General features: G+C 39.7%; 1 protein-coding gene across 1 annotated transcript; it reads left to right on the forward strand.

Moving 5' to 3' along the window:
* The first annotated feature begins 30,178 nt into the window (after nucleotides 1-30,178).
* On the forward strand, nucleotides 30,179-54,329 carry LGALS3 (galectin 3). The gene is made up of 6 exons (XM_036748333.1): nucleotides 30,179-30,287; nucleotides 42,118-42,139; nucleotides 42,835-43,254; nucleotides 47,597-47,685; nucleotides 53,011-53,176; nucleotides 54,033-54,329. The coding sequence occupies exons 2-6, from the start codon at nucleotides 42,122-42,124 to the stop codon at nucleotides 54,186-54,188; spliced, it is 849 nt and encodes a 282-aa protein (XP_036604228.1). The 5' UTR covers nucleotides 30,179-30,287; nucleotides 42,118-42,121; the 3' UTR covers nucleotides 54,189-54,329.
* Nucleotides 54,330-72,089: the final 17,760 nt, after the last annotated feature.

Below are 72,089 nucleotides of genomic sequence, written 5' to 3' on the forward strand. Positions count from 1 at the left end.
ATTGCCCTCCCCTCCTTTGAAGGATAAGCCTGGTCCACCTAGCAAAGAAGGAGTTGCCAAGAAAGAAGAAGGAGGACTGGAGAGGATGTGAGAGGGAAAGGGAAAGGAGAAAAAAGCTCTGTCCTCAAAGTACATGAGTATAGACGCAATGTTGTTCTTAGGTAAGCCTGGAGAAATCCTCCTCAGTAACCTCTGCCCTGACTGTCCACACAGAACAAACATAGCTCCTATCACAAGAGGGCAAGTGATTTGCCTATCCTCACAGGGCTACTGACCCCAAATCCAGTGATCTTCGCAGTTTGTCACATTTATCACATTGACTGTCAGGGACATCAGGAAAGTGCCTCGGATCTCTCAAACTTCTATTAATAGCCTGTTATGAAAAAAAATCATTCTTTAATTTCCACAAGCCCATTTATACTTTCAAACCATACCGCTTCATGGTATAACAAATTCCACTAATTTCCAACCAGATGTTTAAAGTAGTAGCTCACTATGGGGCTGCTAGGTGGCGCAGTGAGTAGAGCAGTGGCCCTGGAGACAGGAGGACCTGACGTCAAAGCTGACCTCAGACACTTGACACATGTATTAGCTGTGTGACCTTGGGCAGGTCACTTTACCCCAACTGCCCTGCCAAAAAACCAAGAAAAAAATAAAGTAGTAGCTTATTTTATTTATCTTGTATTCAGAATTTCAAAATTGGAAGGAACCCCATTGGCCAACAAATCCTACCTGAACGGTATTAACTCTCCAATATCTCAAACCAGTGGTTATTCAGCTTTCTTTTGTTTACAAACTTGTGATGAGGGGAAATTCACTATGTCTTTAAGTAACCAATTTCATTTTTGGATAGCTCTAATTTTCAGAAAGTTTTTCCTTACATCAGGCCTAAATCTGTTCTTCTACAAATTTCTATCCATTGCTCCTGGTTCAGTTCTTTAGTGCTAGTCAGAATCTTATTAATAGTGCAGAGTCAGAACTTCTTTGTCATTCAGTCACTAGTCATGTCCAACTTTTTTCACCATCCCATTTGGGGTTTTTCTTGGCAAGGATACTGGAGTGTTTTGCCATTTCCTTCTCTAGCTCATTTCACAGATGAAGAAAGTAAGACAAATAAGTGACTTGCCCAAGGTCACACAGCTAGTAATTGTCTGAGGCCAGATTTGAACTTAGGAAAATATTTTCCTGACTCCAGTCCTGGCACTCTATATACTGTGCCACCTAGCTGCCCCCAAAAGAGCCAGAAGACTTAGGTTCAAACCCCAGCTCTGCTACTTAATATTTGTGTGATCTTGGGAAAATCACTTAAGATGTCTGGGCTTCATCTGAACAAGAGAGTGTTGAGTTCAACACCTAATCTTTAAGACCCCTTAGAACTCTAAATTTATAGTACTTTATCCAAAGTATTGTTCTATTTTCGCTTGACAGGCCTTCAGATATTTGAAGATAGCTATCATATTTCTTAAGTCTTTTCTCCAGGCCAAATATCCTAAGTTATTTCAATTGATTGTTATATAGCAAGATTTGAGGACCCTCACTATCCTGGTTGACTTCCACTAGACACTTTCTAATTTGTCAACGTCCTTCATAGAATGTGGTGCCCAGAACTGAACTCTTAATTACAGATTTGGTCAGACCAGGTAGAAAAGAGCCTTATGTGAGACACTATGCTTCCATATTGATTCATATTCAATTGTCCAGCTCACAAAAATTGCCAGATCTTTTTTTCATGAGCTGTTGTCTAACCTCATCTACTTATAAAGTTGACTTTCGGAACCCAAGTATGAAACGTTACATTTGTTAATTCTCATCTTATTAGACTTACCTGTTCATTTTAGCCTATTAAGACTCCTAGAAGCTTAACCCTGTCATCCAATGTGTTAACTACCCCTTACAACATCTACATATTTGATAAGTCTGGCATTATGCCTTTATCCAATTCATTGATGGAAATGTTTCTCATCAGTAAAAGGAAAGATTTGGATAAAATGGCTTCTATGGCTACTTCTAGCGCTCAGTCTATGATCTCATGTGGGACTAAGGATGGATCTCTGGGCCACTATGCTAGAGACCTTCACCCAGTTTGGGACTGACCCATCAATTAAATCACAGAATCTCAGACTTGGAAGAAATCTCTGAAATCCCACTTGCAATTGGGTAAAAATGCACTCTACAGTATTTGACTCTGCAAGGGGTCATTAAAACTTGCTCGAAAGCCTTTAGCTAGGAGGAACACACTAAGTTAAGAAGTGCCATGTTACAATGTAACAAAAATTGCTCTTAGAGTCAGAGAATCTAGGTGATTTCCACCTGTCTCCTTCATACATGTGTGATGTTGCTAGAGTCCTTGGTTAGATTGTGATCCTTAGTTATAACATTGTTCCCCTGGAAAAAACACAATCTCACATATGAAAATTCATTTTGTGGCACAATTTTAGAAATACACTTAAATGAAGTTTATGAAGTGGCTTTATGTACTCTCAGTCTATTGTGGAGCAATGAAATACCTGGGGTTCCTTTCCTGGCTACAATGATTCTCTTCATCCTTTTACTTGCTTCCCTGGTCTGTGGGTTGCCATGTTATGAAATCTTCCCCCTGGCCCCTTTAAGATTGTTTTCAATGTTCATTTCAATCAGGTTTTATCTATGTATAAACCTGAAGGGCGAGGTACATAGAATTCAATTTTCCACAGCTGGGAGCCATGATGCATCCATCCAGCCTAGACTCCCAGCAATTTTGCATTACATTTAGTAGTAGTACTAAGAGTAGTAGTAATTCCAGAATGTGGCCAGAAGAGGGCACTAGAAGTTTGTTTTTGTTTTTGTTTTAATTAAGCATCCTCTTGGGGGCTGTTAGGACTGAACAACTTTTTTACTTAAAATCTTAAATTAATTCCATATTTATTTTTTTCCCCGATTTTGCAAGATTTGAAATTCCTTGAGTGAATGAGTCACTAAAAATGCTTCTTTGTTGAAAATGTTAATAATCTTCAAGCTTCTCCTTCTTAATTGTGTAAAAGATAAGACTCCTGTTCTTTGTGTGTGGTCATTCAATCAATCGATAAACATTTATTAAATGCCAACTATGTTCCAGGCACAGTGCTAAGCACTGAGTATACAAAAAGAGACAAAAGACGGTCTGTGCCCTCTAGAGATTTCCTGTTTGATTGAATTACCAAAGTTTATCATTATACTCAATAAATCTGATGCAGCCTGTTAAAGGAAGACAGCAAGTGAGCCTTAGTCCATAAACTTGCTCAGAGAACCCTAAGGGTGTGCACTCAGTTCAAGAATCCTTTTCCCAATCTTCTGCTCAGATATGCTCTCATGTGTCATGAATTAGTGCACGGGAGCAACGAGGGATGATTGGAAAGATTTAAAGGAAATTCTTTTTAAAAGAATTTTCTTTTTTATTATTGTGAACTTGACAAACATCAACAAATGTGGTTGTATATAATGAGGGTTGTATATAACATTGAATTTCTATAATTGCAGTATTTTTCAAAAAGTGATGCATATATAAAATTTAACACTAATAGGTTTCAACTCTGCTTGTCTGTTTTCCCTTTTGAACTTCCTTCTGCTCTCTTCTGTCTTTTCAAAAAATGTCTCATTGACTCGCTTTTCTTCTTTTGTTTTTGGTGTCACTTTTTTGTGATTACTGCTTTGTATTATAGTTTGAGATCTGGTACTGCTGGACCACCATCCTTCTTACTTTTCCTCCCTATTATTTCCCTTAAGATTCTAGACCTTTTGATGTGCCAGACAAATTTTGTTATTACTTTTTCCAATTCTATAAAGTACCTTTTTTGTAATTTGTCTTGTATGACTCTGAATGAATAAATTAATTTAGCTAGTAATGTCATTTTTATTTTTATTTTGCAGTCTACCCATCAGCAACTAATCTCTATTTACGTGTTTTTATTTCTTAAAAAGTATTCTATAGCTGTAGTGATGTAATTGTCCATTATAGATAATGTTAGCTCTGGTTTCTTCTAAATATTTGTTGGAGCCTCCTTACTAATATTTAATTTAATATTTTTACATCAATATTCTCTAGAGATTTCAGACTATAGTTTTCTTTCTCTGCTTTATCTCTCTTTAGTTTGCATATTAGTACTATATTTGTCTCATAGAAGTTTGGTACAATGCCCTTTTTCCTTTTCTGAAAAAAATCATGTAATGCTGGAATTAATTGTTCTTCAAGTGTTTGATAGAATTTACTTAGCCTGAGGTTGGTTTTTTTTTTGGAAGTTCAATTTCTTTTTCTGAGATTGGGTTATTTAAGTTCTTTATTTTTCCTTTTCTTTTTTCCCTCTACACTACTTTAATTAGTAATCTCATCAGTTCCCATAGATTTAATTACCTATCTCTATGCTGATGATTGTCAAATCTTAAATCCTGCCCTAACATCTCTATTGACCTCCAATCTCATATCTCCAACTGCTTTTCAGCCATCTTAAACTGGATGTCCAGTAGACATTTTAAAGTCAACGTGTCTAAAACTGATCTCATAATGTTTTCCCCTAAACCTTCCTGCCATCCTACCTTCCCTATTACTACAGAGGGCAACATCATCCTCAGGCTCACAACCCAGGAGTCATCCTGGAATCCTCACTATCTCTCACTCCCCTCCTCCCATCCCCATATTCAATCTGTTAGCAAGGCCTGTCACTTTCACATCTGCAACATTTCTCCTACTTCATTGGTTGTTCCCCCATGTCTGGAATTCTCCCATTCTTCATCTTCACTTTTAGTCTCCCTGGCTTCCATTAAATCCCAACTATATCTTCTACAGGAAGCCTTTCCCAACCCCTCTTAATTCTAGTGCCTTCCATCTCCTAATTATCTCCTCATTGTCCTCATGTCCATTGTACATAGCTTATTTGTACATATCTGGTTGTTTGTATCTCTCCTATTAGATTGTGAACTCTTTGAGGGCAGGGACTATCTTTTGCCTCTTTTTGTATCCCTAGCACTCAACACAGTGCTTGGAACATATTTTTTATGACCCTCTCTTGTTAAGACACTATTTTGTTATAACACCGTCTTATTTTATGACATTCCCTTGTTTATGGCTGACAGAAATCAGACATCCTGGGGGCACTCTCTTGTTTTATGGAAACTATCATCTTGGCTGACAAAAAACACAGGTATCCTGAATCAGGGGAGGGAACACTTCCTTACTCTGTGGGTATATAATCTCCTTCAACTAACCTTCCCTTGAGCTCATTTCAGTTGAGCTCCTATGCATTCATATACATGTTTGCTGGTTTGAGAGAAACAAACATGCGCATACAGCCTAATTCTGTTTGTCTTTCTTAGACCAAACTCTGGAAGGCTGACAATAGATACTGTAATAACACCACACATTGTATCTTTGCCTTCTTTTCCCTTTCCATTTGACAGACACTCTAGTCTTGATTTGTAACCATAAGCCAAACCCCTGTAGTATACATATATACACACATACACATGTATATATACACATATACATATGTGTGCATGTGTGTATACATGTGTATATATACATATATGTGTGTATATATGTATGTATAATGTGTGTTTGTGTGTGTGTGTATGTATGTATGTATATATTGCTGCACTCCGTCGCTGATGATGCCAAAGAGAATGTGTGATGGTCCTTCCCCCAACTCTATGACAATAGCAAAAAAGTGAGGTGTGACATCAATTAAAAAGGAGAAATGGTTTCACATATGCTCTCTTCCTTCAACTCTCCAGACAGTATAATACACTCTGAGACTTCCTGTGAGGTATGAGGGAGGGGAGGGCCCTTCTCCACCTTGGGTAGCACAGTGACTTCTACCATATCATAGTCAGAGGGGACTCAGCTGGGTACACTTGAGGCTGGGTCTCCATCTTTGAGGTTTTTTTTTTAAAACAGCTAATTGTAAGTAACCAAGCAGCAACGTCAAGATGGATATTCTTATCCTTACAGGCAACCTTATGAATTCAAGAGGTCCAGATCCTGAGTCCTCAGTTGGTGTGGGAGTTCCTTCTATACATATTGTACTTCTGGAAGGAAAAGATAACCCCTAATAGGAAGCAGAGCACAAGTCCTGGCTTGGCTGGTCAGTAGACGTAAACTTTGAGGGGATAGTGTAGAACCAACGTGAAATGTAGTGATGCCTATTAAGTAGTCTCACAAGTTATACTATATTTTGATGTTTTAAGTATCACTTTCCTGGGAAAGTACAACTATAGTTTTAAATTGCTGCTGCTTCTTTAAATTCTTTGTTAATGTGTGCTTGTGAGAACCTTCCATGTTTATAATTTCTTAGAGGAAATAATAATCTGTCCCATATCAGATTCGTGCTGTACATTGAGTGACTCATTACTTCTTCCTTTTGGGAAACCATGACTGAAAATCTAATTTCTAATCTAATCTCTTATTACCTGTCTCCTTTTTGTCTCAAAAAGAATTGTGAAGGGGAAACATGCAGGAGACATAATGCTATGCATTATTTGACTGCTTTAACAAAGCAGGCTAGGCAGATGTCCAAGATATGAGGAACAATTTCTAAGGTAGGACACAAAGTCTTCCTCCCCCTGGAAATTTTTTTTTAAAGTGTAGGTTGTTCCACCAGTGACCAGAGACAAAGTGAACTTTTGGATTTTAAAGAGGGCAAACTCTCAATATAATCAGGTTGGCAACTTTAAGGGTTTTTCAAGTTTCTGACTGGGTTCTCCTGGCCTGTGGTTTTGGAGGGGATTAGGGACATTGATGAGACACTAACTTTTGCAAACAGATTAAACAATGGCAGTCACTCAAATTGCTGCAAATAAACACAAAAGAAAAAAAAATTTAAAAGGTGACATGTTCATGGATATGCATTGATTGGGTAAAAGATAAGTCCTCTCCAAGCTGGAGGCCCACAGTAGTTATTCTTCCTCACTTGAAGGCCATCAGGGAAGAGAGCAAGAGATTCATCGACCTGAAGCTTTTTCTGCAGGTACTCTATTCTGGCTCGGTAGCCAATTAAAAGGCTTTCTATTTTCAGGGAGTAAGTTGATAAGAAACAATCAGAGGATACCTACCCATATTCTGAAGTGGAAGGGGGAGAGCCCCTCCATTATGCATGCCAAGAAGAAGGCTCACCAAACCTTCATATGAATTGGCATCAGGTAGGGCATGCTCTAAGGCTTAGTCCCTCATTAGTTACACATGGTGTAACAACAATGCTACTTGCTGCTACTGTGGCTGTGCGAGACCAATAACACCAGCACACAGGAGGGCTGCTAGCACAGGTTCTTTGATCTGCTTTTCTAAGGAAAACAATTTTAAGGGGTTAACAATCTCAGCTTAATTAAACATACCTATATCAATCACTTAGTTCAGGGGAAGAAGTCAGCACCCTGAACTTCAGAGCAAATACAAACAGAAATTACAAGCATATATTGTATAAACAGAGCAAATAACACACAGAGATCAACAGACAGGCCTCTATGTGTCTGACCAAAGAATTGCATAGTTACCAGAGAGAGTTGCTTCAAAGGCCACCCAAAGTCTCATCACCAACATTCTTTTTTGTTGTTGTCCTCTCCTTTTATACTATTGTAATCATTTTGTGTATTGTTTTCCTGGTTCTTATCACTTCACTCTAATCTTAACGCCTGGCTTCCCTGGCTTCCTTTAGTATCAATTAAAATTCCAACTTCTGGAAGAAACCCTTTGGGCACCTTTATGTTAGCATCTTCTCTGAAATTGCCTTCCATCTAACATAAATATATGACATATATATAGATATATACCACATATATCTATATATATAAAACATATCTTTTATAAATTTAGTAGCTTTCCTATTGTCTCTTGCATTAGAATGTGAGTTCTTTGAGACCAGGGACTGTTTTTGCCATTCTTTGTATTCCCAGCACCTACAACAGTACCTGCACAGGCATAATAAATGCTTGTTGACTGACTTACTAACTCTGTATAATTTCATATGGTGTCCCAGGTGTAGTAGAAATAGCATCTGTACCATATAGGCTAATGTAGTTTTTTCTCTAATGAGATGAAATTGTCTTTGAGACTTAATTGGTACAAGAGACTCAGAGTCAAACCACTGACAACTTACAAGTCACCTAAGGTATAAATAGCCCAAGGAGTCAGGGTCTCCTCAGACTTAAAATAACTTTCTGCCTGGGCATGGCACCACAGAATATGAAGGCAAGGTGAGCTGTGCCAATGCTGTATCTTTGCTGAATGTCCTTTCAATGCTATTGTTAAGTTGCTTGAAGTGATTGAAGAAGGGGTAGAGTTATATGGAGAAAAGGAAATCACCAGTGATTGGATGGCCAAATGCCTAAACCTGATACCCCGTAACAACCTCACATCTGGCCATATACTGTGAGTCCTTTCAATGGGATGGAAAGGGGGCATTGACTGTCACAGTAGCATTAGACCAATCAATTCTTAGGGATATTATTTCCTTACTTTTGCTAAGGGTCATAGGAAAACTGGATTGGATTGCCAGCATAAGAAAAAAATGAAAGTAAACTGTGTACCTGCATTGAGTAACAAGAGACAGATCAGAATACAGAATACAGATACAGAACAAGGACCATGCTCTGAAGGCAGAGGAACAACTTCTGGACTTAGTAACAGCACAGGTGAAAGGGGTGATTCTAATAGGGATAGGTACCAAAAGGCCCTGATAGGAAGTATGGTCTCTGACCCAGAGTTAGGAAGGAGCATTGATTTTCGATGAGAGCCTGAGGACTATAAGAAGGAAGTAAGGACTATAAGAAGGACTATAAGGAAGGAGTAAAGGATGAGAAATGTGAAACTCCCTGGTATTAAAAGAGCTTTGAGCTTAGCCTGTTAATACTGGGGGAAGTGGTTGTGATTTTCTCCACAAGAACTCCAGAGGACAAACCGGCTTTTACCACAAAGGAATTTGGGAGGCTGAAAAAGAAGTTTAAACGACAACCTGATGAGTCATTGGAAAAACAGTTAGCGAAGGTATGGTTGAATGGGACCAATGCAGTGTTCCTCATGGATACAGAGTTCTGTTTGTTTTGGGGATCACAAAGAAGACTTTTGCAAAGTCAGTCATTAGTTTGAGGTTCCAGATGGGGAGTATCCTTGGCCCCATAAAGATAAATTCCCTCTGCATGGTAGACTGTTTGGTAGGATGGATCTATGCCAGTCCTCCACAGCATTTTGACTCCTATGACCAGCCTGGACATCACAAGCAATTAGTTCTCACCTTCTGGGCAGAGTCCCACCTAGTTGACATCAGGTTCTAGTTATGGGACTCCCTCAATAGACCACTTGGAAGACCAACCGGGGAAATCTGAGGAAATCCGAATAACCTCAGCAGTAGTTTGGCTAAATTCAGCTCTCAGCACAAATACGAGAAGGGAAAAGAAAGGGGAACAATCATTTATTGAGCACCTACTATGCACCAGATACTGGGCTAAGGTGCTTTGGCATGGTGCCTGCTATTTCATTTGGTGGGTAGAGTGTGATGATACCCTCTCCCATAAATAGTTGTGGTTATGGCATCTGAAACATGAAGCTGATGAAGAGACTATCAACTGCCAGTTTACCGGGGTGCTAGTAAAACTAATGGAGAGGCATCAGGAGTAGTAATGGTATTAGAGTAGTCCTATTAGTTAGGCAGTAGACATATTATTGGACACCTAGGTGGTACAGTGGATAGAATGCCAGACCTGGAGGCAGAAATATTCATCTTCTTGAGTTTAAATCTGGCCTCAGACACTTACTAGGTGTGTGACCCTGGGCAAGTCACTTAACCCTGCTTGCCTCAGCTTCTTCATTTGTAAAGTGAGCTTAAAAAAGAAATGGTAAACCACTGCAATATCTGCCAAGAGAACCCCAAATGGGGTCATAAAGAGTCAGACACAAATGAAAAATGACTAAACAACAACAAAGACACATTATCATTCCCTTACATCCTCAATTTATCCCTGCTAACTCTGATAGTCATCTGTAGAGACTCACATGGATTCATATTTATTTATTTGTATAAACATAGAATAAATGCTTCCTGTTTATCATAGTCGGGTTCAGCTGTTGTCTTGGTCTCCTGACTTGGTATTCCATATTGGAAAAGTTCATAACAAGGGCCTCATTTAATAACCAACTCAAATCATACCTGGGTAAGGTAGGAAGCCCTGGGAAACCTTAAAAGTTAAAAAGAGGGGCAGCTAGGTGGCGCAGTGAGTAGAGCACCAGCCCTGGAGTTCGAAACTGACCTCAGACACTTGACACACTTACTGGCTGTGTGACCTTGGGCAAGTCACTTAACCCCAATTGCCCTGCCTTCCCCCTCCAAAAAAAAAAGTTAAAAGAGTTGGCCTACCATAGGCAAAAAGCCAGTGATTTAGTTTTGTTTTGTTTACCAGTCAGCAGCAGAGGGCAGTTGAGAGCCAGCTAAGACAGAATTTGATTGATGGACTATCGCACTTAGGGGCATTTCCCACTTCAGGCGGGGAAGACATTGGAATGAGAATATAATAAAACAAAAAAGAGAAACATCAATAATTCTGGAAATTAAAAGGTTAAAGAGATAGAAGAATGGGTTTTAAAATGTCCATTCCAGGAAGTAGATCAAAGAGAGAAATCCCAAGAATAGATTAGGTTTTATTTAGCATATGTAGAACTATGAATATGCAAAGTGGGATGTCCCCTAGGTACCAACATTCAGTAGAGCAAAATGAGAGACATTTTAAAAATGTTATTAAAAATGCACATATATTAAAGACAGAAAATTACTTTCTTTATTTACTGGATTTGGGATCAGAAGACTTGGGTTTGAATCCTGCCTGTGCCAATTACTAGATATATCGTAGTTGGTAACTCACTTAAACATTCAGCTTTAGTTTTCTTATCTATCTTATCATATGAATAGAGGTCAGAAGTGATAAAAGGATACTCTCAAAGTTTCACTGAAAAACTTTGGTATTGATTGCATGACATGAGAGACACCGGCACGGGACTGCCCAGCATGTCTTACCCTTATCAAAGAAGGTTCTGATCTCCATAAGCAAAGTAGAACTGAAGTAGCTCAAAAGAAACTCAAGATATGCGAATTTAGAGAATGCACTGAAATTTTCACATGGACTATTTGTGGCTGACCTGGGACAGAGCATTCTGAACTCATGTTAGTCTGATTAGTCTCAGTTGGACACACTGTAACTTGACTTTAACATAGTGATGTCATTTTGATCCTCTTCAAGAATGAAGGACAACAACCAATCAACCAACCAACCAATCCAATCTGTAATAATGTCTCCCCAGCCTTCTTTACTGGTGAAGTAAAATGAAGTTGACTTACTGAGACTGTCCATGAAACATGTTCAGAGTTGATATTTCTGGTTCTGGTTGGTCATGTGGGAACTTTGTAACTGGCTTCTGACCACATATAACTCAAGGCTAAAAGGCTTACACTTTGAGACAATGAAGGACTCTTCATTGGCTGAGATTATTGGCTGCAGAGCAGGAAAAGCTAATGATTCATTAAATGTAAAAAATGGACTGACCACCCCCTCAGCATCTCTTTTCTTTCTTCGAAGGAATTTCACCCTCTTCTGTCAGAACCATATGACTATTTCAAGCTGTTCTGGAGAATTAGGTGGTGGGAGGGGTGACTGCACTGACTCCCCACCTCAACTTCCACATGACAAATTTATGGTGGCTACAGCATACATTCTGCCTAGGCAAGCCTGAGCTGTGGCTTAGACTTCCTCTTTGGTGTTTATTTTCTGCTCCTAGATGAGCAAGTACCTATCCTGAGATGAATGTACTCAAATGTGTGAGTCTGAGAGGATTGGAATTGAATGGAGGCAAGGGAAGAATCCCCCTACAACAACTCCACCACCCTTGAAAAAGATGGCCATGGATAAGAGGATTGGTTCAAGCCTGGCTGTTTTACCAGCATACACATACCAAGAGTTGTTTGGACAGTGCAGAGTTGAAGTAAAATGAAAAATGCTTAATTAGAAGTCTTGAAAGTTGCATTATACTCCGATGAGGTTTAAGTATCAGCCTCCCAGACAACTGTCAACAATAGCTTTAGGTTAAGTTACTGAATCTTGTTTTAACGTTTATTAGGTTGGTTTTTAAAAAAAAAATTGTTTCTTTGTTTTGGGTTTTTTTTTTTTTGGTCAACTGTGCCCTTGTTTGTGTCCTGTATATGACATTCCTTTTGTATATAGGAATAAATTACCTGTCTCACAGGATTTAGGATAAGGATAGTTATTTGACCTGTAATTTCATTGGTATAAGTATAAAAGATGGGGGGAAGGGTTTTGTTTCCACAGAGTTGAAGGTGTCCTTCTACCCCTCCCATACCCCAGCTTTAGCAGAATGTAAGTCAGGTGACTGATTGGAACTACTTCCAATCAGAGCTCTGATCTAGCAGAAACCAGACCTCAGGTGGGTCGGCTTGTGCATGATTAAACAAGCCATTTGACTAGACAGTCAGGGGGTTGTATCTGGCCAATGGAGAGCCTGGCCGGAGATTCGAAGGGAAAGTCAATAAAAGGACTGGCATCCATCTGAGTCCTTTGTACTCTCCTGTACTCCATTCAGGGGACGTGCCCATTTATTCAGACCGAATAAATGTAAAACATAATTAAAACGCCCCCGCTCGGGTGGTGTCCTTTCTCATGAGAAAGCAATAAAATTCCTTCCTACTTTCTACCTTAGGAAGCCTCTGATTTTAATTCGGGGAAGGGCTGCTGTCCCACACATAGGGAACACTGTGATGAAGAAAGTCCCTCCGCCAATTCCATTTGGCACTTTCTCTGAAATTTACGTTCTTAAAATGTTGTCTATAGCATTGAGATGCAAAGTAACTTATCTAGGTTAAGTGAACTCATGAAACCTGTAAGTGTCAGAGGCAGGATCTGAACCCAGGTCTTCTTGATATCAAGGACAGTTTTCTATCCACTATGTCATGCTTCCTTTCTTGCCTGTCTAATGCCCCAATCAAATTATACATTGAATATCTTTTTACTCTGCCCTTTTTGGGGAAGCCTCAGATGAGAACCATAACCTAACTGTAACTTGGCTCCCACTCAGGAAGTTACAGCTTCCTTCATATGTAGATTATAGAGCAGGACTGCCCCTTCCCCACCCTATTTTTGTAGGAGCTAGTTACATAAGCTATAAATAAAATCTTCCCTGGGGCACCAGGGTATGAGTATGAGAACAGGGAGCCTCAACGCCTCTCATTAGAAGTCAGGTTCCCCATGACAGAACCTTATCCACATCACATGTTAGGATACAGATCAGGGAGTGATGAGGTGCTGCAATCCCTGTAGGCCTAGCCATGATTTCTCAAGGCTGGACTGAGCTGTTCTCCTGGAACTTTGCCTAGATCTTCTTTGGCACCAGAACACTCTACTTTGTAGCTGTAAAATACAGGGTTGGACTTATAGATCTTTCAAGTTCCTACTAGTTCTAAATCTTTGATTCTATGTGAAATATCATACTCATTTGTATAAATGTCACATCCCTCTTTATTACAATGATAGCTCCTTGAAGGTAGGGACAACGTCATCTTTCATCTTGACATCTCAACTCTCTAACAAAATGTCTTGCTATAACACAACATAGCAAGTACTTAACAGATGTTTGTTGAATTGAATTAAAATTGCAAAATACCATATAAATGTGACTTATTATCAATTTGCTTCTTCATGTTTCCTTTATCTAAGGATAAGTTAATTAATTTGCCAACCTCTACTAAACATTCTAAATATTATACCAATCAAACATATAATAATAAAAAATAAACTGTGCTTCTTTATACCATCCCAGGGTGGGGGAAGGGGAAAGGAGCAATCTGTTTTTTAGGACATCATTGGAAGTAATGTCACAACTTCCCTTGGTGATCCATTACACTCGATTTAGGTTTCTTTAGGCAACTCTTCCCACTAAAGGTCTTTCCTTGTATCCAAGGTACATCTCTTATGCTATACCTGTGGGGAGCTAAATTGAACTTTAGTCCACAGTGTGACTGAGCAGAAGAATTGGGATGAAGGAGTATGTGTTCCTTTGTCTCTTGGATTGGATTGTGGTAGTTAGAGCCAAAAAGAAATTTTAGAGATCATCTAATGAACTGACTCAGAGAGCCAAGTTGTTAAATTTTCAGTATGAGCAAATCATGGCTTGGTTCATTGTTTCATTGATTGTCAAGACTTAAGAAAATCATGGAGAAAATATTAATATGCAGATTTAATTGAAAAGTATGTAGAGTGTACATTTTCCCCTCTAGAGAGTTGGTTGTTAAATACTTCCCAGCACACCTTTGATATGCAATATCTTCATTTTAGAAATGAGAAAGCTGAGGCCCAGAAAGGTAAAGTGCTTTGCTCAAGGTTACACAGAAAGTAAGGCAAATTCAAATTCCAACTCCAAACCCAGAACTCCCTTTACACCACCACACTAAGTCATGTGGAACCAATTTTCACACATCTTAAGCAAAAGTCATGTTCCAATCTCAAACAAAAATCTGTACTGAAGTTCATGGGGAGCGCAGGGCCAAAATTATAATGCAGACCTTGCAACAGTATCCTATAATACTGCTGATTAAATCTGAGTCTGAGTCATCTGGGTGTGGAAGCTGTTGGGTTACATTCCTGCAAAAATAAATAAACAGGCTGGGTAGAGGCTCAGGAAGTCCACACTATAAGTTTTATTTTTAAAAACTTTTTTTTCAAAAGGAAAAATTCATAATCATGTTACGTTTGTGACAGATCTTAAGGGAAAGTAAGACTGGCATACCTCAGGATCAAAAAAGGTACAAGCATCAGAATTAAACAAGGACGAGCTAGGTGACCTCAAAAAAGACAGGAGAACTTTTTAGCAAGGTATAGAACATTGTCATTTATGCTAAAGTTTCACAGGAAAAGAGAATGGAAAGGAAATAGCTTCTACAAAATGTCTCTCTCCGTATTTTTAATTTTATTTTGAACTATGGAATTCTTTGTCCTCTCAGAAAAGCCAAACAGAATGGAAGAAAGCAGAACACAAGAGGCCAACATTTCTTGCCTTCTTAGAAGGTAAGGGAGATACTTGAAGTTAGGGGTGGTAGGAGCAATATGGACCGGGCTCCCTGACACATAGGGTAGTCTAATTTTCCCCTAAAAGGCAGGAAAACATTGGCAGACTTCATTGGTCCAGAGGACTAGGCCTAGAGCTATTGATGTGGTACCTAGGTGTCCCCTGAGTACCTAGACGATAAGAAGCCCGGCCAACCTAAAGAGAAGTGTCAGCCTTTGGACATAAATGATGCCCACTGTTGTGCAAGTCAGCATACCCCTTGACCCAACACAGCATTGTTGACCAGACACATGTATGTATGGAGAAGAAGGGGATCACATCTACCTGAACCAGGCCTGTATCCTCGCCGACCATCTTTTCCATGACATTACTGTTCTTAAGTATTGGATAATTTACAAATGTCTTGTTTCATTCCAGTTCTGAGTCTGAACCACCAGGCTGACGTGAGTCAGGCCTGGTCTAAAACATGTAGAGTGAGCTATCAGAATGGATCAGTATGACCTAGTAGCTGGTGGAAGTAAGGAAAAGGCAATGTGGAGGAAGATGAGCAGCCTCAGGAGAGCAGACTGATAGGTAAAGCAAAGCAACCTGGCAGCCTATGGTCCCAAGACTTCTGGTTGCCTGATATGGATAGTCCACTCAATGGGACAGAGATGGGAGTGGGGGTGGGGGAAGAGGGTGTGACACTAATTCATAGGCTTAGCCCCCTGGATGCTTTCTTGGTTAATATGGAAAATAAAGATAGTAACAGAACCTAGGTATTGTCATTAGTCCCTGAAAAGCTATGCTGTCAGCATAAGGAAAATGAAAGTAAACTCCTTGCATTCAGTAAGCAGGAGGAGAGTTCTTGGTTTTTAAGGATTTGGGCCAGAGACAGAAGGGCAATTAACTGGACTTAGTAAAAGCACAGGTAAAAGGGGTGATGCTAGCGGGAGTGGGAACCCACCCCAGTAGAAAGTATGGTCTCCGACCCAAAGGACTGGCTAGAAAACATGTTGAATCACAGTGAATCTGGGGAAGAGGATGGAATGGGAATAAGGGTGAGAATTAACAACCTGCTCTCCCTAGTAAGTGAGATTCAGGCTTACCCTATTATTTCCATTTGGAGAGGTGGGGGGAATAACTTTCTCCACTGGGGACTTAGAAGACTGACAGGCTTTGATCACCAAGGAAACTTAGAAGTTGCATGAGGACCGTAAATAACAACTTGATGAGTCACTGGAACAATCCTTAGTTAGGGTATAGTTGAAAGAGACCGATGCAGGGCTCCTCTTGGAGCTCCTAGGGCTTGAGAATCTCAGGAAAACTTACTTTCACAAAGCTAGCTTTCAGTTAGAGACCCCACCCAATGAGAACTATTCTTGGTTTAGTTGATCAAAATGGGGGTTGTCAGGGCAGCTAGGTGGTGCAGTGAGTGGAGCACTGGCCCTAGAGTCAGGAGGACCTGAGTTCAAATCCTGCCTCAGACACTTGACATACTTACTAGCTGTGTGACCTTGGGCAAGTCACTTAACCCCAATTGCCCTGCCTTCCCCCTCTAAAAAAATATAAGATTAAAATGGGGGCTGTTCATACCTGGCACCCAAAATATAAATTCTCTTTAGTCCCTAATAAAGATCAATAAGGAAGGGAGATGGATTTGGTAGACAGGAGGTACACTGCATCAGCATGACTCCCTATCCCTATGATCAGCTCATACCCAGAGCAGTTAGATCCCTCTTTCTGAGAGAGGCCTTCACTTGGGTGGCATCGGCCTTTAGCTTTGGGCCTCCTCTACCACACCACTATACAGTCTGGAGCAGAGTAACTGGTGACATTCGAGTGAGAGATTGGTACCGATGTAGTGGCTCTCCAGGCAGTTACAGTTATGAGTGTAAATAGATGCTCTGCGGATAGCAAGACAAGGCCAAGCCAGGTCAGTAGATGGGGATTGATGACATTTTTTTCCAGAGGAAAATAGAGAGATACACAATGGGCGTAGCATGTTTCTAATAAGAGTTGGTATAAAGACTATTATCCAGGAAGGATTTGATTGAAAACAGAGGAGGGCTCTTCAGGTAACAAAATAAAGGGATGAATAAGTCACTAAATCAATTAACACCTCTTTATCATGAGCCTTCTACAGACCAGGCACTGGGCTAGGCACCGGACATACAACAAATAATTCCTATTGTATTATTGCATGTAAAGACTTGGAGATGGATGGCCTAAGTATAGTACTGGTGCATATGTAATATAAAAAGATGTGAAGGAAGGCCTACGGCATACTGAGTAGACCTTCCATGGAGGATCTGGAGGAGAACATGGATAAGCATCAAACAGGAAAAGAAGGTTTTATGGGTCGTGACCTGCACTAATGAATGAATACACTCATTGATGAGTTTACAGGTCCATTGAAGTATTAAAGTCTAAAATGATATAAAATAAATGAATAATGTTACTAGGTTTTGTGCATGCCCGGATCGCCTAAGATGAAGGCACCAATGTGGGAGATGCCAGGAACCTGCTTCTGCAAGGAGACAGTCTTCATCCTGCTGCTACGTAGGTGGAAGCAGCCTCTTTCCATTGGTTGAGTAGACAGAACTGGCTGCATCTTACTTCCAGACAGGGACAGGCTTGGTCCCTGTTTCTGGCAGCATCCAGGATATAAATAAAAATCTCTTGTCCACTTGAAGCATAGACACCATGTACTGAACTGCATCTTAGGGAAAGGCTACCTTCTTGCCCTCTTTTAGGCTTTGTATTCTCAAGAATTAGGTTAAAAGTTTGGGTCTGTTTTATTTGTCCTTTTAGTTCTAGGCACAGGCAGTAAAATCCCTGGACCTGAGAGTTTGAGCCATGGTAACCTTGGAGGAAGGATTCCAGGTTGGAGGTTGCTGCCAGCCTAACCGGAAAGCCCTGAGAAGCCAAGATACTGGGACTCAAGCCCAGGGGAATTTTGGACTTGGAGCTTGGTGGGACTATGCTGTACAGGAATTGAGTTAAGTTATGAAACAAGTCCTATCACATTTTGAGAGACTGAGGTGATATAAGAGGGGGAAGATTATGCCTCCCAGGTATGTGTATGTGGGGGAATTTTTTTGTATTTTTTATTTTGCTATATACCTTTGAAGTAAATATTCCTTTGTAAAAACTGATTCTGGTTTGTTGTTAAATGGAACTGGGGTACAGGAGACCCCTAAAATTGGGGGAGCATAATCTGTGAAGGCTTGAACCAATGGTAATGACTAAATACCCTTTTAACCCCTCTTCAGGCTGCCAGAGAACCCTGGAGGCAGGACAAAATGTAACTCACCTGGCCTTCTGAAAGTGGTGATCATAGTGAGAAGGATGAAGGGGAAAACCAAGGTTTGATGGGGGCAGGATTATTATTGAGTGGGTATATGGATCTGTATTCCATTTTGCAAATGTGTGCCATTGGTTAAGGAGAGTAGGTGAGAGAGTATGGATGGTTTGGAACAAATCCATTATTGCTAATGAGAAAAAAAAAGACACATACCTTTATCGAGGTGCAAGTAAATTCAAAACTTTTAAAGTAAGTTTTCATTATTACAGGAATATCTAGTTATTCTTTCATCAAATTCCCACTTCAAGTCTGTTATTACCTTCTGGATTAGGCAAATTTAGGATGAAAGAGAAATATGTAAAAGCTGGCTTGAAGCTTAACATCAAAAAGTTAAGATCTTGATGACTGGTCTCATCATTTCCTAGCAAATAGAGGGAGAAGAAATGGAAGCAGTGTCAAATTTTATATTCTTGGGCTCAAAAATCATTGCAGATGGCGACTGCAGCCATGAAATCAAAAGACGCTTGCTCCTTGGAAGGAAAGCTATGGCAATCTGGATAGCACAGCATCAAACAGAGACATCACCTTGCTGACACAGAGCTGTATAGTCAAAGCTTGGTTTTTCCAGTAGTAATGTATGCTGGGAGAGTTGTAAGGAAAAGCTGAGTACTGCAGTCAATGTTTTAGAATTGTGATGCCGGAGAAGACTTTGAGAGTCCCTCGGAGAGCAAGGACGATCAAATCAGTCAATGCTTAAAGAAATAATTAATTCAGGCCTATTCACTGGAAGGTCAAATTCTGAAGCTGAAGCTTAAATACTTTGGTCCATAATGAGAGACAGGGCTCATTGGAAAATACCCTGATGTTGGGAAGATTGAAGGCCAAAAGGAAAAGGGCATGGCAGAGGATGAGACGGATAAATAGTATCATGGAAACAACGAACATGAACTTGGACAGACTTTGAGAGATAGCAGAGGATACAAGGGTCACAGCTGAATGACTGAACACAGGAGTCTTCTTCCAACCAGTTCCCAGTTTGCCTATTTTTGAGTATGACATCACTGTGTATCCAGTAAAGAGGCTCAAAAATCTTAGAATTCTTTATCAACACATTTATTGAGCAAAGTATGGTGGAGAATATGAAGAATGATAAGACAAGGAGCCTGTGGTCTAGTTGGGAAAAGAAAGCGTGCACGCATGAAAAATAATCTAAGTGTCACAAAACCCTTGGAACCAGCCACCCACAGTGCAGATATGGCCTAGCTTATTCCGGGAAAAGCTGGGATGGCAGATATATTTGGTTGTATAACATGAGTCATTACTGACCTATCCTTTGTTCTTATCCTTTGTTCCCTATGCTCAATCACTTACCTCTAACTTTCAAAAATTCATATTCATGCACTTAACATTTATTGAGTCCCTATCAAGTATAAAGGATTGGAATTAGGTATATGAGGGTTGGGATATAGAGTAGGATAAGACATAGTCCCTTCTCTCAAAGATATTAAATTCTAATAGAAGAACATATATCTATGATTCTTTGATAGAATCTAGACCAAGGCTGTCCAACCTTAGGCTTTTTTTTGAAACAATAGACAATATATTTTGATTTGCCGTTTTAGTGAGAGCTCTGCGGTAGCCTGGTTCGTCTACTAAAGCATTATGTAAATTTCTACGCTTGTAGGCAGGCTGCATAAATCACACATGCATGCAGAGGCAGGCCCCATTTTGGACAGCACTGATTTAGAGTAACAATGTTCCACAACGAGTTGAACTTTGATGCTGGAGAGTAGTTGGAAGAACAGTTGAAAGTGCTTGCCTTGACTGTGAAATCATCATGATCTAAATGTGACAGTAGAATTTGAGGATACCATAACCACATTGTTTCATGTGGTCATTTATCTCCCCATTCCACCTCCAGTTCTGTCTCCTGCCCCTCTTATCTAAACTGCTATTCATCCTATTCCACTCTTATGGCCATCTTATAGAACACCCTCCAACCAATCAGAGCCTTCACTTGATGACCTTGTTGTAGGCACATGTTCAACCAAAGCATTGTCAAGGCAGATGGAGTTTATCTGTGAGGTACGCTCTTGATCTCAGGTGTTGTGGGAAATGAAGTTTTACAGAAATTCCTTCTACATACGTCAACTCATCAAATGGAAATCCACTGAAATCATTTGTTCATTTTAGTTGATCCTTTTCTCTAGAAATTCATCAAAAATGTATATTTCTTAATGATAAACATTTGAACCCTGTTTTAACTCCTGGCTTTGTTGCTCACTAGCCATGTGACTCAGCTAAGTCTCTGAGCCTAATTAGTTATCTGTAAAATGGATCCTGTCCTACCTCATAAAGCTGTTGTAAAGATTAAATGTAAAAAAATGCATTGCAACCATAGAAAGTCACACAAATATAGTAGCTTGTATGAATGTTATAATGACCACTACATTGAAAGTAGCACTGGGAAGAAACTGAGGTAATGAAGGTTAGTTAAATAGAGAGAGAAAGGCTTTCCAAAAGGGTCAAGTATTCCAATTAGATTGTGCCACAGAAATTTCTTAAAGTCTATGTTTACTGTGACCAGAGACCCCAGAAGGAAGTATAAAATATGAGTGAATCATCCAACCAAAAGTCACAATATATTTCCATTGACAATGAATTTTGCTATCTGTTTTAACTGCCAGTGACTAACCCTCTGTGTGACAAAGAAGCTGAGCCTGGCTAGTGCCTATGACTCATAGTCTTAAGGTTATAGCATTTCCCAATGAGGCAAAGGGCACTCTCTGGGTGGAATCTTTTTTTTTAAACACCCAAAGGTTATTATCTCTTTGCAATTACTGTGTTGATTGAGTGAAATTGAAGCAAATTGTCACTTTCATTTTACAAGTTTACAGCACCCCTTATGGGGTTATTCTCCAGCATGTTGGGTTTACTTCCCTCAGAGTTCTAGAGGTAACTGGGATTTCTAGGACCATTGTCCCAAGAGCCCTAATCTACTATGCTCCTGATTATCAATCAACCAGTAGAACCTGGAAAAAGAGTTATTTACTGAGAATGGATAGCAAGCACTGAAGATTTTTTTTGATCCCTTCAAAATGGAGGCACACTCTCTCCTTGTACACGCTTGGCTGAAGTTCAAAGTACAGTGTGAGTGAGGCACATTTGCAGAAAACACTGTGGCCAGGAAGGTGACTCCTGATTTATGGCCCTGGAAATGTTTTCTCTCCTTTCACAGAGTCGTTACAAGGTTATTCTTAAGTTTAGCTTTCTGCTGGGCTCAGTTCTTGGAGGGTGGTCTTTCCCTCTCCACTGGCAGGTGCTCCCTCTGTCACTGGTCACTACTAATACTGTAGAATTCGTCACAAACTCCCTTGGCTGGTGGGATATTTGGTGGCTCTTCCTTCAGTTATCTGAGTACTTACACTTTCAGAATAGTCATTACCCATCATCGGGAAAGGATAAACACAAAAGAGACAGAGGCGCTGTGTGTTCAGAGACATGTCTGCTAGGTGGGGTCAGTGGGAAAACGTGGCCATTCCCATCTTCACCTTACAGCTCAAAGCAATTCTCCTCATCCAAAATTCTGATAGGAAGAGAGTGAAAGACGGTCTTTTCAACTTTCTGTAGGAACACTCAGTTGGCAGCTCATCCTCTCCGGTTTTAAAAAAATAGTATTGGAATTTTAGCAGTCAGTCAATAGATATTTATTAGTGCCAACTATGTGCTAGGTAAAGCCTGAAGATACAAAAGAAAGGTAAAGACTGTCCCTAGCCTCAAGGAGCTCAGAATCTAATTGGAGAAACAACATGCAAGAAATATGTACAAACAAGCTATATCCAGGGTAAATTAGTGCAGTTTCATGGTCCATCATCTTTTTTTTTCTATTCTGCTATGTTATGGAAAATGCTTGTTTTGTTCTTAAAGTTTAGAATAAAATAAATACATTTTTACAAAAATAGGAATAATCAATATAAGGAAGTCACTGGAATTAAAAGGTATTTGTAAAGGCCTGGGAGAAGCTGGGATTTTAGCTGGATTTGGAGGAAACCAGAGATCAGAGATGAGAAGGGAGAAACATGCCATGCATGGGAGACAATCAGAGAAGATGCCCAGAGCAGAAGGATGCAGTGTTTGTTCAGGAACAGCAAGGAGTAGATGGTGGGATGTGTATATGTGTTTGTGTGTGTGTCAGTGTGTGTGTGTGTGTGTGTGTGTGTAAGAAGACCCAAAAGGTAGGGAACAGAAGTTGGTTGTGAAGATCTTTGAACTGACAGTGTCTGTTTGCCAATTACAGTTGATAGCTTGAGTACCTGGAGTTTATTGAGAAGGAAAGGGACAAGGTCAGTCTTGGACTGTGCTTAAGGAAGATCTCTTTGTGCTCTGCCTCAGGATTTCCCATTGCCTTTTTCTGAGAGCCTGTGTCTCAATAGTGATTTTATTCTGAATATCCCTAGCTTTCAGTCTTAAGTGGTCCTATTGGTTTTTTTAAAGAGTGATTTTGAAAAAAAAATTTTCAGCCTTGGTTTTTTTTGTTTGTTTTTTAAAGTGGAGCCTGATGGCTAGTTTTGTTTTATTCCCTTTTCGGTCAAGATATTTGGCCCTTAATTTTCTTTTGGCATAGGTATATTTGGTACCCTAACTCCTGGAATTGTATCTCATGGAAATTTCAGGGGAGCCCTGTTTATATTCAATGCTATTTTTTAAAAAATGTTTTATATTTTGGCGATATAAAGAGCTTATCTAGACTAGCTTAACTTCACACTCTACCTGATACTAGCATGAAACTATTGTTATGCATATGGTTATTGCTGAAATTTTATTCATGTTTATGTGTTTATAAGCAAGTTTGAATGCTTGCTCTAAGCACGATTATTGCTTTATGTTGATACATGAAGAAGTCATTGATATTGTTTTCAGGATTGAGTCCATATAGGGTGATTTGACATTTTATAAGCAGAGTATATGAATCCCATAGAGCACTGTTTGCATAATATTAAGCATTTATTGTTTTGAAAGACTTAATAGCTCTGATTAATGCTATAACCAAGAAGTGTGATTATGAAACATGCCCACTACCTGAAAGAGATGATGGATGGGTGATGCAGACATGGCCAATGTTAGGCTTATTTTGCTTGACTGTACTTATGTAGTTCAAATAAGGTCTGAGGAGCCTTATCCAACTTGCATTCTGATAAACAGGAGGCTCTAGGTCTCACAGCATGGCTAATCTCCCCTCTCAGGGACGTAGGGGTACCCAGGAGGAGTTGAGGTGATTGCCTAGTGCCATCCCTTGCACGCCCACCAAGATTATCAGTTGATAATCATTTTTAGTTAGCCAGCCAACTTTTAGAAAGAGGTATTTACTATGGGGGTACAAAAGAATTAATATAAAACATCCCTCCCCCCAATTCTGTGAAACTCTCCCACAAATACATATAGATTCCAAGAGAAAGTAGGTTCAGGTTTAGACAGTGCATTTAATGAAGGGCTAAGCTCTTAGTTACCAGAAGTCCTTTTCTCCCATTTATAGGATGCTCAAAAATCTCTCCTTGAGTGTCATGAATCTGCATTCACCTCTTCTGACTTCCAACACAGACCTTGCAACAGCAAGACTCTTAGGGGAAGATGAGAGGTCCAACATCCTCCAAACCCTTTGAAACACACGGAGTCTTCAGATGGTAGAGGTACAAGAGGAGAGGGGAAGAGACTGAGGACCAATGCCCAAGCCCAGGCCTCTCCTTAATTCTTATGCGGGGATGGCTGAGTGCTACACCTGCTCCAGCCTTTCAAGTGAGTCTGGTTCCAACTACCTTGGATAGGTAACCCCTGGGATAAATTTCTTAGGTCCATCTAATATAATTCTTCTGCACCACTCCAATTCAAAGGACTTTTTGTACTTTGTCTACAACCCACGATCTCACCTAGTAAGTTATTAAGGCTAAAATAGGGTGTCACAGGGGTACTTGGAGGGGATAGAGGATTTGTTGTTGTTCACTCATTTAAGTTATGTCCGACTCTTCATGACCCTGTTTGGGGTTTTCTTGGCACAGACACTGCAGTGGTTTGCCATTTCCTTCTCCAGCTCATTTTACAGATAAAAAAACTGAGGCATATAGGGTTAAGAGACTTGCCCAGGGTGACATAACTAGTAAGTGTCTGAGGCTGAATTTGAACTTGGTTCTTTCAGACTCCAGGCCTGGTTCTCTATCCACTGTGGTACCTACCTGCCCCCAAAATAAATGATAGTGATTGCAAGAAAAAAAAAAGAGGAAATCAGAGAGTCACTGAAACATTTTAAACACATAGAAGAGAACAAAAGGAGGTTCAGAGGGAGATAAGACAAGCTGAATTTCTTTAAAATAAATATTTGAAAGCTAACATGTTGAATCTACTTTACTTTAAAACATCAATCTGTAATAGATATCTACAATATCATGTGTAATCCTCCTATTCCATTCTTTGTCTGCTGAAATGTTCAGGTAAATTGATGGTTGTCAAGTAAAGAAATGCAAAAAAATTAACGGTATCTTAAAAATGAAAGTTAAAGGTCATCAGTTGAGTACCTACGAACCTAAGTTTACACAAATCAGTAGGTAAAGTTAACACACAAAGTTAAGTTATACTGAATCATTAATTTTCTTTCATTTTAGGTTTAGATATAGCTGGGGTGATTACAGATATACACAGACCTAAATGCCATCAGTTTTATTGTGTGGGTAGTCAATGTGGATTCTTCTGGCTTCATTATTAATTACTCATACACATGTTTGTTTAGCATCTGGATGTGTTTAGTTTGCAAACCAGTGGCTTAAATAGAATTTCCCAAGAAATTTTAAAATAAATCATTAAGGAGATGATTAGGGAACACTTGGCAACTAGGTTGATAGAGCCAAAAAGAACGAGTTCAAATTCAGCCTCAGATACTAACTGTGTCACCCTGGGCAAGCCATGTAAGCCTATTTGCCTCAATTTCCTCATCTGTAAAATGATCTAGAGAAGGAAATGACAAACCACTCAGTATCTTTGCCAAGAAAACCCCAAATGAGATAATGGAGAGACAGACGACTGAAAAACTGAACAACAACATAGTGAATGCTTAGAAAAAGGAGGCAATGATTACAAAGAGCCAGAGTCAAACTTTTTCCATTTTTGATTAGCAAATCAGGGTACCACCACTGATATAGTTTAAAATTTTAGCAAAGCATTTGAAAAAGAATCTCCAACTATTCTTGTGGAGAAGATGGGGATGTGTAGATAGCTGGTAATCTGATTAGATGGATTTGGAACTGTCCAAATGCACTCAATGAGTAGTCATTAAGGTGCAATGTCAGCTTGGCAGGAGGTCGCTGGCCATGGATCGTGCTTGATCCTGGGCTGTTTAATATTTTTTTTTAATCAGTGACTTGGATGAAGGCACTTTATTTGCATCATTTAGATGAAATAACTATCAACTCAATTTTTAAGTTTTAACCAGGTTTTCTGGGATCAGCAATCAATGGGAGTAAAAAACATTAAAAACTAAAGTGTTAAAAAAAAAAAGCCTGCCCTTCCTGTTGACCATTATCCTCTTATTCCAAATTCAAAAGACATTTTCTCCCCTTATTGTCAGGAGTCCTTTTGTTTTCAGTTCAGTAATAAGCACAGGATACCGACTCCTAAATATGAAGGGCAGTGTGATAGAGTCCTGGTCTAAGAGTCAAGAGATATGGACTTAAGTCCTGGCTCTGACACTTTTCCTTCTCTGTAAAATGAGAGTAGTAATAAGACTAGGGGCAGCTAGGTGGCGCAGTGAGTAGAGCACCGTCCCTGGAGTCAGGAGGACCTGAGTTCAAATATGACCTCAGACACTTGACACATGTACTAGCTGTGTGACCTTGGGCAAGTCACTTAACCCCAATTGCCCTGCCCCCACCCCCCAAATAATAGCACTTAACCCACAGGGTTTTTGTGAGGATAAAATGAATACAAGTACATTAGTACATGGCAAACCTTAAAGTGCTCAATAATATATCATAATTTTTATTACCATTGATTTTATAATTATTATTATTATTAATTATTTTTACTCATCTCACAGGATTATTGTGAGGAAAATACTTTTTAAACTCTGAAGTGAGTTGTTCTCACTATCAGGTAACATTCTTAAACTTCTGGGCTGGTCATAAGGCCTTTGTAACCCATGCACTCCTGAACATTGGGACTGAGCACAAACTAAAGAACCCATTGGAGGGATTCTTGCTTTTATCTGTTTTGACACGTGGAACTCTGGATTTACACAAAAAATAAATGAGGAGATTATTGTTTAACAAAATGATTTTTCACTCCACTCACACGCAACTTTTCAGGAACAGATCTAGTGTCTAAGGAAGTCTCTGTCTTAAAAGGGATGAGTCACAAGCTGTAGTACGTCCAGAGGAGAACAAACATGATGTCAATGGAACCATTTCACACCAGGAATGGCTGGATGAAGTGGGGATGTTTGACTTGGAGAAAAAGAAGACCCGGTGACCACTGTTTTCAAACATTTAGACTCTCATCTGAAGAGGGATTAGATTTATCTTGTTTATTGAACCAGGACCAAGAAGGGAAGTTGCAAGAAGGAAGATTTCAGCATTTATTCATTATAGGAGAATATTTCCCAACTATTATGACTTTACAAAAATGGAATGGGTTTTCTTGAGGGGTAATATGTTCCCCATCACTGGAGATATTTATTGGTGGCTAAATGGTCATTTGAGATGCTGAAGAAGGGATTGATATTTCAAGTAGGGATTGTTCTAAATAAACTCTATGGTTCCTTCTATCTATAAGATTCGATTAGTCTAAAAATCCGTATTTCTTTCATAAGTGCCAAGAAAGAGAGGAGACCTTCCAGAAGGAGTGACTTCTGGGTCCAAAAATTTATTTTCATGTATTAAATTTTAAATTATTAAAATTGTAATGACATGTAAGTCTTCTATGAATTCACTTCATTACACTCATTAATATAAATTTTCATCTTAGATAATGATAGGGGATAGTGGCCATTCCTTCTGGAGGTCATGCCGGACTCCTTCCAGAGTCACATGGGTTCTTTCTGGTGACAGACATTCAATCCCTGGAGCTGGGTCCCTACAATGATACATGTATTCTGGTCCTTTCCAGGGAGACCCTTGATAAAAGACACATACAGACAGAAACTTCTAGTGGATATCTATGTGTGCCTCACCCATCCTTCTTTGTGACTGCCAGAAATGTATCAAAGAGGGTTGGCTGTTGAGTCAGGAAGAGAGGGACATTAAAAGGAGTGACTCTATCCTCTCACTTTCTCTTCCCTCAGTCAGATGTGTGAGACTCTTCTTCCAACTTCCAGTGGAGGGAAGAGGGGACCACCTCTCTACTGGCAGCAACGGTAGCTGCTTGCTTATGGTAGCAAGAAGTTTTCCCAGGCTGAGCCTAAGCTTGGACTTTGGGTCTCTGACCACTTACTTGTTCTGCTTTGTATTTTTTTTTTCCCTGAGCGTTGAGTCAATAGGAATCCTCTTAGACCTTGGTAGCCACTTCATGGACTTCAGAGGTTAGAGTTAATAGTCTAGTCATTGAGAAGTCAGAGTGGCTAGCAGTAGTGAGATGCCTTCTTCAACTATATGTAAAGTTGAGGTCTGATAGGCCCATTCAACAGTACTCCAAAGTGTTTCATGTTTTAACATCAATTGAGAGAAATGAGTATTAAATAACCAACTATTGGGGTGATCCAGGTTATTTCCCCTTCCTAGATCTTCATTCTCTAGTAGGCCAAAACAGCATCTGCAGGACATCGCCCATGGATGAGATTACCCAAATACCCAGGGTACTTGCCTTTCATCCTGGGCAGGAGTTGTTGTCCCATCCAACTGGAGAACCTTATAAAGAATTTAATCTAAGGTGAATTCTGGCCCATTGTATTCTACTCTGCTGGGTCTGAGCAGACCCAAAGTTCTAGGGTGATGATAGAAAAAAGCCAGAGTTTTTGGAGGTTAGGCTTCCTAGGATTGAATCTAGTCCTTATGCATAAGTCTTAGCTGACAGGGACCACTTTAGTGGAGAGGTATAGGGTGACCAACACAGCTCTACTGGACCTTATTGTTACATTAAGATAATGAAATTCAAAACTGGAAGAGATCTCAGAGATGAGCTAACCTAACCCCTTCATTAAAAAAAACAAACAAACACTAAACTGAATGCCAGATAAAATGAAACTTTCCATCTATAAAATAGGACAGAAAAAGAAGATTGTACATGAAACTGCAGATCTTTATTATAACAGCTGTCATTACCTCTTAACATAAATTCAATAACTTTCAAAACTGTCATGCTTGTCTTTTTCTGGCCCTTCTGTTCTCTACTGCATAATTAAAAAAAAATGCTTCAATGCCTCTCTTTTTTTTCTTCCTTTTTTCAGGGTGTGTGTGTGTGTGTGTGCACACCTGTGAGAGTACTTGCATGTGCATGTAAGGGTTCAAACACCTGGTCACAGAAAAATCTATTAATAGCCCTCCCCTCTCTCTAATTCTGTTTAATCAAAATCATACGTTTTTTCTCCTGTGATTTTCTTTATTCCTTGTTTGGCTATGGTTTTTGGTTATAGTTTTCTCCTACTCAAGGGTAGGAAGTCTATCTTCTTCTTTGCTCTTCTCATTTGTTCGCAATGTGACCTTTCATATCTAAGTCTGGTATCCATTTGGAGCTTATCTTTGTACATGGTGTGAGATACTGACTTTAACCTAGTTTCTGCCTGACTGCTTTTCACTTTTCCCAGCAGTTTTTGTTGAAGAATGAGTCCTTGCCCTGATAGGTGAGGTCTTCAACCTCCTCAGCTTGCTCTGTCCTCAGTCTCGGGCAGTCTGGTGAATAGTGAGTGCATTTCCATACTCCTATATCATAAATACACCATATTTCCAATGCCATCCAAACTTTTTTTTTTAAGAGAGGGAAGGCAGGGCAATTGGAGTTAAGTGACTTGCCCAAGGTCACACAGCAGCTAGTAAGTGTGTCTGAGGTCGCATTTGAACTCAGGTCTTCCTGGGTCCAGGGCCGGCGCTCTCCTCACTGTGCCACCTAGCTGCCCCCAAACTTTTCATAATAATAATACTAGTCCACAAAATTCATGACTTCATACTGTGCAGCCGCAAAAGTGCAGTCAGTATTACAAATATTTCATAATAGCTCTAAAGTCCTTTCACATGCATACGTAATGAAACCCGTCCAGAATCTGCCTCTCCTCTGGAATTCCCGAGGTGATTTATGGAACCCTTTCTTCCTTACTAGACATATGTGGCGCTCTAATTAGTGAGAGGCATAACTATTTGCATCTGCGTGTTGTTGCCCAACTAATTCTGAAGCCATATGCAAGAAGAAGGGAAATTGGGACACATCATGAAGGTTTCAAAGGACTAAGAGTTGGACAGAGATCCCAAGTATCACAGGAAAGCTCTGAAAATGAATGTAAAGAAATGTAGTTTGCTGGATGCCTTAGCGGGGGTGGGGGCTGGGGGATCAACAGCAAATGAAAGGCATGCCAAAGGAAGTTTTTTCTTCTTAGTAGGCCTCAACTTTCCACTTCTCTTTAAGTCTGGGGGAGTCCCGTACTGCACGGAGCGCACGTTAACTTTTGCTCAATTGAACACTGATCGCAGCTTCCCTAGGGCGGCTCCCTGCCTGGGGCTTCTGCTCCCTCCCTGGAGAACCGAAGCCGGGGTTGCTCCGGATTTGTAACTGACTGAGCCACCAAATCCTCAGTGCCCAGAGGCCCCGTCCACACCCAGGCCCGCCCCCGCCCACTCCCGCTTCCTAGACTGGCAGGGCGGGGTTTGGATGGTGGGGTTGGGTTCTATTTGTGCTGCGTAGCTGATGCTTGGCTAGTCCTCGCAAGTGACCGCTCCAGCCACTCCAGGACCAAGACTAAAGCCACTGCACCAGGTGAGCGGGGAGCCCAGCGGGCGAGGGGGGAACGCGAGGAGGACACCTCCGAGAGCCAATTAGAACGCAGATTTTCCGGGAGTTTCTAAGGTGCAACTTTCCCCCGTAGCCTCTGGGATGGGGCCCCGGTGGGGAGCATCTAGGCAGAGACAGAGTCGGAGGAGATAGAGACAGAGCTGACCGAGCACGGGGGCGCCTTCCTGGCTCGAAGTGTTATAGATAATGCCAAGGAAAGTTTTCGCTGTCTTTGGTGAGAGGGTATGTTCTCTAAGGAGACCTCGCCTCAAGGACTCATTTATTGCCAGGAGACTGGTAGGAGAATCACTGCTTCCCAGAGAAGGCATTGTAGTTAAAATTGTAGAGGTGGAGGTCTTTGTGGGCGCAGCATGGCAGGACACGCCAGAGGACAGGACGGGACACGCCCTAGGGCAAAGGACAGCTGCAGCGCCTTTGAGGTGTCCCGCTACCCTTCACCTTAGTTCCTGCAACCTACTCCTCTCACTCTGGAAAATGCCCATGTGGAACAGCTTTGGATCCTCCTCTGACACTTCAAAAGTAATGAACTGGTGGCAAGGAAAATCCAATTGTGGCATAAAGCAGAATGCTTAATTCCCCGCCTGCCCCCCCTCCCCAAGACTGAAGGTCATAGAAAAGTTCTGTTAGAATAATAATGCTTAAATTAAATTTCATGCTTGAAAACGAGGGCCGTATCACACCTACTTAGTCCAGCAGACTCTCGTAACTGTACAACTACTTTTGAAACTTGGGGATGACGAAGAGGATTCACATGATTTTTCTCGTGAGTTTTGTCAGGATTAATTTATCAGAAGATTCTGCTGTTTAACTTGGGAGACAGAAGTGATGTAGTGCACGAGACTTGACGTTGCAGGACCTCGGTTCAAGTTCTGTCTGTTCTAGTTACAGCCTGTGTGACCTTGGGCAAGTCACTTAGCTCTCTGGGTCTCAGCTTTCTCATCTGTAAGATGAGGGGGGAAGGAAGGGGACAAGCATTTATTAAGCATTCTGCCATGTGCCAGTGTTTTACAAATATTACTTTATTTGATTCTCACCACAGCCCTTTGGGCTTGGTGCCAGTGTTATCCCCATTTTATCGTTGAGGAAGCTGAGGCAGACAAAGTTTAAGTGAGTTGCCGAGGGTCACATAGCTGGGAGGATGGTAGACTCTATAAGTCCTTGCCGTTTCTAAATCTACAATTCTCTGAACTCATACACACCAGGCTCAGCATCAGGTCTTAACGTGGCAGCCAAACAAAAAAAAGAATATACAAGAACAGTCATTGTCCCTTGGATTCTTGAGAGCCTAAGTTTAGGATTACCCTGTGAAAGGTGACTCATTGTGTTGAGGATGGGGGTTGGAGCCTTTTTGGTCTTTGGCTAGTAGGAGGGAGAAAACTAGATCTGGTGCTTTAAAAGTAGGTACAGGGGTCTATTCCAGGGGTGGGGAACCTTCTGCCTTGAGGACACATGTGGCCCTCTAGGTCCTCAAGTGCAGCCCTTTGGCTGACTCCAGACTTCACAGAACAAAATCCCCGTAATAAAAGGATTTGTCCTGTAAAACTTGGACCAAGTCAAAAGTCCACACCCAAGGACCTAGAAGGCCACATCTCGAGGCCACGCGTTCCCCACTGCTGGTTTATTCAGTCATCAGTTCCTCAAAATTTATAAAGGATCTGTGATTTTTTTTTTCAGTATAGGGGACTTCTTGTTCTACCCACCAAGCTGTGACTCAGTAAAAAAAGTTGTTTGAGGTTTTATGTAAAGGTTAAATGATCTGCCTGCTGTCTAGGAGGTAGATATCAGAGGTAGGATTTGATCCCGGGTGTTCCCGATTCCAAGATCAGCATTCTTCCACTGCAATTGTTGCCTCTTTCTTAAATGATAGATTTTGAAAATGTTCCCAAACTGGGGAATGAGGGTTAAATGCCGAGGATGAGGAGGGGAGCAATAATTACCAGAAGAGAAAGAGCTAGGAAAGAGGAGAGAGTTGTGGATCTTGAGTCAGAGGACCTGGGTTTAAAGACCAACTGTGCCAATTACTACCTATGAGATCTTGAGTGACTCATTTAACCTTTATTGACCTCAGTTTACTCATCTGTAAAATTAGGAGATGGAGGTGAAAAGACCCCTAACATGTCATTTTAGTTCTAAATTTAGACTTGCTAGAAGCTCCTAAATACCAATATCCAGCCAGATACCTAAGTATGGGACCATAAAGTATTGTTTCCCAATGCTATTAGGATACTTGACTGTATTCCTTTTCATTCTATTTTTCCTTTTAACATCTTCCAACAACAACCACAAAAAGCTATCCATTTGAACAATGTTCAAAATACTCAGTTTCCTTCAAGATACTGTAGAATAACTCTAAAATGACTTCCCATTTTACGTTTCAAGGAATTCAGAACATCTTTGACATTAGTAATACAGCTTCTAGCATTTCAAAGATGGGAAGCAAAGAGAGGAGGTGATGATGAGCATTGCATAGGTTCTGGTGTGATATTGATAGTGAGAGGCAAATGACACACAGGGACCAGAAAAAATACCATTGTGTTTTTGAAATTCTGATAGTTCTCTAGAAGTTCAGATACGCCTTCATGATAGGAAAACAACGTACCTGCTTTTCTTCTCAACTTGTAGAGTTTTTAAAATACAGGTTTATCTTCTCATGGAATCCTTAACATTTCCCATATCATGAAGATGACCTTAGCTTCAGAAAATGACTTTAAAAACTTAAAAGTGGGGCAGCTAGTGGGCACAGTGAGTAGAGCACGGCCCTTGGAGTCAGGAGGGCTGAGTTCAAATCCAGCCTCAGACATGTGGACACACTTATTAGCTGTGTGACCTTGGGGCAAGTCACTTACCCCCAATTGCCCTGCCTTCTCCCTCCAAAAAAAAAAGAGACTTAAAAGTGTCAGTTAGTTGCTATGCCTAAAAGTTCTTTTGACCAAAACTATTTTCATTTATCTTCTCTTAGTTTTTTCTCTCCTCTTCAAAGGAATTAGACCTTTTCCTTCTGATTGAAAAGTATGTTTTGAAACCAGCAGTATTTTTGTTGTGCTGAATTTTTTTTCGAAAATAAAATCCAGATTTTTGTTTTACTTGGGGCCCAAACAGGGATAATATACAGATAGTTTTTTTTTAAACCAAACAAAACAAAGAAATAATTGAAAAAACTGTTCAGGCATAAATGGATCAAACACTGTTCACAGAATCTTTCAATATCTCTGAATGTTTTAATGACTGCAGCACCCTGGCCAGGGTTTGTAGGTTACTTGCTTCTAGTAAGAAGAGTCTACTGTAGGAAAAGTAACTGTGGAAATGGAGAAAGAAGTCACCATATAGTGTCTGTGTTGGGGATCCTTTCATATATCTTTCCAGAACTGCTTGAACATATGCTGAGCGGTCCCAGAAATACAAATTTAATACAGATTTTAATGAAGCTAAGGAGTCATCCTCTGTACCCCTCTGACATGAGGATATATAAACTTTTTTTTTTTCTGATGTGTGGTAGATGAAGGGAGGTTTTAATAGCTAGTAATAATAACAGCTAGCATTTATATAGTGCTTTATATATGTATCTTTTTTGATCCTCCCAACAGCCCTGTGAGGTAAGGTTGTCCTTATGATCTCCACATTCCAGATGATGAAACTGAGGCTGAAAGACAGGTTAAGAGATTTGTCCAGAGTTGCTCAGCTAATGCCTGAAGCAGAGTTGAGGCTAGGTCTTCCTAACTCCAAGTCCAGCATTCTTAGATTTCGGGCCACATAGCTGTATTGACAAAAATTCCTGAAAAGGTAAATTTCAGTGGTTGTTCAAATGTGGATGAACTTAGAGAAACCTTCAAGGCAATCTCACCCTAACACCTTAAATTGAGATTAAGAGAGGGTACATAAGTTAGCAAATAGCAGAACTAGATTTTGAATTCGGGTTTTAGGGTTCCAGATCTGGCCATTCTTTCCTCCCTACCATGAAACGTACCATAAAGGAAAAGATCTTATCGCCAATCTTTCCCTTAAATATTGAGTAGAAAAGGAAATACAATGATAGGACATTTACTGATACTTCGTTAATTGAGGCCGAGCTAGTGTAAATGATCAATTCACTTATCAGCAAAGTTTATGAAACACTTCACAACATCTTAAGTAATTTATTTTGTCCACTACAGTACTAGGCATATAATAAATGCTTAGTAAATACATGATGATCAGTAATGAAGGCAGGGATCCGTGCTCATCAAAATTATAGTGAAACTGGTGGCATTTAGTTCCATACTTTATCCATACTATTATCACCATTAGCTAAATCTTAAACCTGCATTGAAAGAAAATCAACAGGCAGCATAACTTAATCATTTTATATTTACTGATTTGTATAAGTCTCTAGACTCATGGACCTTCAGCTAAAGACATCTTCTTTCCTTGGATGGATTTAGATTATCTTTCCACTTAGATTAGGTTAGATAATGCATTGATTAAATGTGCTGAGGAGAACTACATAGTTCTTTGTGTCAAGTACCAGAACTGGCCACTATTCATAAATTTCTGAGTGTATAATGACAGAAGATCTCTGCATGATTACTAGAGACTTCCGTATCCCTTCTAAATTCCTTCTTTATTACTTTTCAGCTTCTTGGGGTGGGGTTGTGGGGGGTGGGGAAGGAAATGGGATAGACCAGGGCAGGCATGGATGGAGACACACTCCACAGAGTAACTCTACCTCCATTATGATTTACTAGACTTGGAAGTCAGGAAGACCTGAGTTCAAATGCAGCCTCACATAACGACTCTGGGCAAGTAGGTCTCAGCCTCTGTTTTCTCTTCGGTTAAATGAAGGAGTTGGCCTCAATGGCCTGCAAGGTTGCTTCTAGTTCTAAAACCTGTGATCCCACTGTAAGGAAAAAAATCTTATTAAAATATCATCTCAGTTATCTTACCTTAGCACTACTCCATTCTATTTTTGAAACTTTGTTATTTATTTTTTTCTTTTGTATTTGAATTTACACATAGCTAGTGTATACAGAAGGAAACAAGTGAACCACTTTTCCTAAGTTCTCTTGTTGTTCAGTCATTTCATTCATGTCTGACTCTTCATGACTGCATATGGGGTTTTCTTGGCAAAGATACTGGAGTGGTTTTGCCATTTCCTTCTTCAGCTTATTTTACAGATGAGTAACTGAGGCAAATAGGGTCAAGTGACTTGCCCAGGGTCACACAATCAGTAAGTACTTGTAGCTTGGGGAAAAAATGCAGATTGCTGCAGTACAGTGAAAACAATAATACAAGCAAGCTTTTTATAAAAGGGTTTTTAAATTAAACTCAGGAAGAAGTTATTGAAGAACTACACCCTCAGTCTCAGGGAAATTAATGTCCTGAAAGCAGCAGCCTTTGTTTTGTATGCCTTATAAAAAGCTATCTTCTAAAAATTCTTTTTAAAGGATTAAAAACTACAGTTACTAAGTTTCACAATTCGATATTGAAGGCTACCAAAGTACATAAAAATCAGCAATAACTGCCTGGATGTTTTGTTTTTCTGCTTCTTTACCCCGCTCCCCCCAGAGTTACACTGAGTTGCAGAGAAGCCTTATAAAGAAATTCACTAATCCTTTTAAAATTTTCAGCTTTCTATTGGTGTCTACATTTTTGTAGAGCTGGAAATGTCTTCTTTGCTGTTGGAAATCATCTCATGGGAGTCTCTTGCTCCTGGGTCTTTTAATTAGTTTCCAGCACTCAGAATTGTTACATAATTCTAATGCAATTTTGGCCTACATACAAACAATCCTGCTGTCTTTTTATTCGGTAACATCCTTACTTAGTGGAGGAAGTCCCTAAAGCCCTAAGAAACAACTATTTGTGAGAAAAAGAAGACAATCTAGCTTCCTGTTATTACTTTTAATAGTTTTTTAATGGAAAGTTACATTAAAAAAGCTTTTACATTTATTTCTATATCCTGCAACATCCTATGTTCAGATGATGTACAATAGTTATTTGTGTATGTACCGTGGTTCCCTACTAGATTGAAAACTGTTTAGGGTCAGAGAGAGTTAAAGTTTTTTATCTAAATTCTTATCTCTTCTAATTTCTTTGTACTTTCTTTGAGGAACTTTCTGTTTTACCAAGTGCAGTGAAGTAGAAACATCTCTATTGTGACCTAGAATTTCGAAGCTATTTGGTGGGAGGAAGAGTGGAGTGAGGCCCTGGGTAAATACATTTAAGGGAACTTTTTGATAGCCTGACAATATTTTATAAAGAATAGAGAGGCTTCTTCAAAGGCAGAAGTTGCGGAAATATTCTTGGGAACCCAGGTAATTGGATGAGATGCAAAGACTAGGATGTAATACTGATTGCTGGGCAGGCAAAGGCTTGCATCGTACTACAGAGAAGTATGTGTTATTAAAGGGGTAACCTGGCAATTGAGCTTTTTTAAATGAAAGATTTCTGACTCTGACTCATGTTTGTTTTTCCTTATCTCAAAATTACACAGAATTATCATGTGATTTCCTAATATTCTTCCCCTGCGTAGTGTCTCTATAAACGGTTATTACTTTGCTGACTTTATGGTTCATTGCTAGGTCCCAGAGCTAGAAAAAAAACTTCTCACATGGATAAATTTCTAGGGTCATAGGATCTCAGACTGGAAGGTACCTTAGGGACCATCTATCCAACCCTCTGATTTTATGGGAAAACTAAAACCTAGGAAAGTTAAGTGATTTGTTTGAAGTCACATTTCTATAGCTGGGGTTGAGACTCAAGGCATCTTACTCCCGATAGAGGGTTTTTTCCCTTATATCATCGTGTCTTTGTGGAACGAGGGGCTTTTTGCATTTTGTTTTGATTAGCTCTTTAAGCATAAATCACTCATCTGAAAAAGATGTAGGTAGAAACATGCTAGGCAAGTGGGAATATATTTGCTTTAACTTAGTGTAAGTTTTCTAGAAAAGGTTCTGAAGTTTTTCACTTTGATTTGGATCCAAAATAAACTTGGAAACTTTCTCCTAAAAGAAATATAAAATTCAAAGGTCAACAAAACAAGACAGTAATCCTTGTGCATGTTGATTTGGAAATTTAAGTTCCCTTGGTTAAAATGTGGCTTTAATTTGCATGGTGACTATGCAAAATGGCATTTTCTGAGTCAACGTCTGAGTCATCTAGTTTACTGAGAGACATGAAATATTAACATTTTGTCTTCAGTTTGTTTACTTTTTAAGACATTTGTAGTTGCTAAGACCTGACATCTCATTTCTAATGCTTACAACTTGTGTATCCTTGGCCATTTAACTTCTCTGGGCCTCAGTTTCCTGAATTGTAAAATGAGGAGATAGGACTAGAGGGCCTCTGAGGGCTCTCCAGTTCTAAAGCTTTGGGCCTAGGCATAGAAGAATAATCCAGAGAAATAATTGTAAATGAATTTTTAAATTCTTACAAAGCATGATACTTTGAGACAAATACAAAGCATAGTTATTCTTTTAATAGTCTTGTCTCATGTGTCATTAAAGAAAACCCTCAGACTTTCATGCAAAAGCATAGAGGAAACATATGTTCATCTGTTTTTATTTTCTGTATTTTATTTGAGCCAGTTGCAAAGTAAAGTGACTGTGCTGAGTGTGGATGATATAAAGAGACTTAAGTACTAAATTTGAATGTATTTTCATTATTCAGGTTCTTGACAGGTTCTAATCTTAATGATACCTAACTTTATTATTATAATTTGAGGTGTGTATCCATAAGAACTCAGCTGAGATAGTTCTGTAATTAACAGTATAAATTTTCCTAATTCTTAAAACTGACTTTGAACTTTTTATTTTACACACACACACACACACACACACACACACACACACAGAGGCCAACACCCAGATTAATGACTCTAAAACAGGGCTGTAGGCAATGATTGCCAAATTCATTTAATCGTGGAACACATGGACTTAGAGCTCTAGTGCTTGTGTTGTTTGGAGGGGGCAGAGTACATTTTCAAGCAAAGTAAAGTAGTGTTGGGGGAGCCAGCTGGCATAGGGGCAAGCTAGGTGGTACAGTGGATAGAGTGCCAGGTGTGGAGTCAGGAAGACCTGAGTTCAAATGTGGCCACAGATACTTACTAGCTGTGTCACCCTGGGCAAGTCACTTAAGCCTGTTTGCCTCAGTTGCCTCATCTGTAAAATGAGCTGGAAAAGGAAATGACAAACCACTCCAGTAACTCTGCCAAGAAAACCCCAAATGGGATGACAAAGAATCAGACATGACCGAAATGACTGAACAACCACAACATAATTATAACTTTAAATAGTGTGACCTTGAATACATCTCACCACTTAATGGGATTCATAATTCAAACAAATTGGGACCTAGATGTTCTCTGTTTTTTCTTCCCCTTTCCAGCATTTTCTTATGTGAAGAACAGGCGTTTTGATTCCTTTCTCACCCATGGTTGATAAAGGCATTGGAAGCAGAGTAGAAAATAGGGTGATGAAGTGTTAATGTGTTAATTCTTGGTAATGCCTTTACTGACGTTTAAACCATTTACCTTTAAGCCTATGGGATGAGCAGAAGTTGGACAAATTGGAAACAAATTGGTTTAGTGGGGCTTTAAAGAGGTTAAGGCCTGGACTGAATTTGGCAATTCAAGGGAGTACAGGCCAGGAGCTACCTAGGGAGAAGACTCCCAAGGTGGGAGAAGGGATTTCTCTGTCCTCTCCATTGACCCATGTAGCTTTGAACAGCAGTTACTTGATCAGTGGAAAACATTGGTCAAGGAGTAGATGTTTGTGCTCCAGAGAGACCTTTAATGGATTAGAGGACCTCCAAGAATTTCTGATGAATGATTAGAGCTGAGTGGGGACTTTGAAATACAAACAAAAGATTCCAGAGAAACCTAGAAAGGTAAATGGAATTAGGCCGTTAGAAGGGGCCATATGATGATGAGGCCCTTTTTTGTTGTTCTTGTATGACTATCACTACCCACCTATTCCTATCAAGTAAAAACTCTCTCTTGTAACAAATACAAATAGTCAAACAAATTAATACATTAACCATGTCTGAAAATATATGTCTAGTTCACCTTCCCTGCCAAGAGATGGGAAACATGATTCATCATGCATCTTCTAGTGATATTGCAACACCAGAGATCTTAAATCTCTTGAAGTTGCTCTCCCTTACAGTAATGTAGCTAATGTGCAAATCGTTCTTCTGGTTCTGTTCACTTAACCCTCCATCAGTTCAAACATAGCCTTCCCTAGTTTCCATAAATCTGTCCCTTTTACCATTTCTCGTGGCCCAGTAATATTTCATTATATTTGTATCCTATGGCGATTGTGCAGATGATGGGCACCTACTTTGTTCTGCTATAACAAAAAGTGCTAATATAAATTTTTTTTTTCCACAAATGAGTCCTTTACCTTCTGGTTTTTTTTCCTCTTTGGGAGTATATGCATGGTAGTGGTAATAGCTGAGTCAGAGAGTAGCGTAACAATAATAGTAATAATGATAGCTAACATTTATATAGTGCTTACCATGTTTCCAGGCACTGTGCTAAGCACCAGGGATACAAAAAAAGGCAAAAGACAATCCTTTTCTTCAAGGAGCTCACAATCTAATGAGGAAGAAAACAAGCAAACGTGTGTGTGTGTGTGTGTGTGTGTGTGTGTGTGTGTGTATGTGTGTGTGTGTGTATGTGTGTGTGTGTGTGTGTGTGTATCAAGCTATATAAAGAATTAATAGGAAATAATTAAGAAAGGGAAAACCCTAGAATTAAAAAGGGATTGAGAAAGGCTTCCCAGAAAAGATGATATTTTAATTGAGAGTTAAGAAAGCCAGTGCAGTTAGTAGTCAGAGATAAGGAGGGAAAACATTTCAGTTATTGGGGACAGCCCAGAATGTCCAGAGCCAAGAGATGAGTGTCTTGTTTGTAGAACAAGGAGGCCGGTCTCACCGGATTGACGAGTATATGGTGGGGAGGAACGTGTGTTAACAGAATTTTACTGAGCCAGTCTCTAACCTGAGAATGATCAAACAGGCCAGAGACAAAGTGCCAATAATCAGGTAGGTGTTCAATTAATTAGCTTCATTATGAGGAAAAGATTTGCAAATTGGGAATTCTGTTCAGAATTCCACCCTGCTGAAGTGAAGACAGAGATTATACACATAAATCACAAGTGGGAAGGGAGGGAGGAAGGATTACAATCATTCCCAGGGCCATAGTGGTTTCCCAAGACAAACCCACAACAATTCTGGAATCCTGTGTGAGCTATATTGCTCAAGTCCTTGGGGGTTGTTACTTGGTGGGTCACAGGACAAGAATTCTGTGACGGGAACGAGTTCTACAATCTTGGATTTGCTTCACTTCAGGTACGAAGGCATAAGGATGCCGGTGATTGTGAGCCTTGTCAAAGTTTGACTGATCATTTTAAGCTGCATTGTGAGCTCTCTTACAAGAGAGGCAGTTCTGAAAAATCTAATTTCTAGTATATTTATTACACATATCATATTGGTTATTATAAAAATCATAATTTCCTTCACAAGTGTAAGAAAACCGGAAAGGTAGGAATGGGGCTAGGTTACAAAGGGCTTTGATTGCCAAACAGAGCATTTTGTATTTGTGCCTAGAGGTAATAGGAAGCCACTGGAGTTTACTGAGTAAGGGGGGTGACGTGATTGGACTTGTGCTTTAGGAAAATCATTTTGGTGGCTGAATAGAAGATGGATTAGAGTAGGGAGAGTCTTGAGGCAATAGTTAAGGCATGAGGTGAGGAGAACCTGTACTAGAGTGTTGGCGGTGCCAGAGGAGAGGAGAGGGTGTATTCAAGAGATTTTACAAATGTGAAATTGATGGGCCTGGGTAATAGCTTGTATATAGAGGGTGAGAGATAGTGAGCAATGAGGGATGACGGCTAGGTTGTGAGCCTGAGGGACCAGGAGGAGGATGTTGCCCTCTACAGTAGCAGGGCAGGTAAGAGGTGAGGAGGGTTTAGGGGGGAAAATACTGAATTTGCTCTCCTCAACATCCAGCGTGAAATGTCTGAAAGGCGGTGGGAGATTCAAGATTGGAGGTCAGCGGGAAAGTTAGGATAGGATAGGATAGGAGAGGTAGATCTGAGAATTGTTCACATGGAAATGGTAATTAAATTCGTGGGACTGGATAAAATCATCTGGTGAAGTTGTATAGAGGGAGAAAAGAAGAGGATGCAGGACGGAACCCCGAGGGACACCTACAATTAGAAGGCATGATCTAGATGAGGATGTAGCAGTCAGATAGGTAGGAGGAGAACCAGGAAACAGTGATGTCCTTGAAAACCCGGAGAGAAGAGAGGGTTATCAATCGTGTCAAAGGCTGAGTTCAGATTTTATGTCCTAGTAAGAACAAGTAGTTACAAAAAGTTAGGAGGGTAATATTGACTAAATGAAGGAGAGTAAAGGGAAAAAACAGGGATTCTGCATGTTTCAGGGTATTCATAAGTTTAGGCTTGTTGTTCAGTCATGTCTGATTCTTCATGACCTCATTTGGGGTTTTGCTATTTCTTCCTCCAGCTCATTTTAAGATGAGGAAACTGAGGCAAACAGGGTTAAGTGACTTGCCTAAGGTCACACAGCTAGTAAGTGTCTGAAGTCAGATTTGAACTCAGGAAGATGAATCTTCCTGCTTCCAGGTCCAGGCTCTAGCTACTGTGCTACCTAGCTACCCCAAAGTTTAGATTAAACTACTCTAAATGGTAAATGGCCTAACACCAGAAAGAGAAAGTTTCTTAACGGTAAGATTCCTCTGTGTGTAAATGGGATTTTAAAAGTAGATATTGACGGACTTTTCTGTTTTCATTTTTAGGAAAATGGCTGACGGATTTTCTGTAAGTCTTTCATTTCTATATTTTTAGTCCTAAAATCTGTTCTACTAAAGGTGAGGCATTTTTATAACTAGACTTCCCTTTTTAATTACCTGGCCGATGATTCTAGGGGCCCTCTCCTCATTGCAACTACACTAAGAAGACCTGTTAGCTACAGTTGATGTTTTGTTTTCTAGCCACAGATTCAAGGAACACAAATTAGGTAGAGAGGTTCATGAGTCATTAATAGTAACCACATCGGGGAAAGCACTAGAAAGTAGAAGGTATAGCACCCATTGGCTAAAATGGAGCAATATTCCAGGCAGTATAAAATTGTATTGAAGCCTAGCAATACAAATTTTTGATGCATTCTAACATTGACTTTTTAAAGTTTTAAGCTTACAATTTAAAACCCTATACTAGAGTACCTAGAAGTAATTCTGAATTATTTGCAATAATGGGAAATAATAATATATATAATAAAAGACACAATTCGGAAAACAAATAATTTTAAACCTTCTGTGCAAACAAAAACTTTATTAGAGCAGCTAACACAATAAATAACAAAATTCCCAGGAATTAATTTTATTTTTATCCTTGCTCTTCCTATTTTCTAGATCAGAAATATTTCAGTTTCCATTTTTTGCTTCCCCTGATTTTATTTAAAAAGTCTGTAAATATTGTTTTCATGCTTATGGTTGTTTTCTTCTTTCTTCCAGCTTAATGATGCCTTATCTGGGTCTGGAAATCCAAATCCACAAGGTTGGCCACAAGGTCCTTGGGGAAACCAGCCTTCTGGTACTGGGGCATACCCAGGATATCCTGGAGCCTACCCTGGTCCAGGAGCTCCTGGGGCCTACCCAGGTCCAGGAGCACCTGGGGCCTACCCTGGTCCAGGAGCACCTGGGGCCTACCCTGGTCCAGGAGCACCTGGGGCCTACCCTGGTCCAGGAGCACCTGGGGCCTACCCTGGTCCAGGAGCACCTGGGGCCTACCCTGGTCCAGGAGCACCTGGGGCCTACCCTGGACCAACAGCACCTGCAGCCTATCCAGGACAGCCTAGTGCTCCCGGAGCTTATCCGCCTTCAGGGCCCATGAGTACCGCTGGTGGACCAACACCTCCTGTGGGAGGCCCACTGGTGAGCTTGAGTTGAATGATTCCCTGTGTTTGGCTTATTGTTAGTTTGACAAAGGTTAAGAAAAGACGAAGTTGTAGTCCAGAACAAGCAGAACTATCACTCTCTGATGCTTTTGTAGGAAACAAGCTCTGGTCAGTAATGCAGGCATGTAAAAAGTGTCAAGACCCAATTCATATATATGTATAAGAAATACTGGACAAGAAGACTGAAAGCCTTCTATGTCCATGTTTTTTTTTTGGAGGGGGCACGCAAGGCAATTGGGATTGGGTGACTTGCCCAAGGTCACACAGCTAATAAGTGTCAAGTGTCTGAAGCTGAATTTGAACTCAGGTCCTCCTAACTCCAAGGCCGGTGTACCTATTCACTGCGCCACCTAGCTGCCCCCCGTGCTTTTAACCATATGGCTGGAAGCCACCAAGTTACTAAGCAGCTTCCCTAGCATTCCATTCTTCTCACGTCTTTAGGTCTTTAGGAATAGCTACTAGACTAGTATAGGGAACTTCCTATATGCGGAAACTCCCTTTACCAGTACAGATCAGCACCTTCTCTGCACATTAAAGTCTTAGACAGTTACCTAAAGCACAGGGAAATTAAGTGACTTGTCCAGGGTCACACAACTAGTATGTGTCAAGAAGGAGAACTTGAACCCAGGTCTTCCGGTTTTGAAGCCAGCTCTTAATCCTTTACAATACACTGCCTTTCTTGTTTTTATTCTCTTTTAAGAAAGGCGCATGGACCAATATATCTGACTTACTCTCTAGTCAAATGGTAATATGATACTCTACTTCCACCTCTAGTTTTAGCAGTCAAATAATCTATAGTGAAAGTCTGATGTCTACTATTGGAATATTTGGAAGACCAAATAGAACAGCTATTGTCAGCTTAACTATCATTTTTCACTATAGTCAGTAAGGCCTTTTCCCCCAAAATATCACATAACGCTTTTTCACACGACTCTAATGGACTTACAGTACTTTGTATCATAAGTGATCTGTGTGTGCATGTGAGAGATTATATCCCCTCCCCAATAGATTTAAAGCTACGTGAGGGCAGGGACTATTTTATTTAAATGCTGTTTCTCCTAGTACACAATACTCTGCAGATGATAAACACTTAACAAATATTTGTAGAATTGCATTTATCCAATTGAATTGTCTAGGACTGCCACAATTCATGCTATTGGTTTTTACACGATGTTGGTTTTTACAAATTTTGTAAGTGTTTCCTCAGGGAAGGATGGGCTGATGCATCTCTTCATACTCTACATACTGTCTTCATTTGAAAAATTAGGTTAACAGTAATACCTGCTATTTCCCTCCCAAGATAATGGGGGGTGGGGGAAGTGCTTTGTAAACCTACAAGGACTATATAAATGTGAGCTATCTTGCCCTGTAAAACTGCTCTAATTTATATAGTCAGTAGCAAAATCTTGTCATTTCTAGCTTCACAAAATCTCTCATATTTATCTCCTTTTCTCCCTTCATAGAGTTTAATTTAGGCCCTCGTCACCTCTCACCTGAACTACTTTTATAGCTTGTAAAAATGTGTAAATATTTTAAATTCTGTTGTAAAATGTTCTTATAATTTTTTAAAAGAATTAGGGGCAATATAATGGCCCCTGACATCCACATAGTCCCCCTCTCTGTGACTTTAGAGAGTTTGTTTTAGATGAAAAGCTATGAGTGTAATCACAATCATTCTGTGCCTTAAGTTTGGAAAATTCCTAACATTTAAGCTGAGCTATGGCTCTCTGCCTTTATTTAAATTTATGTCTATCGATGTTTAATGCCTGGCCACTGTATTTAAGGGAAAATTCAGATAGCCAGAAACATAATAAAGCAGTAGATTGTGTTATATAGTGTCTATAGATAAACAGATACTGAGAGGGAAGCAATACATTTTTCTTGGAACTTCCCTTAGACCTTGAGTAGGTGGGTACAACTGGTAGTGTCAGCCTCAATCTTCTGCTCCAAGATGCTTGTAGGTATGACCGCTCTCTCCTGGCTCTCCCTTTTCTCTGTCATAGGTCAGTACTACCATGTTTTTCCTCACATAAGTGGCATCTAGGCTGTTGCTTCTTTCTGGCTAAGATCTGCGTGATCCCACTCCTCTACTTCCAGACGCTCAGAATTTATCTGTTTCTGAGAGAGAGCCAGCTTTTTATACAAGTTCCCCAGGGTGTGATTAAATCTCTCATATTGTGGCTTTGATTGATTCAAGGAGTTTTACAGGCCCTGTTCACACTCAGTTCTTATTGATTAATTCCATCAATAAATGTTCATACCTAGCAAAAGTAATTACTTTGAAGTAGAATAGGTTAATTAATGGAGCCTCACCTTTAACACTGGATTTAAAAAAACCCCACTAAATAAAATAAGCATTTCATATACTTAGTAGAACATAAAAAGAGAATTGTAAATGAAATCACAATGTTTTTGTTAGGTAAGCTTGCTTTTCCTTTTAAGTATATAATAAATTTATAATAAATTCAACTTGTAACTTTCAAAGCTATCCTGATTACCTGTATTTCCTTCTGCTTTCTTCTGTGCATTAAAAAAAACCTGCCTTTTTCCCCTTTCTTTCATTTTCTACTATTTTCTTTCTTTTCTTGGTTACCTGTCAACAGGCCTCCCTCTCCTTCTCAACTTTCCTTGTCCAATTAAAAAAAAAAAAGAAAAAAACTTTTGTAACAAATATGCATAGTCAAGGAAAAAATATTCTCACCTTAGCCATATCTGAAAGTATATGTCTCATTTTGTACTTTGACTCCCATCACCTCTCATCCAGGAGATAGGTAGTATGCTTCATCATGAATTCTCTTGAATTATGATTGGTCATAATGTGAATGAGTCTTCCTGTCTCAAGCCTCTTCCCAGTCCAAACTATTTGCCAAATAAATGCCAAAATGATTTTCTTGAAGTATAGACCTGGCCACTCTCTTAAGCAATAAATCTAGGGTGCCTTGTTACGTCTAGTACCAAATATAGAGTTCTTTGGTATTTAAAATTCTTCATAATCTGGTGTTTTCTTATCTTTTTTCCTATCTGTTTTCTTATCTTTCCAGATTACCTTCCATGTACTAGTAATTCAGGCATACTGGCATGCTTGCTGTTCCATATAACATCCTGTCTCTCTCTTTTCTCCATTTGTACTTGCTGTCCTCCATGTCTGATATTTTCCCTCCTTACTTCTTCCTCTTAGAATTGTTGGTTTCCTTCAAGATTTATTTCAAATGCCACCTTCTGGAAAGGAGGCCTTTCCTGGTCCCCCAGCTGTTAGTGCCTTTCCCCCAAGTTACCTTCCATCTTCTTTTTTTGTGTCTTATGTAAACTTAATTGTTCACATATTGTCTTCCTCAATAGAATAAAAGTTTCTTGAGAGCAGGGACTGTTTTTGCTTTCTCTTTGAATCTCCTGTCACATACTGGTCACATAGTAACTGCTTAATAAATGCTGGCTTGATTGATCAACACCAAAAACTAGCTGCATTTTTTTTTTTTGCTCAGACCTGTGTGTTCATCAATGTAGGGGTTTCCAGTGGGGAAACTTTTTGTCAATGTAGTTTGGCAACTATTCTTCAACTTTTAGTCTTAAAGAGTTGTCTATGGTGACTTGCCCAGGGTCACATAGCAGGTATATTTTAGAGGTAGGACATTTAGGTGTATAGTAAGTGAGAAATGAATAAACTTTTTAAGATCTCATTCCTTCACTGAACATTTATCGAGTGCATACTTTGTACAAGTTCTCACACCTGGGTGATGGGGGAGAAATGTAAAGATATCAATTAGGCTCTCAAGGAAAGAAGGGATACATCCCCAAATTTGACCTACTGTCTTGTTAAGTGCTATAAAGCAGATATAAACAAAGTACTGCAATTTCACTTGAGAGCATGGTCTTATTTGACTCTTTTCAAGAACCATTCTGAGAGAACCAAGTGTTGGGGAGGGAGGAGGAAATGTATGAATTAAGGATTGGGTTGGTAGGAGTAGAGGGTATGGTTGAGGGTGCTAAGGAAGGGGCAGGTTTTTGCCTTTGGTACCAATCAAGGAGTTCCTCTCTTTCCTGCCCTAAGTGAAGTCCATTATCTCTTTCAGGTCCCTAGGTACCTATTTAATCCAGAATTATTGTGGATTCCAAAGCTCAGACTTTAGCATTCCCTATCTGTGTCAAAGGGTGGAGGTGATGGAAAGGAGTTTAAACTGACCAGGTCTGAGAAGTTTGATCAAAATTCTTTCAGTGAGTTAGTCATGCATGGGCATTGTGATTAAATATCAGCAGAATTTTTAAGGCTAAGAATCCATGTGCTCTTTTTCTTATATATGTTACATCTTTTTCATCCACAGTTAGTGCCTTATGATCTTCCCTTGCCAGGAGGAATTATGCCTCGCATGCTGATAACCATTATGGGCACAACGAAACCCAACGCAAACAGGTAAGAGAAGAATGAATAATAAGAAGATTTTTATGTTAGCATCTGGAAAAATTGAAAATGTTGAATTTTTACTTTCCATAGGCCAGTAGTATGTCGATAATAGGAATTTTATATTTAACCTCCCATCTTTTTCTCTCACTTTATTCTCACCCCAAAAAGGGATTATCTTCAATACAGTAAAACACAGCTTTAGAAGAGGCCTCACTATTTATCTCTTTAATATATTCAAGAGACCAGATGGCATAGTGGATGGAGTATTGGACCTGTAGCTCAAAAGATCTGAGTTCAAATTCTGCCTTTGACACTTACTAGCTGTGTGACCCTGGTCAAGTCACTTACCCCCATTTGTCTCAGTTTTTCATCTGTAAAATGGGGACACACTAGAGAAGGAAATGGCAATCCACTCCGGTATCTTTGCCAAGACAAAAATCCATGAGTTCACCTAGAGTTAGACACAACAGAACAATTGAAAACAGAAGTTGTATGATAATGGGCAATTCATTTAACCTTTTAGAGTCCTAGTTTCTTTCTTTGTAAAATGAAATAGAACCTCTCTTAAAGGGTTGTTATGTGCCTCAAATTAGATAAAATATGTAACACTATATAAGTGTGGGTCATTATTAGGCTACAGATTGACTTATAGGCTCTGGGTCAAGTCAGTGTTCTTGCCACTATTCTGTGATTTTACTGTGGAATTGGTGCTCTCATTGTGCAGATTTTCTGGATTTTGTAGGCAGTATATATTGTAATTTAAGGCATTTGGAAGGATTTTATGAGACTTTATTAGGACAAACAGGCTTGTTTATAGAACCTTGCTTAGTTTTAAGGATATGGGCATAGATCCAGAAAAGTTCATTCTTTTCTGGAACAGCCTTTGCTTATTCATTATGGCTTAAGGTTTTCCCTTGTCCTAAACACCACCTCTCCAGCTCCTACCCCCAGAAGAGGTTAAATCTGCCCTGGAAATTATTCCAAGGATTTGGGTTGGTCATCCCACAAGGTGTACCTAGAACAATCTTGATTTCCCTCTGGTGCTTTAGACTCATTGAGACTTTGAGTTAATTTGGACTAGAATAGATACTCATCTGCTTTTCTAGGCTTATCCTAGAACTAAACTAATCTCAAGTATGAAGGAGAGGCGAGGGAGTGGTACACAAGGAAATCAGTTGTTTAGCCTCTGTAAATTCTACTGTAAGTCCAACTGCTGGAAGATTTGAGTAAAAGTTAAGCTTAAATGTTAAGCTAAAGGCAACTCTTATTGTCAAAAGAACTAAGGATGGCCCTGTCTCTTCCATTTCACTTTATTTCTATTTATTGTTATGAAACAAAACATTTATGTAGTTAGTCATATTCGACAGTTGGCCCTGCCCTTGTGTATTTATAGAGAAATCACCATTGTTCTCTAATGGGTATGTTTGTGAGGAATCCTCGAATGAGTTCCCACTTTTGGGTAGTTTAATATCACTGAGTTTGAGGCCTCAAAAGCTGGTCGATCCTTTCTTAATAATTGTAGATCACAGTTATATCATGCCTCAAGTTTTGCAAAGGTATTTCATTTGATTGTCACAGTCCCTTGGAAATATGTGCTATTGTCCATCACTATTTAACAGAAGAGGAAAGTGAAATTCTATGAAGTTTAGTGGCTGGCCCAGGGTCACACAGAACCCAGATTGTCGTGTTTCCAAGTCCAGAACTGTATCCACTCTGCAACACTACCTTTCCTCAATAATCAGATTCCCCACTCTGTAGCCACATCAGCACTTAAGGAGAAATTTTTAAAATTTTATTTAAAATAAAACCAAATCTACTGAACTAAGTGAACAATGTCAAAGTGGAGTCAGTATTATGATGAAAAATGCTATCCATCCCCAGAGAAAGAACTGAGGGTGTCTGAGTAGAGATTGAAGCATACTTTTTTTACTTTATTTTTTGAGGGTTTTTTGTGTATGTTTTCTTTCACAACATGACTATTATGAATATGTTTTGTGTGACTACGCATGTATAACTTATATCGAATTACTTGCCTTCTTAATGGGGGTGTGGGGAGGAAGGAAGAGAGAGAATTTGGAACTCAAAGTTTTAAAAACGAATGTTAAAAATTGTTTTTACATGCAACTGGGAAAAATAAAACACTAAACAAAGTGGAGTCAGTAACTATATAAATTCTAATGCATGGAATTGAAATTTCCATAGGCATAAAGCAAAACTTCATTCAGTTCCTCCTTAGGTACCAGAGAGCCTCAAAATCGGATCTGCCTCTGAAATTAATGGTTCAATAAGTAACCTCAAGAAATTCACGTTATCTCAGATCTCTTGATTCCCCGCAGGAAGACCTGGGTTCAAGACTGACCTCAGATACTGACCAGCTGTTTGACCCTGGGCTCTGTTTTGCCTCAGTTTCCTCATCTGTAAAATAGAGATAATGATAGTACCAACTTTGCAGAGTTTTTGTGAGACTCCAGTGAGATAAGAATTGTAAATGTTAGCTCTTATTACTGTCAGCAGCAGCAGCCCTGGCTTCTGTTCCTCTGTAGGGCTTCTTCTCCCCCAGAGGCTGCCTGTTCCGGTACTGGCCTTGTATTCAGCCTTGCTGCCTGAAGTTCTGTAGTAGCCAATGCATTGTTTTCAGCCTTTATAATAAGCTAGAGACCCTCTCACCTTCTCCTTGAGAGGTGGTTAGTAATTTAAGAGAAATGTCCTCACAGACATTCAACATCATGGCCCTAGTATACAGAACATTTCATCTAACGTTCGCCTTCTCATAACTCTGTTCCAGTTCATCTGACTGCATTGGAGGTTTCCTCCTAGATTCTCCGTTTAAGGAGGGCTCCCAGGGCAGCGTCTCATTATATTTCCAACCTGCCCACTGGGTGCCTTCCCTGTCCCTTCCCCCTCTCCCTGCTTTTCAGCTTCTTTTTGTGTGTTGTCCCCCGTTAGATTTCAAGCTCCTTGAGGGTAAGAACCATCTTTTGCTTTCTTTGCATCAACAGCACTTAGCACAGTGCCTGACACAAAATAGGGCTTCATAAATGTTTATTAACTGATTTGGGAAATTCAATTCAACGAGCATTTTTAAATGCCTGCCCAGTGCAGGAGCTTACATTCTGCTGGAAGGATACAACAGACGAGTATTTTTTTTAAAAAAAATATTCATTTTTCAGATAAGTATTTTTAAAGAATATACTAAATACTGTAATTTAAGGAAAAAGCCCTAACTGGGGGCGTAAGGAAAGGCTTTGTATAGGAGCTGGCACTGGTGTTGATCCTTGAAGGAAGCCGGGTCTCACCCCCAGCAGCAGAAGAGGAAGATTATTTCAGACAAAGGGGACTGCCTGCGTAAGATGGAATGTTGCGTAAGGGGAGCAGCAAATAGATGAGTTGGGCTGGGATATGGAGTCCATGAGGCAGAACAGTGTGAGTCTGGAAAGGTCCGCTAGAATCAAATGGTGAAGGACTTTCAGTGTGAAACAAAGGATTTTGTATTTTAGTCTAAAGGGACCAGGGAGCCACAATAGCCTGTTGAGCCTGGGAATTTATTCTACATCTGTGAGGCTTATTACAACGGTTGGGGGATGCGCACATTCTCTCTCCTGCCCATTTAGTCACTGATGCTTTCCAAATGAATAATCATGTGGCAAACATTACTCTCTTATCTACAAAAGCTGAAAGCAAAACCAGCACGTGATTCCTTTGTGCTGCGGTGAGATTTATGGTAGGATATGAATTGTTGGAGTTAGGGATTACAGTAAACGCCAGATATTGGATGGACAGCAAGCGTCTAGAGAACGTAAAAATAGCTAACGTTTATAGTGTTTACTACATGCCAAGCGCTGTGCTAAACATTTTACAATTATTATCTTATTTGGTCCTCACAACAATCCTATGCACTAGGTGCTAGTATTATCTCCATTTCACAGATGGGGGAACTGGCAAACAGTGGTTAAGTGACTTGCCCAGGATCACACAGATAGTAAGCGTCTGAGGCCAGATTTGAACTCAGGAAGGTGACTCTTCCTGCTTCCAGGTCTGATGCTCTATCCGCTGTGCCACCTAGCTGCTCCTCCATGCAAATACAGGCACCTGAATCTTCTATATCAGAGAAGGGAGGAGGAAATAAGGAATGATGCTAGGTGTAGTTTGAGGTATATAATTGAAGAAGAAAGGGAGCTCACAATGTTAGGCACTGTTTTGGGAGCTAAGGATATAAAGATAAAAACAAGCCTCTTCCCTTGAGGAGCTTATATTCTGTTGGGGGAAAATAATATATACATAGAAAACCATATAAATTACTTTCTTGGGGGCAGACAATCTGGGTTAAGTGACTTGCCCAGAGTCACACAGTTAGTAAGTGTCACTTAGACACTTGCCTGAGGCCAGATTTGAACTCAGGTCCTCCTGACTCTGGGGCCAGGGCTGTATCCACTGTGCCACCTAGCTGCCCCATAAATTACTTTCCAGAGAGAGGAAGATCACTAATACCTGGGGGTAATGGGGAGTAAGCAAAATCAGAATAGACTTTGTAGGAAGGGGCACTTGAGATTAGCTTTGAGGAAAGCTAGGGATTCTGCAGCTGAGCTTAAGAGGGAGGGTGTTTCAGGTATGGGGGATGACCTGAGGGAAATGGCTTGGAAATGGGAGAAGGAATATCATATATCTATAAGGAATAGCACACAGGCTAGTATTGCAGAAGTGAAGAATGCACAAACGGGAGTAATTTAAAAATAAGTCTAGAAAGTCAGACTGGAACTGGATTAGAAGGGATTTAAAAGCTAAACAGAATAATTGACATCTTATCCTAAAAGCAGTAGGGAACCCAAGGAGCTTTTTGAGCAGGCAAGTGACACAGTCAGACCAGCGCTTTAGGTCTATCAATTTGACCTTTGTGTATGGAGGATGGTTAGGAGAGAGGACTGACTTTGGCAAAGAAACAAATTAGGATGCTATTGCATTAGTCCATTTGAGAGGGTGAGGAAAGCTTGATCGAAGGTGGTCCCCATGTGAGTGGGGAGAAGGGAATGGTCTCAAGGTAAATTGTATAGTTGGAATAAACAAGCCTTGGCAACTGATTGAGTGTGAGGGGTAAGAGCATGGCAAGAGGCAAGGATGACTCAGGCTCTGGTGCTGGGTTACTAGAAAGATGATGATACCTTCAAAAGAAATAAAGACATTAAGGAGAGGGGAGGACTCAAAAGGAGAGACAAGTTCTGTTTTGGACATACTGAGTTTGAAATACATACAGGACATCCATTTGGGGATGTCCAACAGGCATGATCTTGTAACTAAACTCAAGTTCTACTTAAAGTCACTTTTTTTTTTTCTTAACAGAATTGCCTTAGATTTCAAGAAAGGGAATGACGTGGCCTTCCACTTCAATCCTCGCTTCAATGAGGACAACAGACGAGTAATTGTTTGTAATTCGAAATTCGACAATAACTGGGGAAAGGAGGAAAGACACGCTATGTTCCCATTTGAAGCTGGTAAACCATTCAAAGTAAGTCAGCATGAAGAGTCTTTTATATGAAATGCAAAGTAGCTTAAACTTGGATGTTCTAGTAGGGAGGGTTGCTGTAAGTTTCCTATCAAGTTCTTAGCTCAGGATTCTCCAACAGTGGGTTTTCGTATGCTCCTATATCTCCAGGCCTGTTGCCACACCACCTCCTCTCTTTGAGGTTTGCTGGAATTCTCAGTGAGGAGGGCCATGTAGGCAGCATTAAAAACCCCTGCCCTCTCCAGTCAGGATGACACTGTCAGCTCTTTCCTTCCCCACTATGTCAGTCATAAGACTGGAGAGAAATTAGAAGTGGCTGTTTTCAAAAAGATTGGAAACTCTTTGTCATTATCTACATTTAATTATCCCCTTTTATCCTGATCCCTTCTTTAACCTGTAGCATTATGAATCCTTGCCTGGGAATAACAGGGGTGCCTGCACCGTAGTTTTCTGGTTCCATTTAAGGAAAGAGTGATTCAGGTCAATGGTTTGTGTATGGCATATCATGTTTTTAGCATACAAATTGGCATTGATCTATCAGATTAAAATAACTCTCCTTAGAAATGAGGTGAAACATAGCTACCTCGGCCATTTTGGTGAAAATCTTGCTTCCCACAGGGAAAAGGAAGGCATTTCAGATCCTAGTTCTCAACCCTGCCTTTGAAGCTCTTTTAGTAGATTCCATAAAGTGGAAGTGTGGAGAAAGTCTTGATGACATGGTTGAGCTAAGGCCTTGACCCAATGTGGTCAGCATGGGGGTGGCCATTAATCCTTACTGATCTGGACCTTTGAACTTAGGTCAACCAGGTGCTGAAACAGATGGGAAGGTATAACCAAGTTTGTTTACATATCATTTCAGATTCAAGTTCTCGTCGAGACTGATCATTTCAAGGTTGCTGTCAATGATGCCCACCTGTTGCAGTACAATCATCGAATGAGAAATTTCAATGAGATCAACAAGCTGGGCATTTCTGGTGATATTAACCTTACCAGTACCTCACATACTATGATATAAATTTAAGGGATCAGAGATATTTTTAAAGGAATTTTCCTGCTCCCTGCTCATTATAGGAGAAATCTTAAAGGTACTCATACTCCATTTACTTTCTTTGTCATAGCCACACAAATTTAATAAATGTTCTTTCATTAAGTACAACTTGTGTGCGTGTTTTTTCCTTTCAACGTGGGTCATTTGTAATTTATTCCCTGGATAAAATACTGAAGACTCATGGAGTGGGGAGTGGGATGGCTGGGGAGGAATGGAAGGTGAGGGGAATGTATAGTAATCTTAATACCAAAGCTCTTAAAAAAACAAAAAAATAAAGCTATATCTAACTTCAAATTCCACCTGTTCCTTTTTCACTTCTCTTCCCCAATTCCCATAATTATATTTAAAGAAGAGTTATGTTTGGGTAGGTGGAATGAATGAATGAGTGGAAAAACATTTATTAAATGTCATATATGCCGGGCTAGGTGCTAGGAATCAAGATGCAAAAGTGAGATAGTCCATGTTGTCTAGAAACTTATATTCTAATAAGGGGAAAGTATATACATACGGTATACACATACATTTATGTGTGCGTGTGTGTGTGTGTGTATGTATATAGGTAATACACATATATCCTACAGGGGTGTCTGGACCATAGTTCTCTGGATTCCATTTAAGGAAAGAGTGATCATAATATATAGATGTGTGTGTGTGTGTGTGTGTGTGTGTGTGTGTGTGTGTGTAAATACTGGCCAGGAAAGGAAGTTTGTTCTGGGCAGTCACAGAAATGCCAAGTGAAGCCAAGTCGTCATATTCTTTCCAGAAGCAATGGTAGTACTGTTGATGACAGTTCTAAAGTAAAAGGTGGCAAGGCGTAGTAGTGGTGATGATGGTAGTTGGGGTATGTGTGACAGGAGAGCAGATATCAAGATGTCCAGGATGGATAGTCTGAGGCCAGCTAAACACAGTGGTAAGTTTGCACTCACTCACCAATCAGTCCTGGGTGGTGAGTAAGATGGTATGGTATATAGTAAACAGAGGGTTTTGCAAGCCAGTAAGGAAGATTTGGTTTCAAGTTCTGCTCTTATGTATTACTGTCTGTGTGGCCATGGTTAGTTCACTTAAACTCTCAGTGCCCCAATTCTCTTAGACAAGTGTGCTGATCATTATCAATGAAGAATATTTTCATACTAAGAGATCCAAAAATATGGGAAATCACAGGTCTGGATTAAATAAAAAGGGAAAAAAGAATGGATTATTTTGTCAGAAAAGCCCAGATTTTTCTCTCACTTCCAGAGATTCACCAAGAAATAGAAGACCTCCACAATGAACTGCTCTTTCATCTCCAGTAACTCCAGGCTCACCATCTCGAACTCAATATTTGATATTTATCATTCCTACATTCTGGTTTTATATAAGACCGGTTTTAAAAGACAGTAGTATTTTTTGCTTTCCCATTATTTAAATGTATATGTGAATGTCTATGGAGCACTATGCTCAATTGATTAAAATACCTTCCTTCTGGCTACTGGTCCCAGTTGGAAAGTTTAAAGATTTATAGAATATTAAAGTTAGAAGGGACCTTAGAGATCACTGTCTTGAAACTTGGCTTTCCCTTAAAGTTTACAGTCTTTTTCTCTTCTTGAACACCTTGCCTCTACACTTTAATATTTCTGCTGATGACTTAATACCTCGGCCTCCTTATCAATCTCAATCCTCTTTACATCCATTTTCACTTTACATCAGTCATTTGCAGGTTTAAACCTTGCTGTCTCCCCAAACCATACTATCTCAAAGATCTTAAACTCGTCAGTTCTCCTTTCTGTTACAACAATCTGTGTTGTGCTGTGTGCTGTGGGGGTGAAACACCAACGCAAGCCCAACAACAACAACGCTGCCGGCACAGGTTCTTTGACTGGCTTTACTAAGGAAAGTAACGTTAACGGGTTAACAATCTCAGTTTAATGGAACATACAAATATCATTCACTTAGTTCATGGGAAGAAACCAGCACCCTGAACTTCGGAGCAAACACAAACAAATTACAAACATCAACAGAGAGACCTCGGTCTGATTCAAATCTCAATGCATAGTTACCAGGGTTTAACAAAGTCCCAGCATCCAGGTTTACAAGCTGGAGGGCTCTTAACTGCAGCTGCCCAGAGTCTCCGCATCAACACACCTCCAAGAGTGAGAGCCCCAAGCGCATAGCTCTGTTCTCTCTTTTTATACACTCCTTAGCTGTCATCAAATATCATCTGAGTGACCAGAACTCAGGCTCCTACTATTGGCTCTGGTCTTAGCAACTCCCCTTAGGACCCTGAGGGCTTCACACCCACATAGGCTTAGCATCTAGTAGATAGGGGTTTGGGCCTGGGGCTTTGCACCTAGTAAGGCTCAATCAAAGACAATTAATCATTCTAAAACAGTAAGAAAGTCCCAACTTAATTGCCAGTATGCTTTCTGATCATATTCTCTTGTTTTTCCATTTTATTCCGTGTTTGTTTTTTGTATTTATCGTAATTTCTGATTCCTTGATCCATTGTTGTAGATGTTCAATGGCCTTTTCTCAGTCATGGAATCACAGAAAATCTTAAAGAGTTAGAAAGGATCTTGTTGTTCAGTTGTTTTCAACAATTCATGACCATATAGATCAGAGCACACTAGGCCCTTCTATCTATCCTTCAATGTCTCTTGAAATCTGTCCAAGTTCATGTTCATCGTTTCCACGATGCTGTCTACGCATCTCATCCTCTGACATCTCCCTTTTCCTTTTGCCTTCAATCTCTCCCAACATCAGAGTCTTTTCCAGTGAGTCCTGTCTTTTCATTATGTGGCCTAAGTGTTTAAGCTTCAGCTTCAGTATTTGACCTTCCAGGGAATAGCCTGAGGGACTCTAAAAAGTTTTCTCTAATACCACAATTTGAAAATATCGATTCTGCTTAGCTTTGCTTCTGGTAAATCTAGTTTAACTCTTACAACCATACATTACTATTTAAAAAACCATAGCTTTTAACAGCCATCTAATCCAACTCATATACAGAAGGAATCTGCACTCCAACATATGACAAATGGTCACCTAACCTCTGCTTGAAGACCTCCAAGGAGGGGGAACCCACCAACTATCTTCGAAGCTTCCTGCTCCATTCCTTGATAGCTTTAGTTGTTAGGATGTCTTTCTTGATCTCCAGCCTAAATTTACCTCTTTGCAGCTCCCAGCCATTGCTCCTGGTTCCTGCTCTGGAACAAATATTCCATTTTGAGATAGCTCTAGCTGTTAGGAAATTTTTCTCTCTTTATAGCTTCTACACACTGCTCCCAATTCTGTACTCTGGGGAAGATAAATAGTCTAATTCATTTTTCCTATGACAGCTCTTCAAATACTTCACAGAATTTCAAAGTCGGAAGGAACCTCAGTGGACATAAAGAATCACTTTTTTAGCATGCTTGACAAGGAGTTGTCCAACCTTTAATTGAACCTACTGATTCCCAAGGAAGCTTATTTTACTTTTGGTAAGCTCTAATTGCCATGCGGAAGTTAAATGGTACAGTGGATAGAATGTCAGGCCTGTTGTCAGAAAGACTCGTCTTCCTGAGTTCAAATCTGGCCTCAGACACTTCTAGCTGGGTGACCCTGTGCGAGTCACTTAACCCTGTTTGCCTCAGTTTCCTTATCCAAAAAATAAGCTGGAGAAGGAAATGGCAAACCACTCTAGTATCTCTGTCAAGAAAAGTCCAGATGGGGTCACATAGAGTCAGAATTGACTGGAAAATAACTCAGTAATAACAAATTGTTAGGAAGTTTTTTCTTACATCCAGCCTAAATTTAACTCTCTACAATTTTCACTCTTTGCTCTTTGGTTTGTTCTTTGGGCCCAAGAAGAACAAATTTAGTTACACAATCTTGATGTTCTCCTTAAGTCTTCTCTTCCACAGGAGAGGCCCTGTGATCTTCATATGGCACAAACTTGAGGCCATTTGTCTTCTTAGTCACACACCTCCCAATGCTCTCCAGCTTATCAATGTCATTCCTGACGGTAGCACCCAGAAAATATAGTACTCCAGATGTAATCTGTCTGGTAGCAATCCATCAACAAACATGTATTAAACCCTCTGTGTGCCAGGCACTGTTCCAAGTGCCAAAGACACAAAAAAAGAGGCAAAAGACAGTCCCTGCCTTCAAGGAGCTTACAGTCTAATGGGGGACACAACTTGCAAAGAAATATATATATATGGATAAATGGGAAGTAATTAGCAGAGGGAAGGTCCTGGAATTAAGAAGGGTTGTGAAGGCTTCCTGTAGAAGGTGGGATTTTAGATGAGACGTAAAGGAAGCCAGAGAGCTTAGAAGTCAGGGCAGAAGAGGGAGAATGTTCCAGGCATTGGGGACAGCCAGAGGAAATGCCCGGAGCTGAGAGATGGGAGAGTTTTATTTGTGGAACAGCTGGGAGGCCAGTGTTACTGGATCTTATTTGGTATTTTATATTTTGACTATTGCTTCCTTGGCCTGGGATACTATGTCTCTCTTAACATAGTCTCAGATTGTTTTAATTTTCTCTCTGCTAGATCGCTTAGGGAGGCAATCCAGTTTAGCAAAAAGACCACTGGCTTTGGTGTTTGGAGGACCTGGGTTCACATCCCAGCTCTGTTATTTATTGCCAATATGACCTTGGGGAAGTTATTTAACCTCACTTGGCTTCAGTTTCCTCAAATGTAAAATGAGCCAATAGGACAAGATGACTTCTGGAGTCTTGTCCAGCTCCAAATTAATAAGATAGTTAGGTGCCATAGTAGGTACAATGCTGGAGGTGGATCCAGGAAGATCTGAGTGAATGTCTCGTCTTGGACACTGAAGGAGGTATGGACACTGAACGAGGCACTCAGCATCTCAGCCTTAGTTTCCTTATCTGCAGAATGGAGATGATAATACCACCTACTTTGTAATTATAACATATGTAAAGTGCTTTGCAAATCTTGAAATGCCAGCTAGAGACTATGACATGAAGTTTGTAGTTGTGTGTGAAATTTAATAAAAAGGTAAACTGAGGCAATTCTCTGAGCGAGATAACAGTTTATTAACAGAGCATAAAGGATGGGTCAAAGGCACTGCCACTGGCCCAAGACCCCAAGTTGAAGATGCAACTCATTTTAAATGCATAGGCCAAAGAACAGAACAGAAATTGTATAATTGGTCAGAATCACACAGGTGAGGGATCATGACTGTTTACACTAAAGAAAGTGGGCATAGCACACACATGAGATGAAGACCACCTCTCTCCAACTCTAAGGAATGTTTTTGTGAATTTGCAGGTCCTAGCTGCATCCTTGAGGTCACTCATAGAAACCCAGGTATGAGACTCACTGACACTTGGGGGATTAGATAAAATCACCTTTTTAATTTCTAAAGAGGGGACAAGGTCAGTTAGTCCAGCTTCTCAAGGATAACACACAAACCTTTCAGGAAATGCTGAGATAATGTTTTAAGAGAGTATTGAGAACAGAGCTTTCTTTGACTAACAGTGATTGTGGGAAAGCTTAAGCCTTTGGTATCTAACTTCAGAGAGAGAGGAGACCCAACTATTGAACACATGAGCTTCACTTAGAGACAGAGAAGAGGCTTACAGAATAAAATCACTTACAGAGTAAAATCAAACAGAAAGTCAATATTAATTTTCACACAGTCCACTGAAATCTCCAGCTTTTTTTTCAAATTTCTATCTAGCCATGTCTGCCTTGTCTTATACTTAAAAAATTGATCTTTTGGGGGCAGCTAGGTGGCACAGTGAGTAGAGCACCAGCCCTGAAGTCAGGAGGACCTGAGTTCAAATGTGACCTTTGACACATGACACACTTACTAGCTGTGTGACCTTGGGCAAGTCACTTAACCCCAATTGCCCTGCCTTCCCCCCTCAAAAAAAAGAAGATTCCAAAAGAAATTGATCTTTTGCACCCATGTGTAAGGTTTTCATATGAAATTTAGTAGGGTTATATGTGTTTGATTTGACGCAATGTTTTATCCTATTGAGATCTTTACAGAGCCTGATATCCAATATGCTGGCTATTCTTCCCCAAATTTGTGTCATCTGCAAATTGCACACCATTGATGTCTTTTTCCAGATCACTGATTTTTAAAAAGTATCAAGTGGCAGAAGGAAGGAAAAAAGCATTTATTCAATGCCTATTATGTGCCAGGCACTGTGATAAGGGCTTTATAAATATTATCTCATTTGATCTTCACAACCCTGGAAGGTAACGTGCTTTTATTATCCCAATTTACAGATGAAGAAACTAAGAGAGTTTAAGTGATTCACCCAGAGTCACAGAGCTGGTAAGTATATGAGGTTAGATCTGAACTCAGGTTTTCCTGATTCTAGGCCTAGCCTTTTGTCTATTGCATCATCTAGTCACCTCTAAGATTTGTGCATAAGACCAAACACAGATCTTCCTTCCAAGTTGGCACCAAACAATGAGTACTCTTTAGTGTTGTTTAAATCCACCTAACTGTACTGTGGTCTACTCACGTAACTCTCTTTTTCAACAAGCAAAGCATGGGAGACTATCAATGCTCGCTAAAATCTATGGCTCTTCTGGGCTAAGTCGGGCGTATAGGGAGGCAGGAAGACACACTCTTACAGTCAGTCCTCCCTACATCTCATTGCTCCGGGTGGAGAGGGGAGAGGAAGATGGGAAGAAAGTGCTTGCTTATAAGCAAGCTTCTGGGCCTTCACTAATTCTGGTCTGAGTGGTGATGGTGAATCAATCAGTAGATTGGATTGTCAGGCCTGGCCCAGAATAGAAGGAAAGGCAAGTCTTTAAAAAAAACAAACTTACCTTCTGGGTCACTGGCAAATGAAGAGGCTGCCTTTTTGAACAAACATCCACCGGAGCTAGAAGGTAAGTTTTGCCTTAGATAATTGCTCATCATTTGGGGTCGATTAGGTTCAGGAAAGATTTTAAAGGATCTTTAAGAAGAGTACAGATTATAGATGACTGACCAGGTTTCTCAATAAGATTTTCAGAGATTTTGGTAATTTGCCCAGAAACTAAGTCCTCCTTGGGCCTAACTTTCAAATCAGGGGAAGAACGTGTCAATCCTATGTCCTACATTAAATTAGCAATCACACCTGAGGAACTGAACCCTAGCCACAGCGGACCTTGCTGTCGCTAGTAATGGACGATGTTAGGGTCTAGGCATCTTGAGTTGACGTACTTCTCATTAGTGTCCCAGTGCTGAATCCTGTTTTCTTTCATCCATACAAATTTTCCACAGGCAAACAAATGGTTAAACCCTGAATCACCAGAAAGGACCTGGTAAATTTAGGACTTAACAAGAAGCATGTAGAATTGGTATTAACTGGGGATCAAGAAGATTCCAGGGAAGAGTGGACTAAGGCAATAAAGCCCTAGAATATTAATAATAATATCAAGCATTTATATATTACTTTAAAGTTTGCAAAATAGTTTACAAATATCTCATTTTATCTTCACAACAACCCCAGGGAAATAGGGGCTTTTATTATCTCCCTTTTATAGATGAGGAAACAGACAGCAGTTAAATGACTGGCCTAAAGTCTCATAGCTAATAGGTGTCTAAGGTTGAATTTGAACTCAGGTCTTCCTGACTCCAAGTCCGCTACTACTTACCTGTCCTAGAAAGATGGGGGAGGTCTGAGGTCCAAGACCATCCCTATGCCCCAGGACTTCCTGGCTTACTTTATGTGCATCTTAAACCTTCAAGTTCTTAGGAAAATGGAATTTTACATGCAAGATGATCCTAAATCAATTCCTCTTGTGGGAATTTTAATCCAGGTGAAATTATTCACCTTAGAGGTGCCTCAGAATCAAAAAAATGCCAAGATGAAGCCAGGTTCTGGAACCCTAGTATTTCTGTTTTTCAGTAAGCTCCGATTCTGCTTAGGAAAACTTTGTATCTGTGTGCAGAATCTGACAGACGAATTGCAAAACTGGATTCTTGTTTAAGAGTTATGAAACTCAGAGTGCAAACTGAAAGCTGCAAAGGAGAATTTGACAGCTCCACCCCTTCACACCCCACCCTCGCAAACAATGCACAACTTGTAACCCTCCAGAGGTAATTGAAGCAAGCTGCAATGCCAAAATAAGGAAATTTTCACCAGCCTGCTTAAAATAGACTAAGGCTTTACTGTGAGTGAGAGAAGGATGGTGGGGAAGGGGCGGGGGGAGGTGGGGGAGAAGAACTGCCAGCATCAGACTAGAGGGTAGAATTAAAGGGAAGTCTCAAAATCTGGTGTGGAATGCAGGAGAAAAGTGTTTTCCGTGTTAATTAGCTTGAGAAAAAAATATCTCTGGTCTTATTATCTTTAAAAATTCCTTTTTGTGTGTGAAGTACTCAGTTACGAGAGAATGATGGGGCAGCTAGATGGTGCAATGGAGAGAATACCAGCCCTGGAGTCAAAGGGGCCTGAGTTCAAATGTGACCTTAGGTACTTACTACCTGTGTGACCCTAGACAAATCATTTAACCTCGATTGCCTCAAAAAACAAAGAGAATGGTAAGCAACTTTTAATTTAGCTGTGAATAATTTGGGGAGGGACAAATATTTTCCTGTAAAATACTTCTTGCTTACAAAGGCAAAACATGTCCAAGATGATTTATAACTGGGATGAGTGTGTTCAGTCGTTTCAGTCACGTCTGACCCTTCCATGATCCTATTTGGGGTTTTCTTAGCAGAGATACTGGAGTGGTTTGCCGTTTTCTTCTCTAGCTCATTTTACAGATGAAGAAACTGAGGCAAACAGGATTAAGTGATTTTCCCAGGGTCACGCACAGTGGGTAAGTGTCTGAGACCACATTAGAACTCAGGTCCCCCTGACTCCAGGCCTGGTGTTCTATCTACTTCACACCTTAGCTGCCTATAACTGGGACTGGAAGCTGTTAAGCTAACCTCTTTCTTCTGACCACTGTATATCTGTCTAGTGCTTTCAAAGTTTGTACTTTGGTTAAAAATTTCTCCCTCCTTTATTTGAAAGAACATAAGCTGCGCATGTGGTTTGGTGGGAAATAAGAGGAAATTTTTCAATATTTTGGATTAAGATATTTAAGTTATAATTTTAAATCGAAAGGCAAGAAGCAAAGTTCAGAAGGGGACACATGCACATACGAGCAGGGCAATGATGGTGCTGCCACATTAAATCAAATATTCAATAACAATTGTAATGACAATATTTCACATGTATATAGTGCTTTCAGGTTTGCAAAGCATTTTATATATGCATATACACATTTTCTATGTGTATATGCACACATATATTATTTGAGCCTCGAAACATCCTGTGATGGATGTAGGTTCTATTATCATCCACATTTTATAGGGAATAATGTATGTTTTTAAAAATAGTCTCATGCTTTGTTTTGTTTTGTTTTGTTTTTAAAGTCTGTTTTTCTCTTAAAGGCCAGAAGCCTTGAGAGGAAAAACAGGAACAAACACACTTGTTCTTAAGGAATGTGTTTGAAAACAGGCAGGTTTTCGTGCATTTGCCAGAAAATATACCATAAAACATAGTGATAATTAGATGATTGATTTGAGTATAAAAATTTATGCTATGTTATAAAAGGCTATGTGGACTCTATAGGGCTGGGGTTTCAATCAATCAATCAACATTTACTAAGCACCTACTGTATATATGCCAGGCACTGTGCCAAGTGCTGGGGATACAAAAAGAGGCAAAAGACAGTCCCTGCCCTATAGAGTCAGGGAGACAACATGAAAATAAGCATATGCAGAATAAGCTATTTAGAATAAATAGGAAGTAATTAACAGAGGGAAGATATTGGAATTAAGATGGTTTGGGGGAGACATTTGTGATTTCATTAGTATAGAGAATTGCTGATGGAGGAAATTACCAATGCATGTCGGGTACTTTCTCTGCAATTTATAGTCTTAGAGAGTAGTGATGTCAAACTCAAATAGAAACGGGGCCACTAAACTGTACATAAGGATCCTTGAGGGCTGCATATTGACTTAGAAAACCACATATTAACATGATCTCTGTTTTATTCTATTTTTATTTTGTTAAATATTTACCAATTACATTTTAATCCTGTTCAGGCTCAGAGGGAATGTTGTGGGCTACTTGGGGCCGCATATGAGCGTGTTTGATGCTTCTGGCCTAGAGCAAGGAGAGATTAAATGACCTGCCCAGAATCCTACAGCTAGTATGTGTCAGAGGCAGGACTTTAAATCAGCTCTTCCTGGCTTGCAGACCAGCTCTCTATCCATTATACCACACTTTTTCTATGGACATGGAGACATAAAATTGAATGTTTGAACGTAGCTCTCTTTAAATAATTCCTCTCAGTAAATGAGCCCTTCTCCTTCCTGTCTGATTGAGGGAGAATTATTTACCATATAGTGCTTAAAGATGTGAAAAATTACTTCAGTATATGACCTACCAAATTATATGTGAAAAAATTCATTGACTAGGGCTTTACTCTGGCTTATCTATATTGTCAAGAAGTTTGTTTAGCCATGATGAGACACACCTGGCTCTTCTAAAATGTTCAAGGCCAAAATTTCAAATTCTGTGATCACTACATTATATTACTGTCTTGATTATTTAGAGGAGGGCTGTCCAACCTTAGGTTTTTATTGAAACAATAAACAATATATTTTTATTTGCCATTTTAGAGAGAGCTCTGCGGTAGCTGGGCTTCATTTACTAAAGCATTTATGTAAATTTCTATGCTTGTAGGTGAATGTATAAAGCACACTGTGGGCTGCATAAACCACACTGTTGGCCAGCCCTGATTTAGAGATTAAAACTTATGTTTGGAATCATAATGTGATGGAATACTGACCTCTACTTAGGATACAACTGAGTTATCAAAGGTAAACAACAATCTGCTATCTTATTATGGAATAACTCTACAAGGATATACCCCTGAGCAGGGAAACAAAAAGCATCCTTGTTAATATGGTAAACATTATTGGGGCCTACAGTAGAAAACTGAAAACATTTTTGAATTTTACTTTCTCAACAACTTACCTTGAATTTTGGTTAGATGCTGTGTGAGGTAAATAAAATGGGAAGACTTCACGGGGAATATATATGTATAAATATATACATATATAACTATATATATATATCTATGTCTATTCATATCTATACTTAGAAATGTTTAAAAATCAAGAAATAGGGAAATAGGTAAGTGGAAAATTCTGCTGAGGCTGTGAGAGTCTGATGGCTCAGCCTCTGGGAAAATTTACCCTGAAACTTTTTGTGCTTTCTTCTGGTTCTGGTTTAAAGATTTGTTCGGTAAGAATAGGGTCACTGTGACATGCTTTCCTTTACTGTAAAAGTACTGTAGAAGAATGGAGAGGGTCTCCCCCTCCCCTTATCCTATTCTCCTTCTTCAGATTTGTAGATGTCACTTCAATTGTAATCGTTAACTAAGGGAATGGGAATTGGAGTTTCTGTGCCTCGATTCCCGGTTTTTTCTCTAGTTTTTTGTGCTCAGATTGTAAGCCCCCCTCCCAGCCAATGGTGAGAAGGGTCAGAGGTGGGCGGGAATTCTCTTGTGTTAGGTATAATTATTGGTGCTTTGCCTCTTGTACTTTGCCTCCCTTGCTGGTTCTGTTCTGTGCTAGCACAGGACGCCCAATTCTCGAGAATTGAATAAAATTTTATTTCTGTTCCCACTCTGAGATGGCTTCTTATTAAAAATTAACTTTTTTTAATTGGTGAGGGTTTTTCATCCCACACAGATACAACCAATTCATATTCACTGTTGTTATATTTGGCCATGTTAGAATAAATCGTGCTGTGCACTCATATATAAAGTATAATGAAAGCATGTACCACCTTCTTAGCAAGAAATAATGCACCTCCTCTCACTGACCAACCTGAAAGTTTCTATGTTCTCACAAGGAATATTAGGGAAAACGAGGTAACCTACCTTTATGAAGATACTGACAGGGATTTTAGATTTATTTCTATTTTTTGTCATTTGTGATTCTTGATTGAGAAAGATCACTGAATTCTTCCTCCATATAATACTTATACTACTCTCTGTAGTTCCTTGACATTTGTGTGGTAATGACAGCTGCACAATGTGGCCTTCTCCCCACAGTAAGGGGAGCAGGGTAGGGGAATGAGGCATCTTATGCTTCTTGAGGTTTGAAACAAACTATCATCATCATCATCATTATTATTTTTCACCCTGCACTATTTGTGATATTCCTATTATCAAAATACCCACTTAGATATACTAGATGACAATCTGGGATGTCCAATTATCCTCTTCTTTGTTCTGTTTGCCTGTGTCCTGGTCTTGGTACCACATCAGATAAAATGGATCGCTCAAAACTTTAGCGTTCAAAATAAAAAATTCCCTTAATAAAAACTTCTAACAGCCACAGGCAAAAGAGGTAGAAAAAAGCAGTCCAGGCAAGTAAAAGCCACCAAAAACGAAATTAAAAGCAATTGGCAAAGAGGTTCCCTGGGGTCTCAGGAACTATCCATTCGAGTCCTAAAACTGTTTTTGTGATCTCTGTGCCCAAAGGGCCCAATGCTGGGATCTCAAATAAATCCGCCTGGGGGCAAGGTTAATTCAAACTGCTCCAGGATGTCTCCTCAGTGTGTTGGCTCAAAATATCCCTGTTGATATTATGAAAGTGTGAGGGTTCACTGGAACATTCCCAGCTCCACCAGCATTCAATCCTTGTTGAGTCAAGTTTGTGACCAAAGTGGGATTGCTGAGTATTTGGATGTTGTTGTCTAGTAATTTCAGTCATGTCCAACTCTTTGTGACCCCATTTTGGGTTTTCTTGGCAAAGATACTGGAGTGGTTTGATGTTTCCTTTTCTAGCTCATTTTATAGATGAGGAAAGTGAGGCAAACAGGGTTAAGTGACTTGCCCAGGGTCACCCAGCTTTTCAAGTGTCTGAGGCCAGATTTGAAGATGAGTCTTCCTGACTCCAGGCCTGGCACTCTATCCATTGTGCTACCTAACACAACATCGACAATAATCGTGAATATGCCTGTGTAGTTCTGTATCACAAAGTATGAAAGACTCTCCATATAGAAGGTAGAAGAAGTAAAACATTTATGCAGATACCAGAAAACTAGATCCCATAACCAAATGTTCAGCTCCCACAACCAGTGAGCCCACTTTATCATAACAGCAAGGAACTTAAAACACAATATCACAACATGGAGCGTCACCATCCCAAAACCTCTCTGACTCCTTCCTGGGGCCTTCCCCAAAACTCACAGTACAGCTATCACAGGTCGGCTGTCTTTACCTCAGCTCTAACTATCATGACAACCATTAACAGCCATAACGGCTCTCTCAGCATTTCCTGTGACACACTTTCCTTTTCCTCTCAGGAAGCTCCTCCTACCATATGTGACTTAGACTTCCTGTGACATAAGCAGGTCACATGGCCTATGAATGGTGGGAAAGATCTTCAAATCTAAAATGCTATTACAACTGCTCAGAATATTTGGATAATAACTGCATATTTAGTGGATACTTAAGTTTAGCTATTCTCCTGATATTACTACCAAATTATATGTCTTATGGGCATACTCCCAAGTCTTTTACTTATCCCTTAGGTAGTCATATTAGTAGGGAAAAATAATGAAATATCAGACTACTGTTTTTCCTTTATTCATGACTAAGTTTTTCTATTATGGTAAGATGTTGATGATATGTTAAAGAATAGACTCTTTACTCCAGGCCAATGAAAAGGGAGACTGCTCAGAAACTTACTGGGAAAAGACCCCAGGAGGTACCTCAGACCACTAACACTGTTATTAAGTGTCAGGATCTTCATCCTTGGATCTATATGTTCCACTTTAAAGACCTTCCCTCTAGAAGTTAATAATTCAACAGAAGGGTTGTGTTTGTTAGTCAGTGTTAATCAGTCAGTCAATAAACATTTATTAAGAGCCTACTATATGCTGGGTATTGTGCTAAGTGCTAGGGATACAAAAAGAGGCAAGACAGTTTCTGTTCTCAAGAAGCTCACAATTTGATAGGAGAAACACCAATCAAATATGTCCAAACAGAACAAATTACAGGATAAATGGAAAAAAATTAAAAGAGGGGAGGCACTAGAAATAAAAGGGATTGGGAAAAGTTTCCGGTAGGATTTTAGTTGAGATTGAAAGGAAGTCAGGGGACTGCAATAAGGAAGAGTATTCCCTGCATAGGCAATTAGCCAAAGAAAATGCCTGGAGTCAAGAGATGTAGTTTCTTCTTCATGGAATAGCCAGGAGTCAGTGTCACCAAATTGAAGAGTACATGGAAGAGAGTAAGGTATAAAAAGACTGGGCAGGTAGGAGGGGGTTAGGTTATGAAGAGCTTGAATGTCAAATAGAGGATTCTGTATTTGATCCTGTAGGTAACAGGAAGCCACTGGACATTACTGGGTAGGAGAGGTGATATGGTTGGACAGTCACTTTGGTGCCTGAATGAAGGCTGGATTGGAGTGGGGAAAGACATGAGGCAGGCCGACTTACCAGGAGGCTATTGCAATATGCAGTGATGAGGGTCTACACTAAAGTGGTGATAACTAATTCCTGCCCAAGAATGGGGAAAAATATAGTCCTTGCAATCTTAGAGACACTGAGTCACCTTGCTAATCTAAACCAATACCTTTATGGGGCTGAATGAACTCTATAATTTCTATATACAAAGCTCTATATCTATATACCTGGAAAGACTTACATGAACTGATGTGAAGTGAAATGTACTGTATACAAAGGAAGAGCAATATTGTAAGATGATCAACCATGAATGACTTAGCTATTCTCAGCAATACAATGATCCAAGACCGCCCTGGAGGACCTGTGATGAAAAATGCTATCCATCCCCAGGGAAAGAACTGATGGTGTCTGAATACAGATGGAAGCATACTTTTTTAAACTTTATTTTTCTTGAGGATTTTTTTGGTCTATGTTTTCTTTCACAACATGACTAATATGGAAATGTTTTGCATGACTACACATGTATAATCTATATTGAATTGCTTGCCTTCTTAATGAGGAGGGGTGAGGAGGGAAGAAGGGAGAGAATCTGGAACTCAAAGTTTTAAAAATGAATGTTAAAAATTGTTTTTATATGTAACTGGAGAGAAATAAAATACTAAATAAATTCAAAAAATAAAATAAAAGAGTTCTATATAAATTATATTCTATTTAAATTATATTCCATATAAAACAATGTCATTGCTTTATTTTTGTGATTAAGTTGTACAGTGGATGCTCACTCTGAAATGCATTGCGAATGGTATGTTGTATGTGACATGGGAGTAAAGTGGTGTTCGTAGTGTTGATGGAAGAGGAATTTAAAGTGTTTAAATCACCTCGTATAAGTTCAGAGCACAAAGTAGATATTTTCAATGTCATTCTCATATATTGAATTCGAATGACAAAACAGATCTAATACCTTGTATTACTAGTAGAAGCAGTAACAGTAGCAGCCAACTCAATTGGCTTACTCAATTGTAAGCAGTGAAAATTACTGTGTGGGAATCAGGATCTCTTGGAACTACAAATTTGACTGTTATCAGTGCTTACTTTGATGCAGTGTTACTGTTGATAACATCAGCCATGGCTCATGGATAGGAAAATGCCAACATCTCCTACAGGATATGCTGCTTAGAACTACCCAATGTCAAGCTAATTACAAGACTGATATAACTTGCTAGGATGCTTAGAATGGCATCCATGAAGATGATAGATGGATAGAATAGCAATTTAGATTTGAAGATCTTTCCCACCATTAATAGGCCATGTGACCTGCTTATGTCACAGGAAGCCTAAGTCATATGGGGTGGGAGGAGCTTCCTGATAGGAAAAGGAAGTTATGTCACAGGAAATGCTGAGAGAGAGACAGAGTGCAGTTATGGCTGCTAATGGCTACTAACGGCCGCCATCATAATAGTTAGAACTGAACAGGCTGACTTAGCTGTACTGTGAGTTTGTTTTTGGGAAGACCCCAGCAGGGGGTCAGACAGGTTTTGGGATGGTGGGGCTCCATGTTGTGATATTATGTATGGAATGTTTTACTGCTCTGATAGATTGGGTAAATGGCTTGTAGGACATGGTTCTCTGGTGTCTGAATAATTGGTTTACTTCTTCTACCTTCTATGTGGAGAGTCTCATATACTTTGCGATACAGAACCATATAGGCATTTTGACAATTACCATCTACATTGTTATTATTGCTTTACAGATACACTGGACCATCCTGATTTATTCCACTGTTGTTTTGCTTCTTCCTTTCGAATAAGAAACAGATCTTACTTGAAAGGAAGAAGCAAAGCATGCACTTGTGAGAAAACTGAGGCTGGCTCTTAGACTTCTTGAGTAATGAGGAAGTATGTGTTATAAATTGGCTGTTCCAAATTGTTTTCTGACCTTTACCTAGAAGAACTGAGAAATCTTGTTTTCAGTTTGCCTTGTGAGAGGTCAGTCTGACATTTTCAGACCCAGATCTGATAGATGTTTGTACTGTCGTAGCAATGTTCTCCTTAACAAAATCCTACTCTATTACCTCATTGTGGCATGGAGGAGACTCTGGGTGCTTCTAGTCAATCACTGAGTCAATAACATTTATCAAACACTTACTTTGTGACAGGCATTGTGCTAAGTACAGGACAAGCTAAACTGATTATGCAGAAATGTAGAAAAACTAGTAATAAATGTTGGTGAAGGATGGTGACAAATTAAAATAGAAATGAGAATGTAATAGCTATAAATAGCTGCAATGTTAAGGATCATTAGAAAGGCCAAAAAACAGTTCCTGCACTCAAGGGACTCGCAGTCCAATGAGGGAGACAACGTGCAAAAAATATGAAGTACAAAGAAGTTCTCTTCAGGATAAATTGGAGATAATCAACATTTTATTGACCAAGTGTCTGTGATTAGATAGTTGCAGGTTCACCAACATGAATACCATAGTCACTGAGGATGATGGAAGGTGATGAAATAGAGAAGATGGTGAGCCAAAGTCATTGAGAAAGTTGACCAAATGCTCTTGAGTTTGGTAGGTGAGAGCAGAAAGGATGGAGGAGGGGAGTTAAAAAGAGACCCCATGAACTTCCATAAGAAGAAAGACTAAATAATATAAAAATTTGCCATTGAAGTTGAACTGTGCAAATCAAAAATACAGAATTTTCCTTCTATTGTAAAAATTACCTCTTTACAAGAAAAATTACAACTATCGCTGACAGCTATGTCAGATATTCTAGGAGCCAGAACATATAAGAATAAAAAAAGGTATAAAACCCATTAGCTTACTTTGTGTTATAGCAGTCGCCTTTTCTGTTTATTCATTTCAAGTAGTGGGACAAAGGACACCTGGTGGTAAACAGTTGAAAATACATTTTGGATAAAGGAATGAGATTAGTTTCTAATTTGCATACAGCACACTTGTAGATCATAGAATCTTACAGTGATTACTTAAAACTGGACCGCCATCCTGACAAGTAAGTCATCCTCATTTGGAGGCCTACAGAAATAGGGAGCTCCTTAGCTTATGAGTTAATTTTACTTTTAGATAGCTCTTCTTTAGGTAGTAGTGTTATGGCAAAGTTTCAGCATAGATGTATTAAAATATGAAACTTTTAAACATCTGTAGACCCAGAGCAAAAGGAAGAACAGGCCACTGGGGAGGTAGGGCTGGGAAAAGTTTATAGATGCCTCGTTTATAGTTATGTAGGCAGGCCCAGTGGCCACAGGAACTTACTCCTTTCTCCAGAGCAGCAGCCTGGGATTTTCTCTTCTGCTTTTCTCCTCCACTATTCTCACTTCCCCCAGTTCTTTTTTCATACCTCATTCTCAAGCAGTGGTGGATGGGCAGGGGCAAAAATCCTCTCCCACCCCACCCCCATCCCCAGTCTGCCAATGAGCATTTATAAGCACTATGTACTAGGCCCTGT

Source organism: Trichosurus vulpecula, chromosome 3, assembly GCF_011100635.1.
Source record: "Trichosurus vulpecula isolate mTriVul1 chromosome 3, mTriVul1.pri, whole genome shotgun sequence".
Classification (NCBI taxonomy): Eukaryota; Metazoa; Chordata; class Mammalia; order Diprotodontia; family Phalangeridae; genus Trichosurus; species Trichosurus vulpecula.

Bases quoted from the DNA above. Each gene is read 5' to 3' on its own strand.
- LGALS3 (XM_036748333.1), top strand. The intron at 47,686-53,010 runs GTAAGAGAAGAA...TTTTCTTAACAG, and splicing joins ACGAAACCCAACGCAAACAG to AATTGCCTTAGATTTCAAGA. The intron at 53,177-54,032 runs GTAAGTCAGCAT...ATATCATTTCAG, and splicing joins AAGCTGGTAAACCATTCAAA to ATTCAAGTTCTCGTCGAGAC.